The sequence below is a fragment of the Vigna unguiculata genome, chromosome 10, assembly GCF_037176805.1.
Source record: "Vigna unguiculata cultivar grain cowpea cultivar isolate G323 ecotype 2 chromosome 10, ASM3717680v1, whole genome shotgun sequence".
Lineage (NCBI taxonomy): Eukaryota > Viridiplantae > Streptophyta > Magnoliopsida > Fabales > Fabaceae > Vigna > Vigna unguiculata.
Window position 1 is genome coordinate 37,698,445 of NC_140801.1, and position 72,089 is coordinate 37,770,533.

At 36.4% G+C, this 72,089-nt stretch overlaps 3 protein-coding genes and 1 pseudogene across 4 annotated transcripts; all 4 read right to left on the reverse strand.

Moving 5' to 3' along the window:
• Positions 1–19,131: 19,131 nt before the first annotated feature.
• LOC146882516 (uncharacterized) lies at positions 19,132–19,533 on the reverse strand. The gene has a single exon (XM_085667437.1). It carries the CDS (start codon positions 19,531–19,533, stop codon positions 19,132–19,134), a length of 402 nt encoding a protein of 133 aa, XP_085523563.1.
• Positions 19,534–22,785: 3,252 nt separating this feature from the next.
• Positions 22,786–25,531, reverse strand: LOC146882517 (uncharacterized; annotated as a pseudogene).
• On the reverse strand, positions 25,532–26,302 carry LOC114165194 (uncharacterized). The gene has a single exon (XM_085667438.1). It carries the CDS (start codon positions 26,300–26,302, stop codon positions 25,532–25,534), a length of 771 nt encoding a protein of 256 aa, XP_085523564.1.
• An 18,892-nt stretch (positions 26,303–45,194) lies between these two features.
• On the reverse strand, positions 45,195–49,775 carry LOC146882518 (putative disease resistance RPP13-like protein 1). Of its 2 annotated transcripts, none has more exons than XM_085667791.1 (2): positions 45,722–49,775; positions 45,195–45,504 (listed from the first exon to the last, which is right to left on the reverse strand). In XM_085667791.1, exon 1 carries the CDS (start codon positions 49,474–49,476, stop codon positions 45,742–45,744), a length of 3,735 nt encoding a protein of 1,244 aa, XP_085523917.1. In that variant the 5' UTR covers positions 49,477–49,775; the 3' UTR covers positions 45,195–45,504; positions 45,722–45,741. The 2 variants fall into 2 exon arrangements, with proteins under 2 accessions (XP_085523917.1, XP_085523916.1); XM_085667790.1 differs by having other exon boundaries at positions 45,195–45,512; positions 45,722–49,774.
• Positions 49,776–72,089: the final 22,314 nt, after the last annotated feature.

The following is a 72,089-nucleotide window of genomic DNA, read 5'->3' on the forward strand; positions in this document are numbered from 1 at the left end:
TTTAAATTGAATTTTTTAAAACTTATGTCATTAAGGCCAACATGACTCAGTTCGTACAGGTCGTCAAGCATGACCCGTCTAAGTTGTTAGGCTGACCCATCCTAATCCATCTGAGCGTTCGGGCCAACCATTCCCGTTCGGGTCATCGGGCCCGTTCGGGTAATCTGGTCCGCCTGGCCCATTCGGGTCATCGGGAACGTTTGGCCAGTTCGGGTCTTTAGGCCTGCCTAACCCGTTCGGGTCTTTGGGCCCGTCTGATATGTTTTGGTCATCGGGTCTGCCTGGCCCGTTCGGGTCTTCGGATTCGCCTGACTCATTCAGGTCTTAGGGCCTGCCTTACCCGTTCGGGTCATCGGGCCCGTCTGACCCATTCAGGTCTTCAAACCCGCTTGGCCCATTCGGATCTTCGAACCTGTCTGGCCCGTTCGGGTTTTCGGGCCCGCTTGGCCCGTTCGGGCCCATCTGGCTCGTCAGGTCATCAGGCCCGCCTGGTCCGTTCGGGTCATCGGGCTCACCCGAATTTTCCGGATCATTGGGCCCGATCGACTCATTTGATTTGTCAGGCTCGCCTAGCCCGTACATATCTTTAGGCCTGCCCAACCTCTTATGGTCGTCGGGCCTAACCGATCCGTATAGGTCGTCGAGCAAGGCCTGTCCGAGTCTGAATTTAGCTTAGTCCATCTCAACCTTCAACCTAACCTAACTAAAAATTTAAATTAAAAATTTGGATTGAATTTTTTGGATTATTTGAAAATCTTGATTTATAAAATTGATATCCAATCCATAAAATATATAAAATGTAGATTAAATTAAAATCCAGATCCATTAAATGGATTTTAAATGGATTGGATTTTAAATGGATTAGATCATAGCAAAAGTGGATTGAATCAAAAAAATTAGATTTTTTACCCACCTCTATTACCTTTATACTATATTTTAGGGGAAAAATTGGTTTTGAATGAACTTAATGCAGTTAAAAAATACAGTTCATTATCTACCCACCCTCATCTTGTCTACCTACCAAAGCACCTCGTCTACTCCTAAGTCATCTACTCAAACTCTAGCCATTCCCAAGGGTCTTACAATCGACTTCTTACATAGGTTGTCTACAAAGTGACCCAGTCATAGAGCCATCACCATGTGGTGCTAAGCGACCAAGTTACAAATGTTAAGCGTTATCTTCCCAAAACACTCCATGAATACTCTTATAGATTCCCCTTCTCTTGTCATATATCAACAAAGCCTATAGAAATGAGGTGGTGTCGTCGACTTGTGACAAATCGTGTACCAAGGTGAGGATACCAATGTTTCGAAACAATCTATGGAAAATGGTCGGAGTCTTGTTAACCAACCCAAGGCTGCCCCATTGAGGGATGTTAGGAAGACTCAGTAGAGAACCACATCATCCATGGCATACAAGTTAACCTGAGTCACAAAAACATCTATATGCTTGTCAAGATCTGTGCAGTCATCGTTTATAGTCAGGGCCTTCCAATTTCTTGGCAATGAAGTTTTCATGATTCTATCCACAAGGGTGCCTCTTGTTTCCTAGCATTGTCAATTGAGTGCCCCCCTCCCCCTCCCCCCTCTTCGCATACACACAGACACAAACATCTTCTTGATCCACCTCCTCTAACCTCTTATTCATATTAGCATTCTCCTCCCGAAGAGCATTCATTTCATTTGTGCTATATATGCGTTTTCAAATCTAACAAATTTTTCTAGAGTTCTTTTTTTTAATAACAATGCCATTTCACTAGAGCTATTGGCCTACGCCTCAGTAGAGGTTGCTGGTCGTGGTTTTTTGTGTTCCTTGTGGAAACCATCTCTACACTTGGAATTTGATAACGCTGTCATGAAGCAATCAAATTAATACTAGTTATATGTAACAACTTCAGTATTGTTAAGAAAGTAGCCAAAAGATTAGTATGGGTAAAGTCAACCCTTAGTCGTCTCCCAACGACACGAAATTGATTTATTTCAAATTAGTTCATATAAAAAAACTATACAAAATAGTTAGTCAAACAAAATTGGGAAAAATAACAAAAGAAGATAAAGATAAAAAGATAAAAAAAAACAATGATAAAGAAAATAAATTGATTCCATTGATTTTTCAAAATAGATCCATCATCGGTTATCTAAAGACTATTGCTCAATTAATTATTGTTGTAGATTTGCAAATCAATCAATGTAAATTCTCAATTAATTTGTTGGCGTTCTCACTTTTAACCAAAGTACAATCTCAATTAAAAGTGAAAACGTTTAGATTATTCATAGTAAATTCAACCAAAGTACAGTCTCAATCAAATTTTACTATGCATAATCATGTCTATTCTTTTATCGACTCAACAAATAAAAAGCTTAATTAATCAAAGTTAAGTCTTGACTAATTTTAGTTAGAGTAAATACCTTTAACCAAAGTAAAGTCTCAATTATTGGTAAAAACTCATTTAATCACATGAAAGTTTCTAAATAAAATTAAAGTAAAATCTCAATTAAATTTAAAAACCCTTGAACTCATATGACCAACATACATATAAATTTAAAATCATTACTTTTTACGTCATTCAAAGATAAAAGACATAGATGAATGAAAAACCCAAAAATAATGAAAGAACAAAGAAATAATTTCATTCTAACCTCATAATTCATCATGAAATTAGAATGGAACCAACCAAGAAGCTTAAAACTCCATAAAATCAAAATAAAAGAAATATAGAAGAAGAATGGAGAGAGGAAGAAATTAGATCCCCTTAAGGGTTCCTAAACTCCGAAGTGTCGAGCTACCCTTTCTGCTTCCCCTATCTTAGTTGATATTATCTCATTAATTATCTAAAAGTATCTAAATAATTAGCAATAACTAAATCATGCCCAAAATTCCAATTCAGCCGTTATGCTCTTGTAGTCCAAATTTGTAGGAAAATCCCAATATATGAATAATTGCATCTTAACCCATTTTTATTTGACCAACATTGACTAGCTTTGACTAGACTTTGACCATCTTTGATTGTGCATTGAGAGGTTGACACATGGCAGCATATGGTTGGCCAAATTTGAAAGTGGTGGATTGATGACATGATATGATTTTGGCTTGATTTTGTAACTCTGAACAATTCAATTTCACACCTTTAATGAACTAAATTTAACTTCAGCTGCATCAACAAACGTTAGAACATTCAAAAATATTTTATGCAACTAAAATCACTTTTTAAGACATTTTTATCGCACAAGTTCGATAAACCCAGTTATGAGAATTGTCCATTAAGACATTCTTTTGGGAACAAAAATTAAATTAATACCCATAATTAAACATTGCAAGCAGGATTTTGTATTAGGATTTGATAGTAAAAAACCTTTCATACAAAAAAGTAATAAGACGATTTATAACTGATATTATTTTCAATCTAAGTGAAAATATTATTGTAATATCAGAAGAAATTTTAGACATATAGAGTCCTACATTCTTGGGTTGATTCCCACTCATTTGATCAACAAAGATCACTCTGATGCCAATTCATTGTACCGACAAGTTCTTTACACTACATGTGAACAAAGCTTTTCTACTAAGTTGATTAAATCATTCTATAGAATACAAATTTTATTAGCAAAGTGTTTGTATTAAAGAAATGTCAATAGAGCATTAAAATGCAACATCCTTTTGTCTCATTGCTAAGAGAAAAACAATAGTCAAAGGGTGGAGGAAATTAAAAGGTAAATAATTGAATCCTCTTCGCCAACCTATACAGAAATGACATTGCTACAATTAAGCTCTCACTTAATGAGTTGAAATGTCTACTCTAAGAGGAACATTACTTAGAGTTAATCATTTAAAAATATTCACCAAGATCATCCTGGGCGTCAAATAAATCACCTTTCAAAATTCTAGAGCAGATAACATAACCCCTAGCCATGGCCAAGCACACTCAAGAAGAGTTGGAGTCGTGCGGAAAGGTGGGCCCAAGATCTTAATCATCATGGGCCACTAGTGAGTTCTCAGTTGAGTAGGTTTTTCTTAGGCCTTGTATAATGGGTCAAGTACTTTAGGTTTTCTTTTGGGCCTTGTATTTGGACTCAGGTTTGTAGTGTAGGCTTTTGGGACTAGAGGAGATGAGTCCTAAGGAGACACTTGGATCTAAACTAAAAACCCTAGCTTAGAGCATAAAACTTCTACAACTTATTGGTCGTTAGCTAGGGTGGTCTACAAGTTGCTATCTTTTATGAGACATATGCTCTTGCCATGTCGCATGCTCCTAATGGACAAGATTTTCCTTGGTACAAAGTTTGTAGAATTAGGATTTTACTTCTTCATTTTGTGATACACCTTTAGGGTTACCTAAGCTTATAAATACAGGTGTCTCCACCATGTAAAATCTGTTAGAATTAATTGACGAATTAATTCTATTAGTGACTCATTTGAAATATTATGATGGGCCCAATTGTGATTTAATAAAATATAAATACTTATTGGTTATTATTATGGGAAGTGATAATAAAATAAAATAAAGATAAAGATAAAATAAAAACCAACTTGATTGACGTTGGTTTATAAAAGGAATTGGGGTTCTGTCTTTGGCCATAAGGTTCTTTTCACAGTAACCCATCAAGAACGTGTGAGAAGAGAAAGAAAGGCAAAGAGATAGATTGGGAAACGATGATTGAAGAGCACACAAGATTACAAATTTGAAGAATGCATATTCATAGGATCTCCCATGGATCAAGGTTAGTGCTCTATTATGTTTTATCGAGTGAGAATCGTAACTCTTAAAGATCCTTAATTAGTTTTACATGTGGTATCAGAGCAAAGTTGTAGGATTTATGATTCTTCTATTATGTGATGTTTCTTTTATGATGTTTTCCCCTTATGCTATAAACTCGAATTTTATTTTTATCCCCAATCTTCACGAACCCTAATTATTAATGAGGGTTTATAATTGCAATGCAAGGTTTAACAGAAAATAGAATTCAAAGCTTTTCCTTATGCCATGCCTTGAATTAAATTGGATTCTTGTTTTTCCGCAGTTACGTTGCATCATTTTGCATTAATAGTATGAAAGTTGAAAGTTGTTTATTTTAATTTTGAATAAAGTAACGTGTGAATGACTTAAAAACCTACCTGTGAACGTGAATGGCAAAGTGAATGGCAAAGTGAATGGTATTGAAAGTTTAAAAAAACCTACCTGTGGACGTGATTTTTGAAATGAGGTAGTGAATGGAATAAAACTACCCATGTTTGAACGTGCTTAGGGAAAATCGGTAATGTTTTGATTGGTTTACGTTACCAATAAATTAATAATAATTATTTTATTTATTTAAATAATTAATAATTTTATTTTAATTTACAATAATATTTATGTTTTTTATTGTTAAATTAAAATTAATGAGGATGCTATATAAAGTTTATAGTAATTAAATGTATGTGTATTTATTTATTTATTTGAAATTAAGTATGATAAATTTTGTTAGTCACCAAAGTGGCCAAAATTTTAAAGTTTATATGATTTCAAATTATTAATGTTTTTATTTTAATTACCCATAGTATGAATGCTAAATTATGAATAATTAAATTTATGGTTTAATTACAATTCATTAATTATAAGGCATTTAAGGATCGCCCAAAGGTTGATTAATTGTTCTCATAATTAATGAACATGATTGTAGATAATTTTGCATGCGTCATTAGTTTTATTTATATACCCAAAGGTAGTAGGTGATTCTAGTTGATGCATATTTTAATTATCAATAATGTTATAATGTGATTAGCATCATTATGTTTATGTTTGTGTATTAGTGGATCTCCCAAAGGAGAACATTAGTATGCATAGAATGATTGTTTATATCTGAATCTGTTTTTACGTTTAGTTTTATGACTCAAAGCATTAATGTTAGGCATGTGTTAATTGCAATCTCTATTCTAGTATCTTTACACTCGCATGCTTCGTCTGTTCTAGTCTTTAATGGGTTGAATTTCCCTGACTGGAATGAGCAATTCCAATTTCACTTAGGTGTGTTGGATCTTGATCTAGTTTTTCAAGTTGAAAAGCCGGCTGCTATCACGGATGCTAGTAGCAATGAAGAGAAAACCCATTACAAAGCTTGGGCAAGATAAAACAGACATAGCTTAATGTTTATGAGAATGAGCATATCAAGCAATATAAAGTCAGCTCTTCCCAAAACTGATGACGCAAAAGAATTTATGAAATTTGTGGAAGAGCGCTCCCAAACTGCTGATAAGTCTCTCGCTGGGACACTGATGAGTATGTTGACCACTATGAAGTTTGACGGTTCGCGTACTATGCATAAGCATGTGATCGAGATGACAAATATCGCAGCAAGACTTAAGTCTTTTGGAATGGCAATGGATGAAAGTTTTCTCGTGCAGTTCATTCTGAACTCATTACCGTCTGAGTATGGTCCGTTCCAGATGAACTACAACACCATGAAAGACAAGTGGAATGTGCATGAATTGCACAGTATGCTAGTTCAGGAGGAGACCCGACTAAAGAACTTAGGAAGCCACTCTATTCAATATGTGAAGAATTAAGGAGCTGTTGGAAAGAAAGTTGTTAAGAAACATGGAAAGGGTAAAGGACCATTGAAGATTGACGAGTCCTCAACCAAAATCCAGAAGAAAAATGACAAATGTCATTTCTGCGGGAAGTCTGGACATTTCCAGAAGGACTGCATAAAGCGTAGAGCTTGGTTCGAAAAGAAAGGTGAGCATAATGCTTACGTATGTTTTGAATCAAACTTAACTGAAGTTCCCCATAATACGTGGTGGATTGATTCTGGATGTACGACTAATGTTTCTAATGTGATGTAGGGATTTCTTACAACCCGAACCATAAACCCATATGAGAAGTTTGTCTTCATGGGCAATAAAGAGAAAGTTCCAGTGGAAGCGATCGGGACTTATCGTCTAATCCTCGACACTGGATATCACTTAGACCTTATGGGTACTTTTTATTTACCTAGTATCACTAGGAATTTAATTTCTTTGTCTAAGCTTGATGTTGCTGGATACTCTTTTAAGTTTGGGAATGGTTGTTTCAGTTTGTTTAAGCGTAGTTTTATGATTGGATCTGGTACACTTTATGATGGTTTATATAAATTGAATTTAGATAATTTATATGCTGAAACTCTTATGACTTTGCAGCACAATGTTGGCACTAAATGTAGTTTAGTGGATGAACGATCTACTTACTTGTGGCATAAACGTTTGGGACATATTTCCAAAGAAAGAATGCAAAGATTAGTAAAGAATGAAATCCTTCCAGATTTAGATTTTACTGATCTGAATGTGTGTGTGGATTGTATTAAAGGCAAACAAACTAAACACACAAAGAAATGAGCCACGAGAAGCACTCAGCTTCTTGAAATCATACACACCGATATATGTGGTCCGTTTGATGTAAATTCTTTCAATAAAGAGAAGTACTTCATCACCTTTATTGATGCTTTTTCGCGTTATGGACATGTCTATCTACTGCATGAGAAATCTCAGTCAGTAAATGCCTTGTAAGTTTATATAAATGAAGTGGAAAGGCAATTAGACAAAAAGGTGAAAATCGTAAGGTCTGATAGAGGTGGTGAGTATTATGGAAGATATGATGAAAGTGGACAACACCCTGGTCCGTTCACTAAGTTCCTTGAGAAACATGGTATTTGTGCTCAATACACAATGCCAGGCACACCACAACAAAATGGTGTATCAGAAAGGCGTAATCGAACCTTAATGGATATGGTTAGGAGTATGTTAAGTAATTCATGTTTACCTGTATCATTGTGGATGTATGCTTTAAAGACTGTCATGTATTTGTTGAACAGGGTTCCTAGTAAAGTTGTTCAAAAGACTCCTTTTGAGTTATGGACGAATAGGAAACCCAGTTTGAGACACTTGCATGTTTGGCGTTGTCAGGCAAAAGTAAGAATATACAATCCGCAAGAAAAGAAACTGGATGAAAGAACAATCAGTGAATTTTTCATTGGTTATCCAGAAAAATCAAAAGGGTATATGTTTTACTGTCCTACCCATAGTACAAGAATCGTTGAAACTGGAAATGCTCGGTTCATTGAAAATGGTGAAACCATTGGGAGTGAAGCTTCACGAAATGTGGAGATTAAGGAAGTTAGAGTACAAGTTCCTATAACTAGTACTTCTTTATCAAGAGTTGTTGTTCCACATGTTGTAGAAACTCACAACAATCAAGAAGAACAATAAATTAATGATCCCAAGGTTAATAATGAACCGATAATAGAACAACCACAAGAAATAGTATTAAGAAGATCTCACAGAGATAGAAAGTCTGCTATTTCGAATGACTATGTGGTTTATCTACAAGAGTCAGAAAATGGCTTAAGTATTGATAATGATCCAATTTCTTTTTCAGAAGCCATTAATGGTGATAATTCTGATAAATGGTTAGATGCCATGAAAGATGAGCTTAAATCAATGGCACATAATGACGTATGGGACCTTGTGGAATTGCCAGAAGGATGCAAGAGAGTTGGGTGTAAATGGGTCTTTAAGACTAAGCGTGACTCTCAAGGCAATATTGAACGTTACAAGGCCCTTCTTGTTGCCAAAGGTTTTACTCAGAAGGATGGCATTGACTATAAGGAAACATTTTCGCCTGTTTCTAAGAAAGATTCTTTTAGAATTATCATGGCATTAGTAGCTCATTATGATCTTGAGTTGCATCAAATGGATGTTAAAACTGCTTTTCTGAATGGGGATTTAGAAGAGGATGTCTATATAGACTAACCGGTGGGGTTCGCTGAAGAAGGAAAGGAGCACATGGTGTGTAAACTTAAGAGATCAATATATGGACTTAAACAAGCTTCTCGGCAATGGTATCTTAAGTTCAATGATACTATTGTGTCCTTTGGATTTAAGGAAAACACCGTTGATCGGTGTATATATCTGAAGGTCAGTGGGAGTAAGTTTATATTTCTGATTCTGTATGTTGATGATATCTTGCTTGCGACTAATGATCTTGGTCTATTAAGTGAGACTAAGAGGTTTTTCTCTAATAACTTTGAAATGAAAGATATGGGTGAGGCATACTATGTGATAGGAATAGAAATATTCCGTGATAGATCACAAGGATTGTTAGGTTTGTCTTAGAATGCATATATTAATAAAGTTTTACAGAGATTCAGAATGGATAAATGTTCAGCATCTCCTGTTCCAATGCAGAAAGGAGACAAGTTTAATCTCATGCAATGTCCAAAGAAAGTTTTAAGATACCTACAAGGAACAAAGAATCACATGTTTACTTATAGAAAATCTGACCACCTTAAGGTGATAGGTTATACAGACTTTGCCGGCTGTGTGGATACAAGAAAGTCTACATTTGGTTATGTGTATCTTTTAGCTGGAGGAGCGATTTCATGGAAAAGTGCGAAGCAGTCTGTCATTGCTGCATCCACCATGGAAGCTGAATTTGTGGCATGCTTTGAGGCCACAATTCAGGCTAATTGGTTGCGAAACTTTATTTCAGGACTTGGAGTAGTTGACAGTATTTCCAAGCCGCTAAAAATTTATTGTGATAATTCCGCAGTAGTCTTCTTTTCTAAAAACGACAAGTATTCTAAAGGTGCTAAACATATGGAGTTGAAATACTTTGTCGTTCAAGAAGAAGTTCAGAAACGTAAAGTGTCAATAGAACATATTAGCACAAATCTTATGATTGTTGACCCTTTAACAAAAGGGTTACTGCCCAAATTGTATGTTGGTCATGTAAAAAATATGGGCATTATGTCTACTAGTGAATGTTGAATGTTAATGTTTTGAATGTTTATGTGACATTCTGAGCTCCCTAATGTATAAATTTCTGAAATCTGTGTTTTCTTCATGTTTATGCATGCAAATTATGATGAAGAAAACAAATTATGTTATGTTATTGCTTTGTAAAATGACATTATGTTTGAACCCATTATGGACTTCTCATTTTTAAGGTCATATTAAGGAGAAAGGGATGATATAGTAGTACATGGAAGGGATCATGTCGAACAAATGATGTGTGACCGCCATGACTCTTATTATTTCTGTATCTTTAATTATGAATAATGATGAACCAATTTATGCAAGGTCTTTTATTGCGCATTATGTTTATGTATTAAATCACATAATGTTATGACATCATATGAGTCAAGTGGGAGAATGTTAGAATTAATTGACGAATTAATTCTATTAGTGACTCATTTGAAATATTATGATGGGCCCAATTGTGATTTAATAAAATATAAAGACTTACTGGTTATTATTATGGGAAGTGATAATAAAATAAAATAAAGATAAAGATAAAATAAAAACCAACTTGACGGATGTTGGTTTATAAAAGGAATTGGGGTTCTGTCTCTGGCCATAAGGTTCTTTTCACAGTAACCCATCAAGAACGTGTGAGAAGAGAAAGAAAGGCAAAGAGATAGATTGGGAAACGGTGATTGAAGAGCACACAAGATTACAAATTTGAAGAACGCATATTCATAGGATCTTCCATGGATCAAGGTTAGTGCTCTATTATGTTTTATCGAGTGAGAATCGTAACTCTTAAAGATCCTTAATTAGTTTTACAAAATCTACCTTTGAATTGAGTATTGTTATGCTGCTAAATTTGTGCCATACTACTCATCTTAGGTCACCAAGGCTAGAACAAAACACCCTTTCTAGGTTTTCTCTAGCCACCCTTCTTTAAGAGTTAGACCAACCTTTCTTGAGAGCACTCAAACACAACTATAGTCTCATCCCTTGCTTGAGTCATATAGCTTGGAGGAGGAGCCATCACCTCATCACATCAAAACCACCATATGCGCACCATATTTCCACCACCATCAAGCTTTTGTAAACCACCACCCATTTGAGAGTCTCCCTTTGGCTTGAGTCATATAGCTTGGAGGAACATATACAATCTTTAGGTAATCAAATCTTAGGTTTTTTTAATTTTTTTTTTGCCTTTGTGTTTTCTTAACCTTGTCTTATTATGTGCATCTTGGAATGGTCCCAATCAACCTTCTTTACACACAAAACAGTTCTAGCATTAAACATCTACGATTTGAAAAATTAAAATGCATCTAGCTTATTGTTTAATATTCAGTCATCATATGTTCATTGTCTTTTCAAATCAATCCATATTGTCTGGAATCATGTATAGTCCTTTTTATGTCATTTTCTTAATTTAGCTTTTGAAAAATTTAAAAAATATATGTCCATTTTCAAAACGTCACCATATATGTTCCTTTGAGTGCTTTCTCATTGTTAGATCATTATCAAGTTCATAGTGTAAGACCCACTAAATTTAAATAATTAAATAATAATAATTTAATAAATGCGGGTAGGGGAAATCTTTATGGCAATTAATGTTAACCTTTATGACATGGAGAAGTATAAGTTCAAATGGTTGAGAGTACTTGATTGTGTGAAAGGACTTGGGTTCAAGTCCTATGTATCCCATTTGTATGTTATTTAATTTTTATTCTTTTCTTATGATATGTTTAGGAGTGGTAAGAAAGTATAAAATTCTAGATTTATAAAGGTTATCACAAAACAGAAATTGGTTGAATTGGTTGTGCAATTGCTTTGTGATTGAATAGTCATGGGTTCAAACCTTGGTAGAGCCAAATTAAGTTCTTTTTGCTAATGTTACTTTTGGCATGAATGTGAAAGGGCATAGGAACCCTACCTGGCCAAAGGAGCAACCAAGGGAGGGGCTGGAAAATAGTCCATAATGTATCTTGAATAACCATTAACACAACCATAATGACATTTTTCGTTTTTGGTTCAATTATGGATAATTAAGGAAATTGAGAGTGAGTGAGAAAGGAGAAATAAGGTGAAAAATAAAGGGCATTATGAGGGAACAGTCTAAAGTGTTTTGGAGAGCATAAGTATCACAATTAGAGAGGTGGAGGGCTGTTGCGGAAGCAAGCCATTGTTGGTCAAAGGAAAGCTCTAGAATTATCAATCTTAAAGCGTGAAATCCAGGTTAGGGGAGTTCTTAATGTGCATTTTAACTCTGATGTTGTATGAATATGTATTCTGGATTGTGCTTGACGTGTATAACTTTTCCATTCCCAGAATTTCTCGGGTTTCTGGATTTTTCCAGAAACCGCCTGGTGGCACATGAACTGCCGCCAAGCGGTACATGTGTTTGCACCCAGTTTTTTGGGTTTTCAGATGATCCGCCTGGCGGCTAAAAGTTACCCGCCAGACGATGTATTCGCTGCTATCATTTTTCTTGGTTTGGTTGGTTTGTTAGTGGTGATATGGTGTTTAAATTGGGTTTCTGTTGGAAGTATACTATTGTCGTGATGAATCATTACTTACAATTACTATTCGGTGGAAATTGCATGAATTCTTGAATGAATTGGGGAATTAGGGTTCCTGTTGGGGTTGGTGATAAGTAAGCATGAGTTTTGTCAATGATTGATACGCTAGTTCTAGAGAAAATATGTTTATATGAACAAATCATGAACCTGTATAAGGTGTGCGTGTTAAAAATTATGCCACTGGTAAGTTGAATACTGTGTTTGGGGCGTCTAGGGGGTCACGAAGGGTGCAGAAGAAATCTGTCAAAGCCTAGATTGCTAAGCACTGCCTAGCGGAGCCTGGACTGCCGCTAGGCAACATCTCAGTGCAGTAGGATAATTGGAGTCTCATTGGTGATGTGTAATATTGGGTGTTTTTACCTGATAAATTAATGCGAATAAGATTTAAAAAAATTAAGCTGGTAGATGACTGTCGCATAATAGGGACTAAAAAAGATTAAAATAAGTGAAAGTTGTGAAGTGTGATATGGGGTAGTGGCTGCCTTTGAATATTTGGTTGCATGTGATAAACTATAATTCAGAATGTATGCTAATTTGGTAAGAGTGATTGATTTTGTGTGATATGGTATGGATGGTGCAATTTCCCCTGAGACATGGTCTTTGTGGTTGTGGTTTGTTATTAAAGTACATGTGTAACATTGACCAAATTGTGGTGGCATGAGTTTATATAAATATTAAACTGTATGATCATAAGAATGGAAGTATGTTGAGTGCATGTGGCATGTTTAAAGTGGTAAATGAAGGAGAGTATGTATGCATGATAATAATTGATTTGATGGCATGCCTAAATGGGTGCGTTGTAATCTAGTTATAGATTTATGATCGGAAAACCATAATGATGCTATAATTTTGTGTGTTGTATGATTGAGGCTCTTTGGGATCTATTTAAAGTGCCAAAAACTAGTAGGATTACGCTACTGGTATAGCGCCTGGTGGCACGAAGTGAGCCGCCAGGCGGTAGGGTCTCAAAACAGTGGCAGTGGCCAATTTCTACGTGTGGCGCTCGGCGGCAAGATTGGGCCCGCCAGGCGGTGACGAAGCGATAGGGCTTCTGTAAGGTGCTTGGCTCCTGGCGGCGTGAGATACAAGCCCGACGGTCTAGACCAGATTCTGCCTAGCGGCGTGAGAGGTGCGCTAGGCGGTTTTGGTGCAGAGTTGATGCACGAGGAAGGATTTCTACGCAGCTTTAGGTGATGTTCACGATGCAATGCTTTGGTTAGGGGCCCAGTTACGAGTGTATCTTGTATTGGGGTAACACGTGGCCATTATAGGTTGTAGCCTGGTGGCTTAGGAAGTTCAGTGGAGTGTGCGAGATCGTGGCTCGTACGACGAGGTTTCAGATGATTTCCCTCTTCAGTACATCTGATAGAGTTGTGGTAGTCTGGAAACAACTACGAGCTTATGTTCGTTTTGGGAAACTTCACTTGGTATCGCGATGAGAGGCCTTGGCAAAGTTATTTCCACATGTGGACTATCAGGTGGTGGCCTGTAGTCAGAGGGGCGAGTAGACACTCGTGCAGCAAAGGTCGATCATTGATCTCACACAAAAGGCATAGAAATAATAGACGTCTAAATTAAGGGTTGAAGGCTGAGGGACTGAGAAAAAGGGAAAATGATCACATGTGTTGGAGTTTTGATATTAAATTTTAATTTAGTTATGTTATGTTTATTTGTGTTATTTGGGCTCACCCTATTTGTGTGTTGTCGCAACCGGAATCGCGACGGGGAGGCGAACCGAAAAAAGAAAACGGGTTTTAAAAAGAGATTGGGAGTCGCCACCACAGTTATTTTTTGGAAACCTATGGAAAACCATAAAAATAAAGCAAGTTTGCGAAAAACCATATTTTGGATTCGGGAGTCGGTTACGCGTAGGGAAGGTGTTAGCACCCTACCGCGCCCGCCCAAGGGCGATATCTTTAGTTAAAAATGCAAAGTTGATGTGGTTTTCAAAATATTAATTTTCCTCGAAAATAATAAGACAAAAATATTAAAAAGAAACAAAAATCTATTTTTTTAATTTTTTGGGTCCGGCAAGGATTGACCTTGGTCCTACGTATTCTCATTAAAAATGAGAAATCAGGGTTACGTAGTTCTTTAAAAAGATATTTGAAAAAAAACAATTGAGAAAAAGATTTGACTTTTTTAGAGGTAAACCTGACAAGGACTGGCCTTGCTCCTACGTATCTCACGGTGGAGAATCAAGGATCACGTAGTTCTATAAAAGATATTTGTGGGAAAATGTTGATGTTTTTGTATTTTTGAAATTTTATATTTTTAGGTATTTTTGAATTAATTGAAAATATGTGTCACACGACGCGAGCGGTCGGACGGACACTAAAAGAAAGAGAAAACTATTTTTCGATATTTTCAAATTACTTAGAAGAAAGTGTCACACGACGCGAGCGGTCGGACAAACACAATAAAAATGAAAGAGAACCTTTTTTATTTTTCTATATTTTAATTTTTATGATTTTCAAATATGTTTGTTTTCCTTTTTAAAAAAAAAATAAATTTATAGAAGGATGAAATTATTTAAGAAGAATAAAAGTGGGAAACAAAAAAGTAAGGGTGCACGAGTAATGTGGGGTGCACAAAGCAAATACAACAAAAAGCCCAAAAACAATAGACAAAGGCATGGGGTGCAGGAGTATCACATGTGGGAGGTGCATGAAGTAACAGGTGGGGTGCGTGCAGTAAATAAAGGGGTGTGCTAAGGAAACAAAAAATGGAGGTGCATGAATTAAAAATGGGGGTGTACGAAAAGAAAGGAGGAGGGTGTGGTTGAGGTAAAAGAGGGGGTGCGCGTGGTAAAAGAGTCCAAGGCCTGCTGTCCCTTTTTATTTTCAGAAAAACCTTAACAGAAGCCAAAGTTTCTTCCCCTCACCATGGCATCTCTTCTTCTCGACACCACCAACACAGTCCCAGGCCTGGACGCGCGTCCGCCTTAGCCGCCACCAACGACCTCCGTCGGAGGCTTCACCAGCAACGCTGTCACCCTTCACTCCCCTCTCTCGCGAAATGCTCCTGCACCGACGTCTCCTCCACTTCCCGGGAAATATAAAACGAGACACGGCAGCCACATCGTCGCCGCCACTTGCCTTCACCGGCAACACCTGGAGCCGACGGCATTGCTCCTTTTCCTTCTCGCGCGAGCCACCGCTATTGGGTTCGCCACTGAGCGCGACCACACTCCTCTGCTCGAACTCCGACGACACAACGTCTATGGCTGCCACCGTGAACGCCGCTGCTACCGCGACGAGACGTGCCAGCGATGATGCCAAGCTTCCCGATGTTCGACTATACCCTTCCGCAACCATCACGCGGCCATACTCCTCCGTTCACGCGACCACAAGCGACCATACTCCCGTTCAGAGCTTCGAATCGCCGACGGCCACACTCCTCCGTTCACGCGACCACATTTCTCTTCTCTTAATCTTCTGCTTCTGATTTGTATTGGGTTGTTATGTTGTATTTGAGTGCGTGACAGTGATGATGATGAATGTGATTCTGGTTTGTTGCTTGTGTCGAAATGGTGATGTGATGTTGAGATGGTGGCTCTACAAAAGGGGTATGCTGTGGGAGTGGGAATGTTGCGATGGTGAAAGTGAAAGTGTGCGAAGGGTCTCAAGTGGTGCCAAACTAGGATGAAGACTTGTGGGATAAAACTTGATCTATGTGTGCGTGCGTGCTCAGTTTGGTATCTGTTTTTTTTTTATTTTGGTTTTTTATGTAGGTGAATGTGAAAATGACGATGGAAGAGTCTTGTGTTTGTAGTGCAGTATAAGAGTCCAAAATTGAATATGCTGTTTGGTGATGAAGGTTCATTAATGGCGGACGGGTTTATGATGAGGGTGATGATGGGAGAGTTTGTGTTGATGACTGTGCGAATACTGCTTTTGGGTCTATGTTTTATTTTCAGGTGTGACATGAAGATGATGGTGAAGTGTGTTTGGGTTCTGGTTTGACAATTTCTTGCAACTAGAAGGTGATGAGGGAAAGATGATGGTGGCGAGAGAGATTGAGGGTGAGGTTATTTTCCAGCACTCATTCGGGCAACAGTAACACCCAAACAAGAACATATCTTAACAATGGCAAAAAAAAAAATGTGCTCTGTTCTTTACTGTACCCAGGTGCGATGGGAATAAACAAAATGAATAACAGACATCAATATCAAATCACGTTAATATAAGCTCTAATTCATACACCCATGAACATCAACACCAACACCAAGTCACGGTAACATAAGCTAAGGAGGAGTTAAGAACACTTACGGTGAAAATAAAACTTAATGCGCTAACAGTTTGCTTCCGTTCAAATTTGACTCCTTCTCTCCCTCACTGATTTCTAGTGCCCAAACCCCTCTCTGTAGTAATCCCAAAAAAATACCCCTCCTCTCATGAATCTTCCCCTTTTTATTATGTAAGCCTTTGCACCTTCCAATTTCGAAATTTGGGACAAGGCTGAGAGCAGATGTTGCTTCCTGCTCCTTCAGCCATCATGACCATGCTACAGGCCCTTCCCAATTCAAAATCATGATAGCATAGCATGCATGGGTCTGACAGCAAGAGACCTTAAGTTACCTCTTTCTTTCCCCTTTTTCCTTTTCTTTTTTTATTACTCTTTTTTTTTTTGTTTTAGTTTTGTTGTTTTGTTGTTTTTTTTTATTAAACTAGAATGAGAGACGTAAAACAAAAATGGAGCTGTAATAATATAAAGGAAAATAATGTAATAATCAAAATAATAAGCCCAAATAAACAAATAAATAAATAAAACAAAACTAAAATAAAATAAAATAAATAGATAATTATTTTTCCTCAAACTAAAACATATTTTTTCTTTTCTTTCTTAATTATTTACTTATTTATTCTTCTCAATTGAACTTTAATTAATTAATTAATTTTTTTATTTTATCATTGTTACCCGGACGAAATTGGGTGCTGACAGCTGCCCCTCTTTACTTAGATTTTACTTGATAGTATGAAATTTTAACTTTCATAGGTTATCAAAGTAAAAGATGAGTAAAGATAAAAACACTAATTTCGTTTGGGCTTCAAAGGAAAAGAGGAAAAAACAAATCAAGCATATACAATGACCAATTCAAAGAAAAGGGTCGTGATCCAAAGAAGAAAACAAACTCGACTATTCTGAAGGAGAGGATCCTGTTGTGACAAAGAAATCAATGACCATTCCATCGGAGAGGGCCTTTATGTGAAGAAGGAAATAAATGACCATTCCATCGGAGAAGGCCTTGATGTAAACAAGAAAATCAATGACCATTCCATCGGAGAGGGCCTTGATGTAAACAAAGAAAATCAATGACCATTCCATCGGAGAAGGCCTTGATGTAAACAAAGCAAATCAATGACCATTCCATCGGAGAGGGCCTTGATGTAAACAAGAAAATCAATGACCATTCCATCGGAGAGGACCTTGATGTAAAGAAAGAAAATCAATGACCATTCCATCGGAGAGGGCCTTGATGTGACATAAGAAAATCAATGACCATTCCATCGGAGAGGGCCTTGATGTAAACATAGGGATGGCAAAATGGGCCCGGCCCGATGGGCCGGCCCGCCAGCCCGGCTGAAAAGGTATGGGCCAGGCCACGAATTTCAGCCCGCCAGCCCATGACAGCCCGGCCCGTCAAGCCCGCTGGCCCGTCGGGCCAGCCCGCGGGCCAAAACGGGCCAGCCCGGCCCGTAAGACAAAAACAGGTGGAGGACACTGCACACATTCATGGAAATTACGAACACACATACCCACAATTCGTTTTTCTTCTTTTCTTAATTTTTTCCTATTCCTTTGCCACCCTTTTTGTTATTCCCCGTGTAAACATCAAATCAAACCCATTTTTGTTATTCCTATTCCTTTGCCACCCATTCCTACTGCGCGCACCCCCCACCCCACCACCAAACCACAACGCGACTCTTCTTCTCACCTTTGCGCCACACACACGTCATTTACATTTTGTTTTAATCATTTCAATTTGTTTGGACTTTGTGATGATGGACTATTGTTGTATTAATGCATATGCAGTATGTTAATGTAAGCATATTTGCATGTAGTCAACTAAATTTGAAATGAAAGGATTTAAAATTTGATTTTGGGCCACAAAATGAACATATCAGGAAAAGGATGGCGGGCCGGCCCGCCGGCCCGCCACCCCACGGGCCGGACCCAAAAAAACAACCCATTTTGCCTTGTCGAGCCAGCCCGGCCCGGCCCATTTAAAACGGGCCAAAAACGGGCCGGGCCAAAACGGGCCGGGCTGGCCCGTTTTGACACCCCTATGTAAACATAAGAAAATCAATGACCATTCCATCGGAGAGGGCCTTGATGTAAACATAAGAAAACTAAGGGGAGAATGTCTATATATGAAAGGAGAACCCGAAGCTTGATTTTGATGTGTCAATAAACACTGCTTGAATGCTTAGCCGGCAAGATTCAATCTTTAGGCAAATGATGTAATGCAGTGAGGATGCATAAATGCATGGATGCATGGATAAAATTCACATGAAGCTTTATTTTTTTTTTGCTTTTTTATTTACTAATTTTTTTCCACGACACCCTCCAAAAAAGAGTCTGCTCTTAGTGAATGTACCCGTGATGCCTCGTTAGTATGCACATACTTTTATTCCCTTCTTTTTTGTTCATTATTCTCTTTACGAACTCAGCGTGACATTCATTGCTTTAAATTTATGGAGAGAACTAAATGGTGTTTATTGAATGAAAAACAAAGCAGAATACAACAAAATTTGGAGACAATGTCAATATCCCTTAGTAGCACTTCCTATCAAGGAATCATCATGTATAAAATTTTTTGACCGCATCAGAATTGATCGGTAACGCTAACTCCTCTCCATCCATTCTTGTGAGAATTAGTGCCCCACCAGAAAATGCTTTCTTCACCACATACGGGACTTCATAATTTGGAGTCCACTTGCCCCTATGATCCTTTTGTATAGGTAAGATCTTTTTCAAGACTAGCTCGCCTTCATGGAACTCTCTAGGGCGCACCCTCTTGTCGAACGCCTTTTTCATCCTTCTTTGGTATAACTGTCCATGACACACTGCTGCTAGCCTTTTTTCCTCAATGAGATTAAGCTGGTCAAATCGGGCCTGAACCCATTCTGCATCTTCTAACTGGGTCTCCATTAACACTCGTAGGGATGAGATTTCTACTTCGAAGGGTAATACTGCCTCCATTCCTTACACCAGAGAAAAAGGTGTTGCCCTAGTTGATGAACGTACCGAGGTGCGATACCCGTGCAAAGCAAAGGGAAGCATCTCATGCCAGTCTTTATATGTGACCACCATTTTCTGTACAATTTTCTTGATATTCTTATTAGCAGCCTCGACTGTCCCATTCATCTTTGAACGATAAGGAGAAGAATTATGATGTTGAATTTTAAATCCTTCACACAATTCGGCCATCATTTGATTGTTCAGATTGGTGGCATTATCAGTGATTATCTTGCTAGGCAAGCCGTACCTATAAATTAACTCTCTTTTTATGAATTTAGTCACACTAGCGTAGGAAGCAACTTCCACCCATTTAGTGAAATAATCAATTGCAACTGAATGAAGCAATGTCCGTTTGAGGCTTTTGGCTCTATAGCTCTGATGACATCTATCCCCCACATTGAAAATGGCCATGGGGCAGACATTAAGTATAAAGTAGTGGGTGCAGTATTGATATTATCTGCATACTTCTGACATTTCTCGCACTTTCTCACGTGCGTGCAACAATCATTCTCCATAGTCAACCAAAAGTAACCAGCCCTCAAGATCTTTCTAGCCATCGAGTGTCCATTCATGTGTGTGCCGAAAGTTCCTTCATGAACTTCCTCCAATATTGACTCAGCCTCTTTTGCATCCACGCATCGAAGGAGAACCATATCATGATTTCTCTTGTACAACACATCCCCACTAAGGATAAAATTTGCTGCCAACCTTCTTAGTGCTTTTATCATTCTCAGATGCTTCTTCAGGGTATTCTTTGGTTTTTATATAGCGTTTAATATCAAGATACCACGGCTTACCGTCTAACTCTTCTTCGATGAAATGGCAATATGCTGGCCCTTCATGGCTCTTCATTTGGATCATCGGCATTACCCCATCCTGATTAATCTTGAACATCGATGATAAAGTAGCTAAGGCATCTGTCAATTGGTTATCCTCTCGCGGAATATGATGGAATTCAATAAAATCAAAATACTCCACCAATTCCATGATATAAGTTTTGTAGGGAATCAACTTCTGATCCCTAGTTTCCCATTCTCCCCTTAGTTGATGGATAACCAACGCTGAATCTCCATATACATTCAAAAATTTCGCCTTTGACTCAATTGGGGCTTGGATGCCCATAGCACATGCTTCATATTCAGCGATATTGTTTGTGCAATTAAAACACAACCTTGCTGTCATTGGAATGTATTGGTTTTCTGGAGATATTAGTATTGCCCATATACCATGTCCCATGACGTTAGAAGCCCCGTCGAATAATAACGTCCATTTCTTTATGTTCTCATCTTCTTGGTCATCTTCAAACAAGGCCATGATGTCCTTATCAGGAAATTCGGGTTGCATCGACTGGTAATCGTTAACGGGTTGTTCGGCCAGATATTCAGCCAAAGCACTACCCTTGATGGACTTCTGAGTGACATACACAATGTCGTATTCTGACAATAGCATTTGCCACCGGGTTATCCTTCTAGTGAGAGCGGGCTTTTCAGAAATATACTTGATAGGGTCAGTCTTGGATATCAACCAGGTAGAATGACTCAACATGTATTGTCTTAGACGATGGGCAGCCCATGCCAATGCACAACAAGTTCGCTCTAAAAACAAGTATCGCTGTTCACATTCCGTGAACTTCTTGCTCAGGTAGTATATGGCATGCTCTCTTTTTCCAGTTGCGTCATGTTGACCCAACACACAACCCATTGACTCATCGAGTACCGTCAAATACATAATGAGTGGCTTCCCCGGTTCGGGTGGGCGTAACATAGGAGTATCTTGTAGATATTGTTTAATTTTGTCAAAAGCAGCCTGACAATCTTCATTCCACTTAACAACCTGATTTTTACGCAATAGCTTGAATATTCGTTCACAAGTGGCGGTCAATTGGGAGATGAACCTAGCAATGTAGTTCAGTCTGCCCAAGAAACCCTGCACTTCCTTTTCTGTACTAGGAGCAGACATTTCGATTATCGCACGCATCTTGTCGGAATCGACCTCTATCCCCTTTTGACTGACAATAAAACCCAAAAACTTTCCCGATTTCACACCGAATGTGCATTTAGTCGGGTTCAGTTTAACTTTAAATTTCCTCAATCTCTCAAACAATTTCCTTAGGTTGAGGATGTGTTCTTCTTCTGACTCAGACTTGGCGATCATGTCATCTACATAAACCTCGATTTCTTTGTGGATCATATCATGAAAAAGCGCCACCATGGCCTTTTGATAGGTTGCCCCAACATTCTTAAGCCCAAAAGACATCACCTTATAGCAAAATGTTCCCCACAATGTGATAAACGTAGTCTTTTCCATATCTTCCGGTGCCATCTTAATCTGATTATATCCTGAGAAGCCATCCATAAACGAAAATAGTGAGAACTTGGCCGTATTGTCCACTAATGTATCAATGTGCGGTAATGGGAAGTTGTCTTTTGGACTCACACGGTTCAAATCTCGATAGTCAACGCACATCCGAACCTTCCCATCTTTCTTGGGCACTGGTACAACATTTGCCACCCATTAAGGGTATTTTGCCACAGCTAAAAATCCAGCATCAAATTGCTTTTGCACTTCTTCTTTAATCTTTAATGACATTTATGGTTTCTTCCTTCTTAGCTTTTGTCTGACTGGAGGACATTCCGGTTTGAGTGGAAGCTTATGTTGTACTATATCAGTATCTAAACCAGGCATATCATTGTACGACCAAGCGAACACATCCCTAAACTCCTTTAGCAACGCACACAATTCTTCTTTCACTTCTTTCTTCATACTCCTGCCAATTTTCACTTCTTTCTTTTCATCCCCCTTGCTCAGGTCAAGCACTTTAACATCTTCCTGATGGGGTTTTATTTCCCTAGATTCTTGTTCCATTAATCTCATTAGTTCAGGGGAGGGTTCTGAATCACCTTCATAATCATCTTCCATATTATTGACAGGGTGCTCGAAATTAGGGGTATCGACATTGTTATTTTCAAAACATTCATTATCATATCTGCATTATTTGAGTTTATAAAAAAAAGATAAATAAACAAACAACAGTGAAAAATGCAAACAAAGATAATAAAGGTAGCAAACACAAATTGATTATCACGTTGAGCATAAAGGAAAAGGTGTCATCCCGTTAAGTCATGAATCCTAAAGCTCCGGGTAAAGCAATAGGATAAATTAAAAACATTACATTTTAACCAAATTAAACATCACGGGTAGATCCAAAGTCTCCTAATTGTTGAGTAGCGCATTTGGAGCACAAGGCTGCACAAAAATCGAGCTTTCAGGTTCATCTTCATCTCTAGCAGTTGCTATCTGAGTAGTGTTGATCCATCCCGCGCTGCGGAAGCTATCTTTGATGTCGCAGATGTGAATCTTTCCTAACCCTAGTTCTTTTCCTTGGATTCGAGACACACCGTGCTCTCTCCTTTCTTCCGCCAACCTCCTCTTATCCTCTCCAGTAGGCTTGTATCCAAGGCCGTATTTATTCTTTTTCTCGGTGACTTCTAAAGGATACATCAATCTGTGCTCATACTTGCCTAGCCCCTTTCCGTACTCATATCCCTCTTTCAACATGACCTTGGCTGACATAAGGGAAGTATGCGACAAGTGTGGGTTCATTGGAAAGGGCTCCACATAGGCATTACCCACAATTTCCAAAGATTGGAAGGCTGTCTTGAGGGCTTCCTCTGCTGCTTCAATATAGTGAGAAGATGAAGGCCTACTTACTAAAATATCTTCCTCCCCTGAAACAATCACTAATTTGTCACCCATGACATATTTTAACTTTTGGTGCAAGGTTGAAGGTACCAGGCCCGCTGAGTGAATCCAAGGACGACCCAACAAGCAGCTGTATGCTGGAAGGATGTCCATCACTTGGAAAGTTATTTGAAAGACACGTGGCCCTATTTGGATTGGCAATTCTACCTCTCCCATTACTTCTCTTTTACTTCCATCGAAAGCTCTCACTATCATTGCGCTTGGTTTCATGTGAATACCTTCACACGGTAGCTTTCCCAATGTTGTTTTCGGCATTACATTAAGGGAAGATCCGTTGTCGATCAATACACGTGCTATGACATGATCCAAGCATTTTACAGAGACATGGAGGGCCTTGTTGTGCCCCCTCCCTTCAGTAGGTATCTCCTCATCGGTAAACGTGAGGTAATTGTTGGCAGTGATATTGTTAACAATTCCCTCAAAACTATCCAGAGAAATATTTTGCTCCACATGCGCTCCATTGAGTATCTTCATTAACAACTTTCTATGAATGCATGAGTAGTTCTAAAAGTGAGATTCGAGCAGGCAAGCGATTCAATTGTTCGACCACTTTATACTCGCTTTGTTGTATGAACTTCAAAAACTCGCAAGCCTCCTCATCATATACTTCTTTCCTATCGTCTTTTCTTATATCCTCGTCGGTTTGGATGGTCTTCCCTTTCAAGAGTTCCTTAGCCTTTTTGGTATTCACTGATTCGCTATTGCCAACTCCATCTTTCACCAAGTTTGGAGGCGTAAAGATTCGACCACTCCTCGTAATTCCACCGATGCCTGATATATTTTTCACCACTGACTCACCACTACTAGGTTGACCACCTACCCGTTGTTCCTCACCCAACACGTATGCACGATATTTCCATGGGACAGCTTTCTCACTTTTGTAGGGAAATGGGGAGGGTGTTTGGATAATAATAGATTGCCTTTCTTGAATTGTCGGGGTAGAGGTGGATCTAGTGAAATGAATCACCATTGGCTCTGGCAAAGTCACACCGGATTCCGCACCATCGTGTGCAAATACTTCATCCTCCATGTGCCCGTGACATACTTGCACAAAGTTTCTGTCTATAAGATTTTGTAAAACATCCTCGAACTCGGTGCATTCATTGATAGAATGTTTAGCACTCGGATGGAATCCACACTTTTCACTCAAGTTATATTCCCCTTTTAACAAACCCAATTTCAATAGTGTCTCAAAAACAAACCGCTTGGAGCTTCGAATTTCACTCACATCCCTCACCAGGCGATGTTTCTTAACCTCAATGGCATTTGTCGAAGGGTTCCCAAGACCAGAAAGGGGATTAGCCTCAACACTGGGCTTGTCTTCGTGGAACTTTATCCATCCTGAGTTGATTAAAGCTTCCACCTTGTGTTTAAGGGACACACAATTCTCAGCAGAGTGACCAACTCCCCCTCCGTGATAATCACATTTGGCATTTGGATCATAATTCTTGGGGAACGGAGGTTGCACAGGCTTCATCGGACAAATGGCCACCAAACGCTTTTGGAGGAGATGAGGCAACAATTCCGTATATGACATAGGAATAGGAGTGAAACGAACGAAGTTCCTCTCTTGATTCCTCCTTAGATTAGCGTTTTGTCCCGCGTTTCTGTTGAAATTCGAGTTAGGTTCGGTTTTCCAAGCATTATTTGGAGCATGTTGTGGTTGATAAAGATTTGACGGTTGATAAAACCCTTGCTGCTGAGGTCGTGTTTGATGAACAGACACTGCATTGGCCACATAAGGAGGTTGGTTCAAGTGTGGTCGATAATTATGTGTAGGAGCCCGACTTTCCCACACAGGCATCACTGAGGCCGCTTGTACTTCCGCTTCTTTCTTCTTTCCGGGAATAAAATTGGGTTTCTTAGGAGTTGCAGCCGCGAATGGGCCATATGCAATCTTTCCACTTTTTAACCCGATTTCTATTCTTTCCCCTATGATAATGATATCAGCGAAATTGGAAGACACATTCCCCAACCCGTGCTCATAAAATGGTGATTGCAGCGTGTTTACAAACGTCGCCACCATCTCCTTATCAAGTAGAGGTGGCTCAACCTGAGCAGCCAACTCTCTCCACCGTTGTGCATATTCCTTGAAGGACTCAGTATCCTTCTTGGCCATGTTTTGCAATTGCAATCTATCTGGCGCACTATCCGTGTTGTATTTATATTGTTTCACAAAGGCGTCGGCCAAATCCATTCAGGAATGAATTCGAGATGGCTCCAAGTATGTATACCAATTCAATGCTACCCCAACCAGACTATCTTGGAAACAATGTATTAGCAATTTTTCATCATAGGCATAAGTAGCCATCTTTCTGCCGTACATTGTCAGATGGCTTTTAGGGCATGTGGTGCCGTGATACTTTTCAAATTCTGGGACCTTAAACTTATGTGGTATCATCACACCAGGAACCAGGCTTAATCTCGCCACATCACCGAACCCATAGCTTCCACCACCCTCAATGGCACGAATCCTTTCCTCGAGAATTTCAAGTTTACTTTTAGCCCCATCAACAACAGTGGACATTGCTTGGACTGTAGCGTGTGGTACAGCTTTAGTCGCAGCATCTACATCGATGAAGGTTTTCGGAGGCTGGGGCGCCACAGTCATCCTCGGTCCTGTGAATGTGACTGTCTCATTCATCTCCGCTCCTATCACGGGTGTCGAAGCTAACATCGGCCATTGAGTACCGTTCGATAGCGTGTTGTTAGCTGCAGGAAAAGAGAAAGAAGTTTGTTCTACATCTGAATATTCTCCAACTAGAGGAGTGTATCCCGGAGGTAGACCGTACATTGGGAACGCGCCTAGAGGCATACCATAAGAATGAGCATTCTCCTCGACCCAAGCGGATGAGGTCTCCCCTGAAGCCTTCAGTGACTTCAAAGCCTCTAGGATTTGGCCCACTTGATCCTTCAGCTCGTTAATGTCAGCCTTCACAGCTTCATGGGCTTCTTCCCAATCTTCCATGCTTCTGTGGTTAGCTCGTGTGCGATAAGGGTGTCGTGGAAATTTTGCCGTCGTATTTGATTTTGCTCTATTATTTCGTTAAATTTAATGAATTATGAAGAATGAAAAGAAAGAAAATGAATGTGCAACAGTTACTCTAGTTGGAAATTTTAAAGCTGTGAGAGCCTTAAGGTAAATATATCATAGAAATTAACACGAAACTGATACAACCCAACCATTAACAAGTCTTCTACATTCATTAAACGATAAAAGAAAGAAAACCTATTCCCTAACCCTGACTATCATGCTCTTTATCTCCCTCATCAACTTCTTGCAATGATTAAAGAAGGCTTCAATCTCCCTTGGCGGATTGAAGATCGATAGTGCAGCCTCTGCTTCAGCTAATAATCGTGGGATTTCTTCAATTGCTCCATTCGCCAAGGCAGCTAGCTGTGAGAAACATCTCTTCCAATGTTCTATAGTCATTTCCTGCTCGGCTGTGTACTCATTCATCCGACTGATCACCTCTCGATGTTCCTTTTCCAATTCAGCTCTATGCCAACGCTCCTCGTCCATCTTCACCTCATAGGTCGATACCACCTCCCTCATTTGTCGTTCAACCTCACTGATTCTCATTTGGGCATTGTGCAACCGTCTCAGCGCTTCAGTTTTGTCTCTCTTAAATTCCTCACACAACTGATCCCTTTGGCGCTTAGATACTGTTGCTGCATCTCTCTCTAGGTCCCTTGATTTTAATGCGGTGCTTGCTGCGGCCAAATCCCGTTTCACTCTGAAAGCATGATCTCGTTCTTCTCTTTGTTGCTTGAGAATCCCTTCATACGCCTTTGCCATTTCCTCATTATCACGCCTCAGATCCACAAACTCATGTCGGAGACTTTGAAGCTCGTTAATTAATTTGCCATTTTTTAGTTTCATCTTCTCGATCTCTTCTTTTAGCCCCTTCACCTCCTCAGACTCAACAGGTTCCAATCGCTCCGGAGTAGGAGAGTCTGACTTGAAGGGTAACTTAATCACATTAACCCTTTCCAGAATCCATCGTCGGTAAGATATTGTCCCGTCTATTACCCAGGCCTTGGGTCTTTTTCTGCGCGCAGAACCTCACCCCAGGCACTCCTAACTCGTCGAATTAGATCTTGGGAAATTCCTTCTTCATAATAAGTCCATATGGCAACCAGAGATTCTGGAGTCGGAGAGCTCTTAATTGGACATCCAAATTGTCGTTGAGCCAGAACAGGGTTATAATTCACACAACTTCTGGTGCCTATCAAAGGGACGTTAGGGAAGTCCCCACAAGAAATGACATGCGACTTGGGCAGCCCAGGGACACACCATCTAATTTTCCCCCCATTCAAACTTGCACAGAATTGGGCCCATTCCTTCGCCCCTCGAATTTCAACGCCACCATGTGGCAACTCCCCAATTTGACATTCAACATTTACTGTACCCAAGCGGACTCGGGATATAAACCATACATACAATACAGGTACACAGCATAACATCTTCTTCCTCTTGAGTGCGTAGCACAAATTCAAACCCCCGTACACATCAGCTAGAACCGCAGTGACTGGACTTTCTGAATGAATCTTGTAAGCGACAAACACATCGATGGCCGCTTGATCAACAAAATTCTCCATGTTAGGGAAGAGCACGACTCCATATAGCGTAAGAGCCAACACATCCATGAACGTCTCCCCTATCTACTTCTCAGCCAAACGATGCAAGTGCCCTCTAAATACCCTTGGGGAATCCCTTTCGAGTTGCCCTTGGAGGCCATTTTACTTTCTAGCTCAGCAGGGTGTACCTTCAAGATTCTTGCCAACGTAGAGATAGATGCTCGTTGCTCAAAATATCTGTAAGGGACTTTATCTTCCACCGACAAACCCAAAATCTGTTCGAACTCTTCTACTACTGGTGCCAACTGAAAATCCTGGGAGGTGAAACATCTGAGCGACGGATCATAATATTAGGCCAAAGCGGTGACTGCTGACGCTTGGACTTCCACATTCAACAACCTCAATAAGTTTCCATACCGCTTCTTGAAAGCATTCTTCTGTATAATCTTCATTTGTTGCACTATTTCCCTTAAACCATTCAGATTGCTATCTATAACCCTGATAGGTAACTTCTTCTTCAAGGCATCCGACCCTAAATTCCCTCCGACTTGAAATCCCATGTTAATTTCTTTTGTTTCTTTTTTTTCACAAACTCAATCACAGCCTTAAAATTTCTGACCTAGAATCACAAGAAATGTTATGGCATGGCATGACAAAATACATGTTATGCATGAAGAAATAATCAAAATGCATGTATGATGATGCCGCGAAAGAATGTACAGACACATGACTTCATTGCTAATTCAAATAAAGCGAGAAAAATAAGATGAGAATTAAGGTAATGCACATGTCTCCCCTTGTGCCTCATCAAAGATTCGATGCCTAATGGTCCTAAGGTAAAATATATGCGCTTGCCAGGATGGTTCCTTAATACTTAAGGATCAAGGTCACTAGAGCTATGGTCCACTTCTTGGCATTTTCCACAACAGTTGGTAGACAACAAGATGTGGGAGTACCAACGAAGTAAACAAACTCTAGCTGGGGTTCTCACAATGACCACTTGGGAAGTTCATCCACTGTGGCACTGCTACACAGACCCGGGTATAGGGCCCCGCTCATGATATGCACAAAGTGTGTGTGTGGAGGGAGAATGATGCATACCATAACCCCCCACCTGCAAAACAACCAGAAAACTTCCTAGGCAGATATATAGCAAAATATGCAAAACAATTTACACACAATCACTTCAAGAGACAAATATATACACATGCAAATAAAGACAATAATAAACAAAGAAAAAGAAAGAGGAAATAAAACATAAGGAAAAATCACATGAAGTTTGCATAGCTAATTAAATGGCTTGACTCTCCAGCTTCCCCAGTGGAGTCGCCAGCTGTCGCAACCGGAATCGCGACGAGGAGGCAAACCGAAAAAAGAAAACGGGTTTTAAAAAGAGATTGGGAGTCGCCACCACAGTTATTTTTTGGAAACCTATGGAAAATCATAAAAATAAAGTAAGTCTGCGAAAAACCATATTTTGGATTCGGGAGTCGGTTACGCGTAGGAGCACCCTACCGCGCCCGCCCAAGGGCGGTACCTTTAATTAAAAATGCAAAGTTGATGTGGTTTTCAAAATATTAATTTTCCCCAAAAATAATAAGACAAAAATATTAAAAAGAAACAAAAATATATTTTTTTTTATTTTTTGGGCCCGACAAGGATTGACATTGGTCCTACATATTCTCATTAAAAATGAGAAATCAAGGTTACGTAGTTCTTTAAAAAGATATTTGAAAAAATAAACAATTGAGAAAAAGATTTGATTTTTTTAGAGGTGAACCTGACAAGGACTGGCCTTGCTCCTACGTATCTCACGGTGGAGAATCAAGGATCACGTAGTTCTATAAAAGATATTTGTATTTGTATTTTTGAAATTTTATATTTTTTGCTATTTTTGAATTAATTGAAAATATGTGTCACACGACGCGAGCGGTCGGACGGACACTAAAAGAAAAAGAAAACTATTTTTCGATATTTTCAAATTATTTGGAAGAAAGTGTCACACGACGCGAGCGGCCAGATAGACACAGTAAAAATGAAAGAGAACCTTTTTTATTTTTCTATATTTTAATTTTTATGATTCTCAAATATGTTTGTTTTCCTTTTTAAAATAAATAAATAAATAAATAAATAAATTTATAAAAGGATGAAATTATTTAAAAAGAATAAAAGTGGGAAACAAAAAAGTAAGGGTGCACGAGTAATGTGGGGTGCACAAAGCAAATACAACAATAAGCCCAAAAACAATAGACAAAGGCATGGGGTGCAAGAGTATCACATGTGGGAGGTGCATGAAGTAACAGGTGGGGTGCGTGTAGTAAATAAAGGGGTGTGCTAAGGAAACACAAAATGGAGGTGCAGGAATTAAAAATGGGGGTGTACGAAAAGAAAGGAGGAGGGTGTGGTTGAGGTAAAAGAGGGGGTGCGCGTGGTAAAAGGGTTCAAAGCTTGCTGCCCCTTTTTATTTTCAGAAAAACCCTAACAGAAGCCACATCGTCGTCGCCACTTGCCCTCACCCGGCGACGCCTGGAGCCGACGGCGTTGCTCCTTTTCCTTCTTGCACTGAGCGCGACCACACTCCTCTGCTCGAACTCCGACGACACAACATTTGTGGCCGCCATTGTGAACGCCGCTGCTGCCGCGACGAGATGTGCCACCGGTGATGCCAAGCTTCCCGATGTTCGACTATCCCCTTCCGCAACCATCACGCGGCCACATTCCTCCGTTCACTCGACCACAAGCGACCATCACGCGACCACATGTTATGGTGTATTTGAGTGCGTGACAGTGATGATGATGAATGTGATTCTGGTTTGTTGCTTGTGTCGAAATGGTGATGTGATGTTGAGATGGTGGCTCTACAAAAGGGGTATGCTGTGGGAGTGGGAATGTTGCGATGGTGAAGGTGAAAGTGTGCGAAGGGTCTCAAGTGGTGCCAAACTAGGATGAAGACTTGTGGGATAAAACTTGATCTGTGTGTGCGTGCGTGCTCAGTTTGGTATCTGTTTTTTTTTTTATTTTGGTTTTTTATGCAGGTGAATGTGAAAATGACGATAGAGAAGTCTTGTGTTTGTAGTGCAGTATAAGAGTCCAAAATTGAATCTGTTGTTTGGTGATGAAGGTTCATTAATGGCGGACGGGTTTGTGATGAGGGTGATGATGGGAGAGTTTGTGTTGATGACCGTGTGAATACTGCTTTTGGGTCTATGTTTTATTTTCAGGTGTGACATGAAGATGATGGTGAAGTGTGTTTGGGTTCTGGTTTGACAATTTCTTGCAACTAGAAGGTGATGAGGGAAAGATTATGGTGGCGAGAGAGATTGAGGGTGAGGTTATTTTCCAGCACTCATTCGGGCAACAGTAACACCCAAACAAGAACATATCTTAACAATGGCAAAAAAAAATAAAAAAAATGTGCTCTAATTCATAAAAAAAATGAATAACAGACATCAATATTAAATCACGTTAACATAAGCTCTAATTCATACACCCATGAACATCAACAGCAACATCAAGTCACGGTAACATAAGCTAAGGAGGAGTTAAGAACACTTACGGTGAAAATAAAACTTAATGCGCTAACAGTTTGCTTCCGTTCAAATTTGACTCCTTCTCTCCCTCACTGATTTCTAGTGCCCAAACCCCTCTCTGTAGTAATCCCAAAAAGAGACCCCTCCTCTCATGAATCTTCCCCTTTTTATTATGTAAGCCTCTCATGAATCTTCCCCTTTTTATTATGTATGAGAGCAGATGTTGCTTCCTGCTCCTTCAGCCATCATGACCATGCTACAGGCCCTTCCCAATACAAAACCATGATAGCATAGCATGCATGGGTCTGACAGCAAGAGACCTTATGTTACCTCTTTCTTTCCCCTTTTTCCTTTTCTTTTTTTTTTACTCTTTTTTTGTTTTGGTTTTGTTGTTTTGTTGTTTTTTTTTTATTAAACTAGAATGAGAGACGTAAAAAAAAAATAGAGCTGTAATAATATAAAGGAAAATAATGTAATAATCAAAATAATAAGCCCAAATAAACAAATAAATAAATAAAACAAAACTAAAATAAAAAAATAAAATATATAGATAATTATTTTTCCTCAAACTAAAACATATTTTTTCTTTTCTTTTCTTAATTATTTACTTATTTATTCTTCTCAATTGAACTTTAATTAATTAATTAATTAATTTTTTTATTTTATCATTGTTACCCGGACGAAATTGGGTGTTGACATGTGTGTTTGGTGATGATCATGTAATTTGTTACATGGGAGCGGAGGTTGATGCAGGCGAGCGTGGGGATGCATAGAGATGGAGTGGGATCAACCATGGGACTATTTACTAGTTTTAATATGGATTTTCTTTTGTAATACTTTTATGGATGGTTTGATTTTGTAATAATTAAACTCTACAGTTTTATTTATTAATAACTTTATTTATTAATATTTTGTAATATTTATTTATGGATGGGAAAGGCGTTGAGAATAAATGAGGTTATTTTTATTATCTTTAATTTATTTTATTTTAAATAAGTAATTTTCGGCTAGGACGTTACACATAAAGTTAGGTTTCCATTATGTTTTATTGAGTTTCATATCTATCTTTTGATTCTTGTAGGTTTCTTTCCATTTTGAATTGCTACTTGTTCAAGTGGAATATATATGTGGGAAATATGTTGTAGTGGTTCTATTTTGGTGATGAAAATTTATTAAGAAAAATAAAAAAGAAGTTAATAAAAAAAGGAAAAGAGAAATCAAGAAAATAGTGATCAAAACAGGTGAACTAAAATCACTATTACTACCTTCATTTGGGTGTTTATATGCTTGCATTTGAATATGTTTTGGGGTTGTAAACTGGTCTTTCCAGCAACTTATTGTCTCGGTTTGAGCTAAAAGAGTGGCTTTATGCACCATTAGCATTCAACCAAAGAGAAAAAGAAGCATGCCATTTGTAACATCAAGACTGGATATTACTAATTTAATTAAACTTAAATAAGATATCATTAAATAGTCGTATTTATTTATTCATCTTACTCTAAAACACGGGAAAAATTTTCATCCTTATTAATCGCGCCAAATGAAAACAAATTCCAAAACCAATATTCAATTAAAAGAGTACAACTCCAAGTTCATATTCCATTGAAAACGAATGAGATAAATACAAGTCTTTAAAAAAATATCCCCATACAAGCCCTCTCTCCGACTTTATTCTTCAACAACTCCACTTGCAACATCCTTTACTCCTGTGTAACAAGTTACATGATCATCACCAAACACAAACAGATAGGGTGAGCTCAAAATAAAAGAAATAACGACAGTATAAAAGAAAACAACCCCATTTACTAACTTAATTTGACGACCCTCTCGAAAAGTACCATCTTTGGTCACTAGCCACCCTCCCACGGTCGTCACCATGAGCATCTAGATTCTACACCATCTGATGATTCCTTTAGTTGATACTTGCTGCCACGAGTGTCTACTCTCTCCTCTCACTACAGGCCACCACCCGAAATCCACACGTGGGAATGATCTTTTTACAGACTACAATCTGCAACACTAAGTGGAGTTCCCCAATACGAACTGCACTTTGTATTTTTCCCAAGACTACCAAACTCGCTGGCTAACACCAAAGAGGGCAACCTTTCGGGACCCACCCGTACGAGCCACGATCTCGCACACTCACACTAGACTTCTACAACCACTAGGCTACAACCTCGAGTGGTCACGTGTTACCACAATACAAGCTACACTCATAACTGGAAGAAGAAGAAGAAGCTCCTTATCGACAGATTTTACTAACGGATTTTAAGTTATATATGTGGTGACGAATTATACTGACGAAGGGCTGGAAATTTTCTACTTCTTTTATCGACGGATTGATCCGTAGATAAATTCATCGATAAAAAAAATAAATTACCGACAAATTTTCTGTCAAAAAATGAAATCTATATTACTAACAAATTTTTTCATCTGTAATTAAAATATGAAAATTAGTCTGTAAAATCAGTTGGTAATTCAATTATTTTTTGTAGTGAATTCATTCGCATCTCCAATATATTTTTAAGACTCAATTTAAATGTTTAATAGCATAAATCTTTCATTTACTAGGTAATATAAAAAAATTATCTTCTTTACTCTATTATTATTAATTTTTATTTGATTTGAAGAACTCATTTGTTTTGCTAAAATAATTTTTGTTATTTTTTAGTCATTGACTATGTTGATATTTGAAAAGTTTTTGTAGATCTCTAAGGTATTTTTATCTTATAATACCCTTAAGTATACATTTGTTTTGTTTTGTGCACTTTGTACAAATTTGATAATTTTTGAATACAATACTATTTTGATATATTTTATATAAATATTTTTTATTTTTTAACCCATTATAATCATGCTGTAATTTTGTCACTATAATTGTATAAATACATTTTATTTATTATAATATAAAATCTTAATGTATTCGCCATGAATTTTTTTATCACCATCCAACATATATTGAATTTCAAAAGATATAATATCTATGTTAAAATTTTATTATTATTAGTTTAATACTTGTTCTTTGTGTGATTTTGATAAAGTCTAAATTACATTAAATTCAAACAAATTAACCAAAACAAGACAAAAGTATAAATTACATTAAATTCAAACAAATTAACCAAAACAAGACAAAAGTATAAATTACATTGATGAGGGAATGAACTTAATTGGTCAACCAAGAATTGCACCTAAGTATTGATAATTGCAAAATAGATTGTTGCCTTTTCAAAAATTATAGAGCGATGAGATCTTGAGATGAAGACACACTTGAAGATGGTGTAAGACCCGAGAAATTTAAATAAATAATTATTTTATAAATATGGGTAGTGGGAGCCTTTATGGCATTTAATGTGGATTGTTATGATGTGGAAAAGTATTAGCTCAAATGGTTGAGAGTACTTGATTGTGTGAGAGGACTTGGATTTGAGTCCTATGTATGCTAATTGTATGATTATTTTAATAAGTGCATTATTTTAATGTTATGTTTGAACGTGAGTAGTGATAATGTAATTCTAAAATTATAAGAATTATCACGAAATATGAATTGGTGGTGCACTAGCTTTAGGATTGAATGGTTGTGTGTTCAAACCTTGCTAAGAACGAATTAAACTTTTTTTTTGCCAAAATTTCTTTTGGCATGAAGGTGAAAAGGCAGAGGAATCCTAGCTGACAAGAGAGGCATCCTAGTGGGCTGGGAGATAACCAATAATGTTTCTTGAATAGCCATTAACATGAAACTCAATGGCATTTTCGATTTTGGGTTAATTACACTTAACTAAGGTAGTTTTTGGAGAGGACAGAAGGAAAACATGAGAGAGGAAGAGAGGAACTGAATTGGGCGTGTGGAAAGGGGATTCTGAAGGTAAAATTGTGAGAGTGATCATCGTGTTTTTGGAAGAAGGAGAGCTAAGTTTTTCGAGGAGCAAAGGAAGGTTCTTGGGCATCATAAAGCAAATTAGAAGACCATTTGGAGCAAGGATTTTCAAGTAAGGGGAGTTATTCTTATCTGTTTTGATTCGTGAATAATGTGTTTAACATTGTCATGACCTATTGCATGAAATTCCATCTCTGTTACGCTGTTTTTCATAGTTTCTGGGTTTCTGCCCAGAAATTGCTTGGCGATCATGAGTGTGCCACCAAACGACGCATCTTCTTTGACCCAATTTTCTAGGTTCTGTCATGAACTTCCTGGCGGCAAGATGGAACCGCCAGGTGATGCACGTTGTCTGTCACCATTTTGTTGTGTTTTGTGGACTTCATGATATGCTGAACTTCTAGTTAGGGTTCTATGTCTGTGTGATTGCGTAATGCTATGATATTCCTATTATTGAGGGTGCTCGTGATTATAATTAGGGATGTAAACATGAAGAGTTCATATTAGAATTAAGGGATTAATCTGAATTATGGATTCAGGGGTGATTAGGATTCAGGGGTGATTAAGATGTGATTGAAAGTTGTATGATGCGTAAAGGATAATATTGGGGGTTGGTTTGATAAAACATGTGTGAATTGTTGTGTTCTGTGCAATTGGAACCTGGATTAAATTCTAGGAATTTCAAGTTCTTCGCAGGTACAAAAACCTGGGGTTTTTATCAGGTGTTGATGTACCGCCTGGTGGCACCCTGTTTGCTGCCAGGCGATGACTGGTACAAAGGCAAATTTTGTATCTTGAATTGGCTAGTCGTGAAAGAGATTTATATGAATGGATTGGAATAGAAATTAGGTCAATAAAACTGGAAGGGAATAGCACTTGAATTCCTTGTGATTGAGGTAATGGGAGAAGTAGGATGTTGTGTTTTATTAGAAGTAACCTGGTAAGGGTATTGGTTCTGTATTGGTGGTCTAACTTGCTGGAGTTAAGATGTGAAAGATGTAGAGTATCAATTAGAAAGTGTTGAGAATTTAGATGCCTTAAGGTGGGAATTTGTGAATAGAGGAGATACATATGTGTGGCTTAAAATGCATTGAATTGTTAGTAGGAATGGTGATCAGAATTGGTGTTGTTGGGTTTGGTACTTGGTGATGACTTGGTGATGTTACTTTGTCAGTTTGGGAGTACTTTGATAAACATGTGTTGTAGGTATATAAGATTCAAAGATATAAGATGTGTTCATGTGTTTGGAGTTAGCACTAGTGCAGGGAAGGCAAACGACAGCGGTTATTTTGCACTTTTGGCTTCGGGTTTGCACCCGAGGCATATACTGCCGAGGTAAAAAGACTCTCGTTTATGTCTCGGTTATTAACCCGAGGCAGAAAAAGTAGTTACTGCCTCGGTTTTCTCCAACCGAGACCTAATTGTGTATCAGAAATAAAAAAAATTTCGACGGAGCAGCAGCGGTGCAGGCGGAATAAAGGGTTGCTGCTCCAAGTCCTTCAACTTCACACCCATCACCTCTTCCTCACTCCCACCCCTTTTCACAAATTCCCCAATCTCCCTCTCCAAACAAACCACCCTCAACCCTTTTGAACCATCTCCACAAAACCTCTCGGAGCACTCTTTGCATAAACACCCATCACAGTTTCGAAACCCTGCTTCCGCAAAAACCCGACTCACGATTGGATCGTCGAGGATTGACAAAACGAAGTGCTTCAGAAACGATGTCGTGCCCCCATGCTGGCTCTGCTGGTACGCATGGAAGCTCTCCGGCTGCCACCGCTGGTTCGCCTGCGACCGCTTGATGGCCGCCATGAGCGAGTTCGACACCGGAGCGAGTTCCTCCTCGCCGCCGCCACCCCCCTTGGACGACGGAAGCCGGTCCAGCGATACCCCCACAGAGCGGTGGTGAAGCCGGAACAAAGGCTGGGGTGTAGTCGAAGAAGAAGAAAAGATTTGGATGTTGTGTGGGGATGCTCGGAGAAGAAGAAAATCGTGATGGTTTGCGCGGCTGCAAAAGGATTTAGGGTTTTTTAAACCCTACGAAGCCATACTGCCTCGGTTAATTCGAAACCGAGGCATATTGTCTTACTATATGCCTCGGCTGGCAATAGACCCGAAGCAAAAAGGTCCATACTGCCTCGGTTATAAAAGAACCGAGGCATATTCTATCAGTGAATTAAAACAAAAAAAAAGTACAGCCAAGTAACTGCATCGGGTAAAAAAAACCTGAAGCAAAAAAGCTATTAGGCCTCGGTTCTATGGTAACCGAGGCATAAAAGCAGTTAAAAAATTTCAAATTTTGTGAATAGCGCGAATTCGAAAATTTTTTTAAGCTATATGCCTCGGTTAGTATAACAACCGAGGCATAAAAGGTGCATTTAATTACAAAAATGCCACCGCATGTTTATATGCAGCGGGTATGCAGGAACCGAGACATATACTGCGATGTAAAAACTCTAAAATGCACTAGTGTAGGCAATAATTTGAGGATATGTGATAAGGTATTGGGACGAATTGGACTAAATTATAATCTATTTTGGGTGCTAAAACAGTAGCTGGTACGCTACTGGTATAGCGCCTGACAACACGGGTGTGGTTGCCAGGCGATAGGACCAGCAGGGATGTCCCTGCAACGCATGGCACTTGGCAATAAGGTGTGATCCGCCAAGCGATAAACCTTGAAACAATGGGTCTAGGAGAGGCATGGTGTAAGACCCGCGGAAATTTAATTAATTAAATAAATAATTAATTAATAAATGCGGGTAGTAGAAGCCTTTATGGCATTAAATTTTGATTGGTATGACGTGGAAAAGTGCTACCTCATGTGGTTGAGAGTACTTTGATTATGTGAAAGGACTTGGGTTTGAGTCCTATGTATGCCAATTTTGTGTTATTATTTGTTATTATTTTTAAATATATGTTAGTCATGCTGAGGAATAATATGATATTTGAATTATATTAGTTAGCATGAAATAGGAATTCGGCATGATAGTTTGGCATTGCATGGTTATAGGTTCAAGTCTTAGAAAACCCAAATTAAGCTTTATTTTTGCCATTTTGAATTTTGGTGTGAATGTGAAGAGTTGAAAGAACCCTAGATGAATGGGCAGCCTAGGAGTGGCTGAAAAATAGTCCATAATGCACTCATGAATGACAATAAACACTAGTTTAAATCATTTTCGTTTTATTCCATTAAACCAAAGTTAAGACTCAATTTAAAAGGCCAATTAGTGGTAGAAGAAAGGGTTTTGGTAGTCTGTCATTGTGCTAGCAAAGGAGAGAACGAAATTTGAGAGTTGTAAGGTGAGGTGGATCATTGGACTGCATAGAGGAGAGTCAAGGAAGGTCATTGGAATCAAGAGAGAATTTTCAAGTTCCAAAGCTAAGCTAAGGAATCTAGGTTATAGGAGCTGTAATCATTATTTTATTTTGTGTATCGGTTATATACAATGAAATGTATGAAACTGGATGCATCCCCTGTGAATTTTGTCATTTTCGTGTTTTCTGGAAATTTTCCAGAAATCGCCTGGCGGACATTCAAAGCCGCTAGGCGACTTATGCTATTTTGTGGTGTTTGTGAGTTCTAGAGATGGAACCGCCTGGCGACACTACTCTACCCACCAGGCGACGCTTGGAGACTTACCCAGTTTTATGGGTTTTTGATTGAACTGCCTGGCGGTAACGATCAACCATCAGGCGACGTGAACTTTTCCCTCGTTTTTGGTATTTTAGGGGGCCTAAGCTGATTCTGTTCAGGAGGAAAGCTAACCAAATCCTTAAAGAATGGCTGAGATATCATAATGTTGGACTGTCCCGCCGGGTGGTGGTTGCAGACTTTGTGGTTTTTTAGGCACTTGACACCTGGCGGTACGCGTCCCCCGCTAGGCGGCCTGGGAGCTGATAGAGCCTAGCGGTACGTGTCCCCCGCTAGGTGATTTGGTTGTTGTAAGTCATAGTTGTTGGACTTTTTAGGCGTTATCTACAAGGCTTTTGGTGATGCTTCAAAGGTAAGATTGTTGGGTTCCTTGATTTGAGCTCGGAACGTATCCCATGAGTTGAGTCCGGGATAGGGGTTAAACACGTAGCATTCCTCGAGTTGTGCTCGGAATGGCATCTCTCAAGTTGAGCTCGAGATGGCGAATGAACACGAGGAACCCTTGAGTTGAGCTCGGGTTGGCGAGTGTTGCCGGTGTGAGTGTGCTTGTTGTGGCCAGTATGGATGGGTCCAGATGGATTACCCTCCTCAGCAGATAGTTAACGAGTTTGGTAGTCTTGGGACGATGGGAACTATGTTCGTATTTGGGAACTCCACCTAGTGTTACGGTGTATGATTCGTAGCAATGGTTTACCGCACGTGCTCTGTCGGTTGTGGTCGATAGGTTTGGCAGCAAATTACCTTGGGGTAATCACTAAAAGAGGTATAACACGAATGATCTGGTGGTGGTCAGGTGTTGAGAATTAAAAGAAGCGAAACCCTCTGGGATGATTGAGTTGTTTATGTATATTAGTTGTATATGTGTATACGAATTTTATATGTTTTAATTGTTAAGCTCACCCTATCTGCTTGTGTTTGGCGATGATCGTGTACGCGGTACACGTGAGCGGATGTTGTTGATGCAGGTGGTGCTGGTGAGGCTTAGCCGCGGAGCGGGGATATCATGGGATTCTTATGTTTATGTTTACTATCTTTGATTTGAAATAAGTTGTAAAGGCTCATGGCCTATTTTGACTAGACTTTCAGTTTTGTAATTATGGATTATGGACTCTTTAGTAAAATAATAAAGTTTTAAATTTCCCGTGTTTTGGGCAATGAGGATTTATTCATAAATGTGATATATTTACCATTTTATATTTCTTTATTTTATTAAAATCCTTAATATCCTGACGGGATGTTACACCTGGAGCCTGACAACGATGGTGTCTCACCAGCCAGTCTGCACAGGTCTTTCGCCTTGCGGCGCTTAGGCAACATCAGGCGATAGTGCTGCAAGTAGTGGCTTGCATGTGTTGCTTGTACGCAGTAATGTGAGACTTGGATCAGGATATGTTGTGTCATGAGTGAGTAGGTTCATGGATGGGTGTGAACACTTGATGATATGAGCGAGGAGGTTCGTATATTCCGTGCTCACACTTGAGAGATGCTGCGAGCGGGAAGGTTCGTAGCTGGTGGATCATATGTGTTGAACTACGGGCGGGGAGGTCCGTAGAGTAGGACTACGAGTGGGGAGGTTCGTAGAGGTAGGACCACGAGTGGAAAGGTTCGTGTGAGCATCATATATCTTGAATCCTTGGTCAACTATTTGTATGAATTGAAGGTTGAAAAGCCTTGGGGTATTATTGTCTTGGACAAGAACTAACTAGAATAAAATAGTTGGTGTATTTTTGATTTTATTAACTTATGTGTTAATTATTTATGAGCTCACCCTTTCTGTTTGTGATTGGCAATGATCGTGTGACTTGTCACATGAGAGCAGATGATATTCCAGGTGATGCTATTGATGCATAGAGACGGAGAGAGGGCTAGCTTGGGGACTTTGAACTAGGAATTTTATTACTCTATGAATCTTGGCGTTTGATTTTCAATGATTATTTATTTATTTTAATTAAGTAATTTCCAGTAGGGACGTTACAGATAGCACAATGAAGATTGAGATATGTCGAAAGGAATGCTCCTGATAACAAGAATGGTGTTGATAACGAGATGCATAGAAGGTGATGTTGAGATGATGTTTGATAACAATATAGGTTAGACCGTGGGGATAGGGAATAAAATTAAATTCTAGGAGGACAAATGGGTGCAATATTTACCTTTGCGCAATAAGTTTCCCAGATTGTACAATATCTCAAATTGGAAGGACAAAAAAAATGGATCTCGGAAGATGGAATGAATTTAATTGGGAATGGCACCTACTATGGATGAGAGAAAGATTTTTATGGGAAACAACTCAAGACCAAGAATTTATGCAAATCATAACAAGAAAACATTTTAAGAAAGAGTCAGAGGACACAGGGGTTGGAAAACAATGAAGGAGGGTGTGTTTTCAATAAGGTATGCTTATACCATACTGCAAAACAGTCTAAGTGTGGAGAACACTGGTATGTTTAACTCTTTTTGGAGTGTAATGGTTCTCCCAAACGCACAACACTTTGGATGGAGAGTGATTCTGGATAAGATCCCAACAAAAGTTAACTTAGTACGAAGGGGTGTATCACTAGGTGCTTCTTTATGTGAGCTACGCAATGAATCTGAAAAGAATGTCATACCTTTATTTTTCTATTGTAAAATAGCTAAGAGAGTTGGGGAAATGTGTGATAGGTGGGTCAGAGTAACATCAGTAAACTATAACCAAGCTAAAGTTGATTTCCAACACTTCCATTTAATTCCATTAAATGGAAAACAAAATAGAATCTGGAAGGAAATGTGAATTTTAATTTTTTGGCCTATTTGGATTCATATAAATAGATTAATTTTTAGGAATGGAAAGGTAGATGCAGAAGAAGTATTTTGTACGACTTAGTTGAATGCATGATTATGGCTAAAATATAAAATACCTAATGTAACTTTGTCATACTCTGATTGGTATCTAAACCCGATGTAAAGCTTAAAATTAATGCAAAAATGTTCTTAAAGTTAAAGGTTGTAAAAAAAAAGGTAAGTTAGAGAATCATACACATCCTTTAAAAACAGTGGAGGGTTGTTAGGTTGTGGGTTGAACTGAAAATGCACTTTACTTTGGAAAGCATGTATAACTTTTCTAAAAATTCTACAGGCTATAAAGTGGATAAATGCAAGCACTTCAATAATCAAGAGACGTAAAAGAAAGTGGTTTGATACAAAGGAACTCTAAGCACAATAAAGAGCCATGAGCAAGATAACAACAGTAACTACCTCCATCTAGACTACAATCCCTTTGAACAACAACCTTCTGGACAACGTATACATAGTGTTATGAGTGATGACTACTACAATGAATAAAGTAATTGTTTTTAAGAATGCCTTGTTGTGGTAGGGTTTATTGATATTTGGTTTTTGAATTTGTTGAGTTAAGACCAATTTGGATAACCCAATAGTAGGGTTTTCTATATCATTTGTACAGGTCTTACCACGACATAGATGGACCTTTTTAATAGAAAATATGTGCAACTTTTTTTTTTCTTTTTTGTGTATATGGTTTGAAATGCGCAAGGTATTGTTCCAAAAGAACATTGATTTTCTTATTCAAAAGTTTAGTTTATATAACTTATAGATTTTTTTTAGTTTATACACTAGTAAAAAAAATGTCCAATGTCTTTAATTAATTATATAATTAATTATAATGATTAATTATTTTTAATCTCTAATTTAGTCGTTATTAATATTTTTTTTAGTGATTTTATATTATATTATATATGCATATTATAATTTATAATAAAAATTAATGATTAATTTAGTAGTATATTTTTGGCTTAAATACCTTTTTCGTCCTCATTTTCGTAGTGTTTGTTACAGATGGTCCTCATTTTGACATAATGTTTAAAATGGTCCTCATTTTTACATTTCGTGTTTTATTTAGTCATTTTTTGTGATGACATTTAAATCAGTAACGAAGCACTGTACAGGTTGCACTGTTTGTATTATGTTGCATTGGGTGTGTTACGTGTACTGTACAGATGGGTAATTAACGTTAACTTTTCAATTTGGGGGAAATTTCTTCATCTTCGTCTTTCTTGAGCTTGGATTTGCAGAGTAAGCAACTAATACTTGTCATTCTTAGATCAATTTAATTTTTCTCAAGCTTAAATCAATATCACTTACTTCAATGCTCAGATTAAGATGTCATTTTGAACAGGTTGGGACTAATATCAATATAATCAAACTAATTCATTTCTTCATTTAACAATAGTACAAAATAGATTGAACTTTAAAAGATTACACACAATAACAGTACGAATAATACAATAACAACACAAGTGAACCCTATTACTAATTGCAGCCTCTTCTCAGCAACCTTCAATGACTTCTCCAAATCATTAATCTGCCTCCTCTGTGTCATGATGATGACATCCTTTTCATCAACATCTTCTTCACACCACCATTTGAAAAAGTTGCAGCCCACATTATTGGAACCACCACTTTGTAAATCAATAAACTAAAAAATAAAACCAATTTATTATTAACACAAATAAAAACAGATTGTACCCAAAATTTTCTACCAATATTCTTTGGAGTTCTTGCCATCCTCAAAGCTGCACCAACGGTTACAACCAGAGGTAAAGGAAGAAGATTGGGACCGTGACATACCTATATAATGGGATTGCAAGAAGAAGAAGATTGCAGCAACACCAATTGGGAATGGAGGAACAAGATTGCCAAAACTCACCAACTGCCCAAATATTCCTTACCAAAACCCCAGCTCACTTATTTATCCCCAATATCTAATTACCGCACCTGTACAGTACACATAACACACCCTAATACAAATAGTGTCACCTGTACAGTGTTCCGTTACTGATTTAAACGACGTCACAAAAAAGGACCAAATAAAATATGAATTGCGAAAATGAGGACCATTTTAAACATTCTATTAAAATGATGACCATTTTAAACATTCTGTCAATATGAGGACCATCCGCAATAAACACTATAAAAATGAGGACGAAAAATGTATTTAAAGCTCTATTTTTTGATTGAATTGAAGACCAATTCAGTGATTGAAATTAATTACCACTTTAATAACTGATATTAATGACTAAACTAGTGACCAATTTGAATAACTAAATTTTTTGTCACCAAATCAATCACTAAAGAGAAAAAAAATTGTTACTGATTCAATCATCAATAATTACTATATTTTTTAGTCACTAAATTCAAGACACCATTTATTTATTTTTAATAGTGATTGATTTAGTTACTTATTTTTTTTTATCGAAAATCAAGTTACCAAATTAGTTACTTATTTAAAAGTATTTGGTCACTAATCTAGTTAATGATAATAATTAATATTTTTTTGTCATTAAAATTAGTCATCTTTTATCATTTTTCTGGTGTTTTCATTTATACTGCTCTAGATGAAATATCTTGATGTAAATTTGTGTTGAGAAATTAAATTCATCAAATAACTTAATATGTACGTAAGTTTTCGTGGGGTGGACAATATGCCAAGATGATTTGATATATAATGTTTTACTGGACGATTAGCTAGACGAGTAGTTTCAGGAATGTAGCATTATTCTATGGGTGTTACATTTTGTGTCACTATAAATTTTTTTTAAAATATTAATTATGTCTCCTAAAAATTATCATATTTTTTAGGATTGTTATAACATTCTCTCTGTATAAATTTCTCTATTTTATTTATAAAGTATAAAACTACGAGTTGTTAAACATTCTCTCTTATCAATTCATGGCAACGTAGTGATTCTTTGTTAAGAAACCAGGTCGTGCATCCTTCCCTTTTAATATTTTATATCCACCATTCTATACAGGCACATGCATCTTTCACTAATGTTTTGTTTACTGTAATATTCATTTCTTAATTCAGTATAATCATCGAATAAAACTAAACATTAAACTCAGAATCGGAAATTATAATTCATAGAAGTAGTATTACCAATGATATAGTTATCCATGAATACAATTCAAGTACAGGAATAAGATTAATGTATTCAGTATTTCATTATTATACATTGTAATACTGCTAATCACATATTCTCTATTGTTAAATTGAATTAAATTAAAAAAAAAATTATGACGGTTGCATGTAATTCGCCTCTCAAATTTTAAAGAATTTCGACAAAAAAACAGTGTAAACGATTTCTTCCGCGCTTTTAGATGGGATGGCAAATTGCACAGAATGATAAAGATATCATACTCCGGACTAAGGTAAGGAAAATAGAAAAAAAAAATGGGCAAAAAAACTATGTGTCTTGAAGTACAACAACAAATTAAAACATGAAAATTTCATCTCCTCCACCGACAATATTCATAAAAATAAAACTTCAAATAATAATGATTGTAATAGTAATTAATAGGAGCGGCAACATTGGGATAATTAATTCCTGTCAAATTCATAACTATAATCTATCCCAACCATCATTGGCTTACTGTCTCATGCTCATAAAACTAGCATGGATCAGTCTTATATTCTCTTCGATTTTTCATTACTCCATCTCCTCTTATCTCAGCTCTTCTCCCGTCTTCATCTACAATTCTTGAGAAAAACAAAACTTTAGATATGTCTAGCAGAGAATTTGAAATAGCTAATTGTTAAAGAATATTCAGCATTTTCAGTGTTTTACAAAATATATACAAAATGTTAGGTTTTTATGCACCTGCAATTCCAGTCAAGTATCAAATGGAACAAATAAGTAATTTAAGACTCGTTAAATGTGAAAGGGTGAGACATGAAATGAAAGATACCTGCTCATCATCCTTCCTCACTAAATCCATCTACCGTCAATCTTTATCCCACGGACATGAGAGATTTTAGGCCAAATTTGACGGTCCTTTTTGTGGCACAGTTTTTGCAACAAGGGACATCCCTCTATGCTTAATTTAAGTAGAGAGACAGGCAAACTTTCTCCAGCAATATTCTCAAGCTTTTTACAATTTTGAATTTGCAATTGTTGTAGTGATGAGAGATGGAGAAGGCCTTTGCACTCCAACGTCTTCAGACTTGACAAATCAAATAGAGACAGAGATGTAAGGGAGGGAGGCAACAATCCCTCCTTTGGGAAGGAATTAATGGCATCACATGGACCATGGACATTGAGAGAGGTAACCATGTCCATCCATTCTAGGCCGCTCAGTAGTTTTTCACAATTCCTGAGAGCAAGTGTTCTCAAGTTAGGTGGCATACCTCCTCCAGGAAACCACTCAATTTGTTGGCAGTTGGATATGTTAAGATATTCCAGCTTTGGGAGAAGAGTTCTCATCTGATAGGGCAATGACTTCAACTTCTCACAATCATAAACACTGAACCCAGTCAAATTGGGCGCACACAATCCTTCTCCCGGGAATGATACAAAGTTGGGGCAACCGCCTATATCGAAAGAACTCAAACTCTTGAACGACTCTGACGCTAATACAGAAAGTGATTCCATATATTCACAGTTTATGATTTGCAGACGTATGAGATTTGGAAAGGTGGCCAATTGGAGAGACGTTAGTGAATCGCAACTATTATTTATTTCTAGTGATTCTAGTAATTCATGTTTTTGTTGCATTGGGAATTTCAGTTTCTTTAAATCACTGATTTGCAGGGTTTTCAGCGATGCAGGAAGACGATCACCTGGAAATGATATGGCTGAGGAACAATCATTTAGTGCCAAATAACGGAGGCAAGTAGGTTGAATGTTAGTGATGGTCTCCATCACAGACTCCACCATTGGCCTTCCTTTTATCTCTATACATTCTACCATAAGAGGAAACACATCAAATGCTAATTTGTTGCTTTCAAGTATCTCTAATATTTTAAGGGTAGGAGCCCATGGAACAGAAGAGACAAGAAGCTCGCAATTTGTAATCCTGAGTTTTTCCAAAGCGGGAAGGTGATTTGGTAAATCTCTCTTTAGTTTGGGACAACGAAATATATAAAGATCCTTAAGCACGGGAAAAGCTTTTGAATCAAACCCACTCCATTCCTCCCAACAAGGCATATCATGAATGTATAGAAATTCAAGGGAGGGAAAGGGAATCACAGACGAACAATCTTCCTTCTTATAAAATCCTTCATCAATAGTCTTCACTGAGTTCATGCCTGAAATTTCGAGCTTCTTCAGAGACGGCAGTTGCCCAAGTGAAGGCAGCTTGCAACAGTTTTTACAATTTCTTAAAGACAGATTTGTCATATTTTGGTAGGAAAAGTTTCCTATCCATTCTGGAAATCTTGTTCCTTTATAACCGATTATTGAAAGCCATTCAAGGTCTTGGTGAGGTTGTAAGTTGCTGAGTACATCTAACTCAACTTGGAAGTCGGTGTTATTGTTGTCATTAATAGACCATTCAAAGGATAAAACGTGAATGTGCTTCTTTTCCATTGTCCTTGCCTCTAGTGCTTCATCACCTTTAGTAACATTCTCCAACTTCTTAATACATAACCAACCATGGAGATTTGGAAGTCCTCCCAGTTCTTTGATGTTATTCTCTACATGCTTGCCCACAATGTAGATATCCAAGTTCTGTAATTGATTTAGTTTCCCCATTTTTTTAGGCATCTCTTTTATAGAAGTACCAATGATTTCAAGATGACGCAAGTTGACAAGATTTTGCATGGCACTAGGCAACTTAGTCAGATGTAAGCAAGAACACAACATTAAAGTCTGCAGATTGTTCAGATTACACAATGACTCCGGCAACATTGCTATACTTGTAAAAGAGAGATTTAAATAACGCAAATGGATCAATTCACCTATTGAATCAGGCAAAGCAAGCTGACTTTGGAAGTTAGAAAATGATAAGACTCTCAAGTACTTGAGCGACACTATAATACGTGTTGCCTTTTCATTGTTGAAAGGAGAATCTTTAAAATTGATAGGCAAGAAAGTTCTCGAAAATTTTACCTGTTCAAGAACTTCAGTATCTGAGACCGAATCAGCGAATCTTGTAAAAGACAAATGGCGAGTCTTTCTATCAATTTTGGTTTCTTTTCCAATTTCATCTGCTCTTAAATAGAATTCCCCGCCGAGGAATGTTGCTAGATCATGCATGAGATCGTGCATTACAAAATAACAACCCCAAATTCGAAGACTAGAACGTTGAAAAAAGGATCTGGAAACCAAATCGTCAAAATACTCCTGTCCAACTTCTTCCAAAGTCTTTCCTTTTTTTGTGGCTTTTATAAGATCTTCAGCCATCCACAGAAGGATCAGTTTATCTTTATCAAATTGGTAATCCTTGGGGTACAGTGAGCAATAAACAAAGCACCGTTTTAAATGTGAAGGAAGATAATTATAACTAATTCTGAGTGCTGGAATGATTTTACACCGACTCTCAGAAAGTTCCCAAATGTCACTCTCAAGTACATTATTCCAATCCCTAATATCGTGCTTTCTTCTCAACATTCCTCCAAGAGACTGTGCAGCTAATGGCAGCCCATTACACTTCTTAACAATCTCCTTTCCGATCTTTTCTAGAGCTCCCCTATTCTCACTGCCTTCTGAAAGAGGAAATGCATGGCTTGCAAACACTGACCAACAATCTTCATTTGACAGTTTGCTTAGATGATATACTTTGACAGTATGAAAAGGGACTACAGCGGCTACACTTTCATTGCGGGTTGTCATGAGAACTTTGCTTCCCTTAATCCCTCTTATAAATGGTTTTGTAAGACTACTCCAGCTTTCACAATCCTCGATCCAAACATCATCCAAGACAATCAAGAATTTCTTACCTTTCAGTTTGTCCAACAAGTCAAGTTGAATTGAGTTTAGATCACTTAATTTACAAGGCTTTTGAGTAATTTCCTCTATCATAGTTTTTGTCACCTTCACAATATCAAATATATCAGAAACACAAACCCATGCCTTCAATTCAAATATCTGATTCAAGTTGCCATCGTTGTACACAGATCGGGCCAAGGTCGTTTTTCCAACCCCACCTATGCCAACTATAGGTATCACAGACACTTCTTCACCATCACTGCTATCCTCTAACACTAACTTCATAATAGTCTCTCTGTCTTCATCCCTACCGTATATCTCATACCGATCTTCCAAAGAGGTTGTCTGAGCCTTCCATGACTGGTTGTTCTCTACTGGAATCTCTCTCAAATCAAGACTCTCCTTTTGTTTTAAAATTTCATCTAATCTTCCCACTATGTCTTCCAACTTACTGATACTAACAACTTTGTTCCGTTTGAAAAGGTGAGAAAAGGGATTGCTTACCTCCTTTTTAGTAGCAACTTTAGTAGAAACTTCATCAAGCAAGTCGTCAACCTCGTAGACAAGATCATTGAGAAGATCGAGCCACTCTTTGACATTGGAGTCGGTGATTTGTCTCTTCTCAGCATCAGCAAGCACAACTTTAACCACAAGCAGCTGGCTCTTCATCTTTTGAAGCAATTTGTCAGGCTTCTTTCCACGGATGAAGTTGACGAACTCAGGGGAAGCTAGTCTGTCAAAAAGAACATCAATGAAAGCAGAAAGGAGTGCACCACCTACCACAGCTAACGCCATGATTTCAACAGCAAACAAGTGATTATTTCTCTGAAAGGAAAGGAATTGGTTGCAGTAAACTGGGTTGGTTCTTGACCGATGAGATCAGAAAGGTGAGGAATTTAAGTCAACTCTCTTCACTTTAAGTTGCGTAGCTCTGCGATATATGATATATTAGTTAAAAATTCGACGGTAGAGATTGAAAATGCCTACCTGAAAAGTTTAGTTGTGGTGGGTGTCGTTTTTTAAAAGAGAATGTTCCTGTTTAGATGCTTTTTGAACATGGAATCTCTCAGAGAATGAACCTACCATCTGAGTTCAGCATGGATATATTAATGAAAAATTCAGTAGTTGAGATTGAGGACCGTAAAATGAAATACCTGTTTTTCTTTCTTTTAGTGTTGATCTCATCTAAATATTTCAGAGACTGTTTATTTTGGTTAATTAAAGACATTCAATATGTTTACTTTTTCAGTTTTGCAGTGTCTATGAAATTAATTATGAAACAGAGTGAAATTATTTGTAGTTGAGCTTACCCAACTGGTGTTAATGACACAATATGTAGCCGTGATTGACAAGAGATGTTATATAACAAATTAAATAGGATATGGGAAAAAAGACAGAAGTCTTGCATAGGTTTGCAACAGTTATATGCATCGTGCTCTTTCTACATAATATTGGGTGCACGGCTCTTTGTAGACTTAATAAATCAGAATTTAAATTCGATTCGAATACAGAGAAATTTATTTTACTACATTATGACTTGTACTGGTTTTATATTCTTAGGGACCGTTTTTCAGTTTGGACAAATCCAGTATTTGATTTTTGGTTCATTAATTATAGCACTTAATATCAAGAACTGAATTTAGCTGTAAGAAGACGAAATTTCCTGTAAATTGGAATAAAGAGGCTATATTTCCTTTTTATGAAGCAATTTGAAAACTAAAATTTGACATTGAAATTAAACTATTGAATCAAATATATATTTAAATAACCATAGCATAACAATAAATTTCTCAAAAGCATTCATGTATCATTCATTCATGAAGTTTTCTGCTAAATACGACACCTCTGATTCCAAACTAAATACTCTTATTTATATTTGAAATCATATTCGAATGTATTTATATATATATATATATATATATATATATATACAGATTTTTTTTTCCTAAATGATAAACTTTGTTTTTATTCTATAATGTCATTTGTTCTTTCAACCTAATTTATTTGCAGAATAATTTCAATCATAATAATCGCCGCTTTAATTTAGAGTAAATTTAAATCTAAAAGCAAACACAATAAAATTAAATATATTTAAACTATGCTTGCATATCAATCTATGCTTGCAACTGCGTTTTCATTTGCTCTTGCAAATTAGATATTTGTGTAGTTAATGTAGTGATTTCCTTAGTTGTTGGATTCAGATTTTGGGAAAAGGGTCCTTCTACTATTGAGGATGAAACATGTGGACCAATGCCAAGATCCAAATTGTGACCAATGTCATAGATTCTACATTTCTTATTTTCACCATTTGTTTTTATCCAAACATCAAAGTCAACTATAAGATGCTTTGATGTGTCTTCCCCATACTTTTTCGGTCATATATAGCTTTTTCATATAATTCCTACATAAAATCAATATGTTAGTAATATAATAAATAATTAGTTTAATATTTATAAAATAAACACATACTTACAATAAATTTTTTTGCTTTGCTAGACAAATATTGACCATCTTTTCTTTTATGAACTTTATTGTATAATTCACCATAAGAAATAGGGTGTTTATGTTCTTCTTCCTGTAAAAAAAATATATGCAATTCCTGATAGTGGCCAACTAAAACAGTATAATTCATTTTGTGGAAATGCATTTCTAACTAACCATGGTTTTATTACAACAGCATGTACAATAATACCAATTTGAGTATTTTGAACAAAAATCATGTCATTAGTGAGTCTCTCTATAACTAATACCAATTTATAAGTTAGAGAATGCAGGATGTGAGTTTTCAATATTATCAAGTGTTGTCCAAAGTATAAATTCTCTAACTATTATCAAATGTCAAAAGTATAAATATCATTTTTTTCAATTGTTGTCCAAAGCTTCTTGATCCTCCTTTGTGAATCATGACATCAGGCTTGACAACCCTATTGCTCTTACCTGCAGTAGACTTTTTTTTTTTCATTCTTCTGTTGTCCATATACATTCCACATCTCAATCCTAATGCCTCTTGGTCCAAGACCCTTTAAGTGATATATCCCAATAACGATTCATACATTTCCCACATGGACAAGGAATGTGTCATGTTACATTAGCAAATTTTGGATTTCTTTTAATGAAGCCATCAACGTCATTTCTAAATTCCTTAGTTATACTACCAAATTGATCTTTTCTTTGTAACATCCATCCTTTATCAAGTCTCATTGTCCTTGTAGATAGTTTAAACATTGGTCAACATTATGCTTTTAAGAAATTTGTACATAAAAAGAATGGATTGACACTAATTTAAGACATAATTAAAATTAAGAACAAAAATTAGTTAAAATAAAGTAAATATAACTAAACACTAATTGAAGCAAGATATTATATCTTCCATATTTATTTTTGCATAATAAGAGCAACCAAAATTTTAGCAATATTATAGTATTGGTACTCAGAAGATGTGCAATCCTAGTATAGTGGAACCTTTTTATCCTTACTAGCCAAAGTTCATTCAATAGACTGTAATTTCAATTAGTAGATTCATAAATAAATGAGATTTAACGATAACTTATATTGTTTAAATGTCTTGATGATAACTTTAAATCGATTAAAAATATATATCTATCATTTTGTTTAATTCTTATAATTACTTATTGAGTGAAAATTGAGTTGTAAGTGTGTATTGAACACTCAAACCATTAATAATAAGAGATCTTAAAGTTTTATTAATTTTCAAGTCACTTAGATCAGAACTTTGGTTATGAAAAGTTGATCAATATTTTTAAGTGGACAAGTGCATGCAAAGATATATGCTTAAATACTATGAATCTTAGAATAAGTAGGCTTGAATCTTAAGTTAAGTTTTATTTATTTTTTTATATGTGCTTAATATAATTGTGTGTGCATGATAAAATTAGATCTCAGTGGAGACAATAAAATTCAATATGAAGAACAATGAGATGTTAATAAATATGTTACAAAATCTACTTTTGTTTAAACAATAACTAGTAAATGTTATAATACATTCTGTATTATTTTTTTATTTTAAACTTATTATATTTGTCATTGTTAAAAGAAAGTTTTATAATAATTAAAAGCAATGGCAGATAGTAATATAGAAGCTCTCATCTCTTAAACTCGTGGGGTTACCTTTTGAAAGTAAAAGCATAAGATCTACATGAGGGAACATAATAATGCAAGAACATCATTAGAGTTCTCCATTTTATTTGATCCTAAGACTCAACACTGACATTGCAGACAACAAACAAACCATCACATCTTCTTGATTCTGATCACCCAAATGACCCGTTTCTAAGCATGTAGTGTTCTCTATTTTCATATAACACGTGAACAAACAAAAACTTGTGTTAAAGAAAGCAAAAGGTCAACATAATCCCATGATAAAAAAAGATAAGAAAAGGTTTAGTAAGAATCCACATCCAATTCAAAACAATAAATTTATTAGTTTTTTTTCTTATAATGTCTAATTTTCTTATCTTTCCCATAAGAACATGTCATTTAACTTATTAAGGTTAAACTTATTAAGAATTATAGTGTCAACAGAAAACACATCACCAGATTAGTACATTTTTAATATATGAAGCAACTTACATAAGTTATTTCTATCATAGATGTTCTAATTGCTCAAAATACATGCTGATTTTAATTCACAATTTTCAATTAACCAAACAACAGTTATAGTGTTTGTGATATGGAGTTGCATCTTCAATTATAGTCATAGTGTTCATAATATGGACTGACATTTTCATTTATAATATGGTAGTTAGTGACAACAAACACTGCATTAAATTTGCAACCACAGACACTTGCAACCACAGACACTGAATTGCTTAAAGTCCCACGTTCATACCTAATATCAAACAGGAAAAAAAAGTTTGATCTGACTATACAACCATTGAATTGAAAAATACATACATTTTTAATTGCAATATTTTCCTCTAAAAACTGACAAGAAAGCAAATATTATATATTCATGAAATGGAGTTAGAACTTGAAAGCTGGGTTTGGGAACCAACAACTTTGAGACCAAATGTCCATAAATGAGGATGACTCAAATGGAACCAAATTATTGGGAAACATCATACGTAATTGAACTTACACATGTAAAACTACAACTCAACTTGATTAGAAGATACTTACTTGAAGAAAATAGTCATAAAAGGTAGCTACCAACTTATATTCACAAAGAGGTATTATGGGAGAACAACAAATCATAAAGTCCCAACAGAATTTCAGATTTAGAGTGGAAGATTATTCCAACGAAATTTCAAACCCTAAAAATCTAACAAAATACCTGTTTTGATTAATCGAATCAAAGGCCCAAACGAATTTCAGATTTGGAGTGGAAGACTGAAACCTTGGACATCAACCGACACCATGAATAGATTGAACGACGCCATGAGCTCTTAAACAGAAAAGTATTGTCATGAGTGAGTGGAATATTGAAGATGGAATAACAAAGAGAAGAGTAAGTTACCGATTAGGAGCAAGCGAACCCACAATGAGAGGTAAAACCCACAGTGAACAATAGTGATAAGGTAATGCGATGAGAGGGAGATGAACAAAAACACATTCTACATTTTCTTCGACATCGAGTCACTATACAACTTTGAGAATGTGGTGCGAAAAGGAGATGAACAGAATTCGATAAGCGAGGGAAAACCTATCAAATGTTTTTCCACAACTTTAAGCATCTATTATCATGTGCATTTCAATTGTGAGAATACAAAAGGCAAACTAAAAGTCTTACGGAAAATTTCTTCATAAATATTATTACTGTTTATCTATAAACTTAATAATTAATAGAGTAAGTTTTTATTTGATGATTTCAATATCAAATACTAATATTTTTTTTATCGCATTCTTTTCTTTTAGTTAATATTTCATATAAATATTAAATAATAAATAACAATCTATTTAAATTATTAATATTTTTAAACTTATTTTATTTATATAAAAATTAGTTTTATTTATTTATTTATTTTTAATTAAAAATAATTAGTGACTGATTTATGTTCTAGCAAATAATTGTTTTACTACAAATTAGCTATCATCTTCTTCACAATTTTCTTGCAAATTAGAGAGAAATTAATAACAAGAAAAATTGTAACTAATTTCTCTAACAAAATAGAGAATTTAACATTCAACTTGGTTTGATTTGTAGTATCAACCAACTCCAGTCGACCAAGACAAATCTGAATGCAAATCTTTACTAATTATTAGATTAGATAGAAAGAGAATCTAGCATTGTAAACGTAATTCACTTATATTACAAATATTTAGAAAAATAATTAATATTTACAATTTACACGTAATTGTTTGAACAAAATATCATACATAAAGTTAATTGTTTCAAGAATACAAATTTATAAAAGAGTAACGATACAATGACACCCAATTTTTACCACTTTCTTGACCACCTGACGTGGCAGCAGCATTTGGATTTAATTTTTTTATTTTTGAACAGAAAAATGAAATTGGCATTCAGAGACAACATTTCCCTGCCAAGCGCGTGTTGTCACAGCCTTTTCCCACTCCTCACACACCACCGCTCCACCGCTTCTCCACTCTCCCCAAATCTGGCCATTGACATTGAACACTGAAAGGAGAGGCCAATCCCCTTCCCCGCACCACACACACAGTTCTGCTCCACACTCCCAAATCCCTTACCGCTCCACAAATCCCCTCCCGCACCCTATCCCCTTCCGGCGTCATTGTTCTCACCCCAAAACCCCTGTGCGCGCGAAACCCTAACCCAAGAAACCGTAGCTTTCTTCTTCGTTTGTGAATCCCCGAATCCCTCTCCACACTCCCAAATCCCCAATTTCATAACCTAACCTAAATTTTGCCCCACTTTCAACAATCACCATCGGTGAGGCTCACTTGCACACTCCATTGACGTTCACTATTCACGACCACCTGCCCCCACTAGTTATCCTCACCTGCCATTTTCTTATTCACGCACTCGTGTTCATCAACATTAGCGGACCTTTTTGTAATTTAGCATGCGACCCAGTGAAATATAAGCTGTAACCCAGGATAGACTTTTTGGACAAATAACTTGCAGGATTTTTTTAATAAAATAATAATCTCAGGCCATTGGTGGACCCCAGTTTGTGTCCCCCTTTGATGGCAAACAATATTTAATTTCTTTTACTCAGTGCATATTTTTTAAGTGGGTGAAAACATTGGTGGACCGTTTTGGAATTTATCATGCAACCCAGTGAAATATAAGCTGTAACCCAGGATAGACTTTTTGTACAAATTACTTGTAGGATTTTTCTAATAAAATAGTAATGCCAGGGCATTGGTGGACCCCAGTTTGTTTCCCCCTTTGGTGGCAGACAATATTTAATTTCTTTTACTCAGTGCATATGTCATAAGTGAGTGACAACATTGGTGGACCTTTTTGTAATTTATCATGCGACCCAGTGAAATCTAAGTTGTAACCCAGGATAGACTTTTTGGACAAATAACTTGTAGGATTTTTTCAATAAAATAATAATCCCAGCCATTGGTGGACCCCAGTTTGTCTCCCCCTTTGATGGCAGACAATATTTAATTTCTTTTACTCAGTGCATATGTCATAAGTGAGTGACAACATTGGTGGACCTTTTTGTAATTTATCATGCGACCCAGTGAAATATAAGCTGTAACCCAGGATAGACTTTTTGGACAAATAACTTGCAGGATTTTTTTAATAAAATAATAATCCCAGGCCATTGGTGGACCCCAGTTTGTGTCCCCCTTTGATGGCAAACAATATTTAATTTCTTTTACTCAGTGCATATTTTTTAAGTGGGTGAAAACATTGGTGGACCGTTTTGGAATTTATCATGCAACCCAGTGAAATATAAGCTGTAACCCAGGATAGACTTTTTGTACAAATTACTTGTAGGATTTTTCTAATAAAATAGTAATGCCAGGGCATTGGTGGACCCCAATGTTGTCACTCACTTAAAAATAGAAAAATCCTACAAGTAATTTGTACAAAAAGTCTATCCTGGGTTACAGCTTATATTTCACTGGACTGCATGATAAATTCCAAAACGGTCCACCAATGTTTTCACCCACTTAAAAAATATGCACTGAGTAAAAGAAATTAAATATTGTTTGCCATCAAAGGGGGACACAAACTGGGGTCCACCAATGGCCTGGGATTATTATTTTATTAAAAAAATCCTGCAAGTTATTTGTCCAAAAAGTCTATCCTGGGTTACAGCTTATATTTCACTGGGTCGCATGCTAAATTACAAAAAGGTCCGCCAATGTTGATGAACACGAGTGCGTGAATAAGAAAATGGCAGGTGAGGATAACCAGTGGGGGCAGGTGGTCGTGAATAGTGAACGTCGATGGAGTATGCAAGTGAGCCTCACCGATGGTGATTGTTGAAATTGGGGCAAAATTTAGGTTAGGTTATGAAATTGGGGATTTGGGAGTGTGGAGAGGGATTCGGGGATTCACAAATGAAGAAGAAAGCTGCGGTTTCTTGGGTTAGGGTTTCGCGCGCACAGGGGTTTTAGGGTGAGAACAATGACGCCGGAAGGGGATAGGGTGCGGGAGGGGATTTGTGGAGCGGTAAGGGATTTGGGAGTGTGGAGCAGAACTGTGTGTGTGGTGCGGGGAAGGGGACTGGCCTCTCCTTTCAGTGTTCAGTGTCAATGGCCAGATTTGGGGAGAGTGGAGAAGCGGTGGAGCGGTGGTGTGTGAGGAGTGGGAAAAGGCTGTGACAACACGCGCTTGGCAGGGAAATGTTGTCTCTGAATGCCAATTTCATTTTTCTGTTCAAAAATAAAAAAATTAAATCCAAATGTTGCTACCACGTCAGGTGGTCAAGAAAGTGGTAAAAATTGGGTGTCATTGTATCATTACTCTTTATAAAAGAAGGAATTACTTTAAAATGAGTTAACATTTAAAATAATTTAATTTAATTGGGTTGGACGTTGTAGTTCTTTATAACACCGTTGTTGCCAAAGTTTATCTAAGAGACTGTTCATGGCTGTCGCAGTTCATAGATAAATCCAACTTTGGCACGTTGAAGATTCCGCATAGTATGCAATGCATTAGTTATTTAATAGTATAACCCCCGCATAGTATCACATGGATAAAATAAATCGCTTCTTAGTTCCATTTAACTCATGTAGTTGCAGTAAACTATTTCTTTTAACATGTATAGCAATAGATAACATGGTTCCCAAGCACGCTAAGGATCGAAAGAATATTAACCGCAGTTAGTAATCAATAATTACTTACAGTAATATCCATCTATCATTCATTTTAAAGAGCCCATCTGAAGTAGCAAAAATCTTAGAAATTTAAGGTGAGTTCTCTTAAGAACCTCTATATAGCGGCAAATAATTAAAACTTCGATGCTCCTTGTTATCATCACGTACAAAACTACTAAATCACTAGGAAACCAAGAAGAGAGGGTGATTTAAAGATCAAGAGCAAAAGGAAAAGACAGGAATGAAACCAAACAATTATTCAAGAGACCGCTATATTTAGCAGAGAAAAGAGAACACAAATATGAAAAACAGAAAAACAGGAAAAAAAAAAAACTGAAAAACACGCTCGTGTGTTTGTGGCGCTTAGATGTAGAGAAGTGTTTTCTTAATGATTTTGACAAATTTGAAGTTTCACATGGAATAAAAATGTGTAACATAAATGATACATGATTAAAAACCTAATATTATATTTAAGTTTTTGGGTTGTGATATTCTTTTATGTGGATTAACTCATAATTTTAATGGTTTCCAATCTTTCAAGTATGTAGCCCTTAGAAAAACTTAACTACAATATTCTATTAGGTTTGTCTTGGTGACATGTCCAAAGAGGGTAGTGAAGGTGTCTTCCATTATATAAGAAAAGGAGACCACCAAGCTAACTTTTTATTAGAGGAAGGAGGTAAGAAGCATAAGAGGGAACTCAAATTTCACGGATTAAAAATGCCTAATATAACGAGGTTTTATAGGTATTTTATGGAGAGATATATACTCTCTTCTAGGACCTTATTTAATAAAAAAAAATATATTTTGAATCTTAGTTTTAACTCACTTTTGACACTTCTTACTAGTCAGTAGTTATAATTTTTAGTTTTCATTTTTCTTTCCAACTCGCACATATGCGTTTGGAAATATATTTCGTAGAGAAAAGAAAAAATATTTCATCTGATGGGGTGAAAACATTTCCAATCAACCACATTCACAATCCACCCAATGTCATGGAGAACACCAACGAGACGTCATGCTTTTCACTCCCGTCAAAGACAAAATGTTTTCGATTTTCTCTACGAAACATGAAATTGTTTTTCCTTCAAATGCACACATGCGAGCATTAGAAAGAGAAATGAAAAAATGGAACTGAAAATTATAACTGTTGTGACACGTAAGGAGTGTCAAAAATAAGAATCAAAATATCATTTTCGTTTGTACACCCTTCTTAATTATAAACTTATTAGTTTTTCAAAACTTTACTTAGGGAAACACCAAAGCCATTCTAGATATTTCTACATTTCAAATTATAATTCTCTCTCTTAATTTAATTTTTTTTTTACACCAATTTTCGCTTTTAGCCTTTGAAACTCTTCAAATTTTAATGATTTCATGAAGATATTTCAATTAACTTGATCTTGAGTCTTGACATACTTGAGCTCCACTTCCTTTCTAGGAATGGCTTTTGTTATCAAATAATATCTCGTGTATATGCTTCCTTTGATCATGAAATATCATATTCTTTATTAGTGCTTATGCAGACTTGTAACCTTTTATAATGAGTTTTGCCTTGTATACCCATTTTACTCTAATTGCTTCATGACTTTTGGAAATAGTTGTTAATTTCCAAGTATCATTCTTCTTGATTGAATTGATCTCATCTTCCATGGCAAGTCTCAACCTTTAATTTTTTAAAGTTTCCTCAAATTCAATGGCTCACAATCCATTTGAAGGAAATATCATTCTTCAAGATTACAAGTGATTTCATCTTGTCTTTCAAATAAATAATTATTGCAAATATGACACTTAGATAAATTTCTCATACCCATATTTTAAAAGTTTTCAATGTCCATCGCAATCTTTATTATTCCTATTACACATTCCCTTGATGACATGTAATCCCGAAGTTTCTTCATGCAGTTTGTACATTGTGATTTCCTTTAGTCTTTAGTTTCTTGATAAATTAAATTTAAAGGCTTGTATGACTCTTGAATTTTAAGTATTACTTTTGAAGTTTGTGTGGGTAAAAAATATTGTGAAATAAATTGTTAAAAAATGGAAATATTATTACCTTAAAATGTTAATTTATTATATTTTACATTAAATGTTATTTAGATTAAAAGTTATTATATAGTTAAATTAAGTGAATCTTTTTTTTTTCTGAAAGTGTTTGATGAATGTGAAACCCCCTCTCTTTTTCCCTTTCTAAAAACACTAACAACCAGTCTGCCTCCACACCACTCCTTCTGCAATCCTTCTCTCTGCTTCCTTATTTTTCCTCAGATAAAGTTTGAGCTCGTGTCCTCCCTCTGAAGTCTTTCTCTTTTCTTGTTGCAGCAGGCAAGCTTGGAGCTAGTGCAGAACCCTCCCTTTCGGCTGAGCATTCCTCTACTTCTTGTAAGTTAAACTTCAGTTCTCAATTTCTGGAATTTCACCCTTGTCTGAGTTCAAATTCGAGTCAAATTTACTCTGTGGATCTGCATTCCAGTTCCTTAGGTTCTGTACGTTTGTGGTGTCCTCTTGTTAGGAGCTTTCTTCTCTACTAGCCAGTGGTTGTCTAAAGGTAAGGGAAGCTAATTTTTTACTTGAATTTCGTAAAGAAACCATTTCTAATGATTTTGATTGCATGATTGGGTGTTAAATTGGTGCTTGGACTATGTAATTGGGTGTGTGCTTGAACTATGCACAATTTTTCTGGGCTTTTACATGTGAGAGTAGATTGAGAATTTGGTGTATTCGCCAAAGCGAACAGCTCTCGCATGAGCGAAAACACCAGAAACTCATCTATGCCCCTACACGAATTGTCGCCTAGACGAGTGATTCTTGTCTGATCGAGAGAAAGCCTCGCCTAAGCAAGAAAGCTTAGCCTGAGCGAGAATTTACTCCATTTTTTAGTTGCTCTTTGTTTTGAGTCTCGCTCAGGCGAGAATGACCCGTTTAGGCGAGAGAACCCTTTCGCCTGGACGAGACCTTCTAGCTTGAGCGAGAACTACTGCAGGTGAGTGTTTGTTTCTCTGCTTGTGATGGGTGAAATTATACCTGAAATGTTAAAAGGTGAAATTAGATAATGACATGCTTGAGTTGGTGTTGTTGACAACATGTGTGGTATAAATGCATGAATTTGATTATGAGAAGATGCGGTTGAACTAGAATTTCAAGGAAAATTCTAAGGGGTATGTTTTTAGTGTATGTAAGGACATAAGGACTCACTATTGGAGGTATCCTGAAACTCCAATAATCATTCACGTTCAAATATAGCAGAATGGATTATATCGTGAGGAGTAGCAAGAGATCCTAGTATTTGGACTTGATCAAGTCTTAGACGAGAAGGGGACTTACCTTGTGAGTGGTTGGGTGATAACCCCTTGAGGCCAAACTCTGCAGAGTTTGCGAACCATCACAGGTGCATGCCACGAAGAGGTCTAATGTCGCTTACATAATTCGAATAATCGAGTCTAGTGTCATCTACCTTCCTATGTTCGGATGATTTAAGTGATTTTGTTGGAAATGTGAAAATTAATATTGTGTTTAGAATTGGATTGCATGTTTCTTTTAATCATATTAGCTTACCCTTCTTGCTTATGTCTGTTTCTTTTTATGTGGTTTTTCCTTTGCAATGATCATCTATTAATTGGTGTGAGCATAGAAAGAGACAGGTAAAGATACCCCCCTCTTGGATAGGAGTTGAGTCAGTAGCATGGGATATCCGATAACAGTCTTTGTTTCTTGTTTTTTTGTTAAAGAGTTGGAACTTTCTGTTAGGCTTAATTACTCGGAACATACCAAGTTTGTTTCCAAAATTTCAAAATGGTACCCACTTTTAAGTTTGTCTCAATTTAGTACCCAAATTCGTAATTGTGCATCAATGTGGTACACTCCGTTAAGTTTTCGCAAAACGCCGTTAACGACGTGCCACGTGTCAGCCTTTGGTTTTTTTAATTTTTTTTAATTTTTTAATTTTTTAATTTTTTTTTTTGAAGTTTTTTTTAAATTACCACGTGTCAAATTCTTGATGTGACATGTAGCATTGTTAGTGACACGTGGCAAGGTACCGCCACGTTGCAAGGTACCTGCCAAGTGTCATTGTCTTGATTTCAATTTAGTCCCCACACTTGGCATGTACCTTGCCACATGGTGGTACCTTGCCACTTGTTATTGACAATGTCACGTGTCACATCAAGGATTTGACAAGTAGCAATTTTTAAAAAAAAACTTTCAAAAAAAAATTAAAAAATTAAAAAAAAAATAGAGGCTGACACGTGGCACGTCGTTAACTGCATTTGCGAAAACTTAACGGAGTGTACTACATTGATGCACAATTACAAATTTGGGTACTAGATTGAGACAAACTTAAAAGTGGTACCATTTTGAAATTTTGGAACCAAACTAGTTATGTTCCGAGTAATTAAACCCTTTCTTTTAACTCTTTTCTAGTAGAGGCTATACATATAGTTGGTGTTTGTATAGTTATTTGGATGACTATATTAATACTCTATATCGACTTATTTCTACTATCTGTTCTATTTTATCATGATATGATGTTTTATTTAGTAGCGTAAAAACTATTAAAGGAGATGTTAATACTTTATTACTTGAAAATAGTTATATTTGAATATAAGACGTTGAAAATAGATTGTCTAGTTTATTTTTTTATGCATGTTGTACATGTAATTAGTAATATTGATAATACTTACTCTACACTTGTTTTTTTCCGGAAAAAAACAATTCCATTAAAAAAAAGGGAATCTAATTAAGGTTCAATGCAACAAGGACGTAAATTATATGTTTTGGAAATTACAATATATTTATTTTTTTTAATAACATTTTTGCACTTGGTGTAAATGTAACCTTTTCTATTATATCAATATATACTTATAGCTAGAGATGTTAAAATGAGTTTCAATTCGTGAGCCAATTCGGCTCACCACATATTCCAGTCGGATATTCCATTTTTTTAAAAGTGGATTGAATTGGACCCTGCTCATTTAACCTACAAGTTAAATGGATTCGAGCCAGATTAACCGACTTAATCAACCAACATATTTTTACAGTTTATTTAAAATTTGTTTGTTATAATTATTTAGTACTTCTAATTATATAGGTTCACAATTTCATATTTTTAAATGTTACAATTAGTGGCGGATCTTCAACCAATATTTTGGAGTGCTAAAATTTTGCTTGAATTACTCTTTTGGTTCATTTTTTTCGTCCAAAAATGTCAGGTTGGTCCTGTAGTTTTTTTTTTTAATCTCAATTTGGTCCTGATTTTTAAAGATTGATGCAATTTGGTCATCATTTTCGTTAAATATTTTGAAATGTAGCAAAGATTTTTCATCAAAATTGACACTAGGATTATGTCAATTACACTAACAAAGCAAACCATCTTTATTCACAACTTCAATTGTGATGAAAAAATCATGATCTAATTCAAGAAATTTGATGAAAAATGACCAAATTGCATCATGTTTTTCAAAAATCGAGACTAAATTGAGACAAAAAAAAAATAGAAGACCAACTAGATATTTTTGAACGAAAATAGAAACTGAAAAAGTAATTCTAATTTTTTTATATAAACTAATAAAAACGTTGTATTTACCTTTTATGATAATAAAAAAATAAAAAATAAAATTATTGTTATTATTATAATTATAAAATTAAATATAAGTACTTTTTACAATTTTATTGTAATTAATTTTCATTTATAATGATTAAGTTTAAACAATCAAATAAAAAAATATTAAATTAAACAAATGATCATTTAAAGATAATATTAATAAAATAATTATTTTTATTTAAAAAATATTTAAAAGATAAAAGTGAAAAATAAATATGCAGAACAAAAAAAAATCTTTATATATAGATACGGATGTATACAAAAATTTTAGAATATCAAATATATAAAAATATTAAAAATATTAAATTTTTAAAAAATATATTTAAATTATATAATTATAAAATAATTTGGGGGGTCATGGCACGCCTTTGTTGTTATTATAATCCGTCATTGTCTACAATGTTGTTCAATAATATTTGAATAAATTGAATGTTTAATTAATTTATTCATCATGTTATATACGTTGATATCTTGATCTTTAACTATTATCTTTATAATAATATTTCAAGGATTAGGTGAATATTTTGATTCACTATTAAAAAAATAAATTAAATCATTTCACTATCATTATAATACAATAAATATATAAAATAAATTGCAACAAAAAAATATTTGTGTGTAAGGCTGAATTGCAAAATTTCTAGTTAAAAAAAAATGTGAATTAGTTGAAGTGACCCTTTTTAATTCAAGTGATAGTGAGTGTGTGAATCGGATCGCCTCACTTTTACACACATTACTTTTAGCCTGCATAACAAGCTGAAATCGATAATGTTTTTTCTTGCTATATCTACCGGGGGACGGAGCAAGTGTAGAGGATATTTACATTGTGTCATGTACGTAGGAGAGCTTGACAACGTAGATTTTACATTCTTAAAATACAAATTAATTTAAATAAGAGAATCATCAATTATCTGAAATCAGATTATTATGAATCAAGCTTTTTAAGTTAATTATAAATATGGAAAATAATCATATCGGCACATTTTACCATAAATTAACATTGAATAATAAAACTGGATTTTTTTAATGTTTATTAGCGTAAACACACCTGTTGCGTAGTTGTACCTGTATGTTTTTGTACCGTACCTAGCCAAACTCAATCAAGTAAACAGTATACACGTCAAAACCACCTACCATCTAGTACCCGGACACCACCAGCACAAGCCATCTAGGCAGGTAGCCGGCCGAAACCGACTACTTGTCTAGAAAGTTAACCAACATCAATACCCTATCTTCAATAGACCTCTAAGACCTGTTTTAGGACCAGGCCCACTCATGGCCCAAGCTGGGGCCCAAGCTGGGGCCCAAGACAAAACCCAGCCCATACAATAGTCAAACATCATTAATATTCTATAAATACACGTGGACCCCATCATTTAAAGGTACGCATTCATTAATTGCTGATTTGACTCCCTGAGAGCTTTGACTGACTTGAGCTTCGGAGATTCTTCTGCAGGTAACCCCTCCTGGGTTCAAGCCGACATGTATCGAATGGGAAGAGGCCAACTGAGGAGATAGCGGACTACATGGTAAAGGTGACTCTTGTGCCTGACTTCTTATTTGTTCTCTGCAGGAACAATTGGCGCCCACCGTGGGGCACGAGACGAACACCCTTAGTACCCGCTTTTCTCTGAAGATGGTTTCTACCCGCAGCAAAGCTGGAGCTAGCAAGCAAGTGGACGTTGGTCCCTCTGGACCTCCCGGCATCACCCCTGACTTGGCCGCTATCTTAGACGGCCAGGTGAAGATGCAACAGGAACTCGCAGACCTGAAGAAGCGCAACGCTGAAGAGATGGAAGCGCTCAAGCAAGAGAATTCCCGCCTCAGGAGGAGGATCGAGGCAGATGCCAAACTGAAGGGAAAAGCCAAAGAGACCTCTGAAGCTGTGAAGTCTCTGGCTTTCCAACCTACAGAGGAAGAAAGTGAATACAACCCCACCCCCCACACCTTCACCTCCACCCAACAAACCCCCCTCACCACCACACACCCCCAACACTTCCCACCCGGTCACCCAGGACTTACAGCACCCTCAACCACCCACGTTCCCCACAACATACCCAATACTCTCCACACTGCATACATCCCACCCTACAACCCCCCGTATCTTCCCACAACCCACATCCCTCCTCACAACATCACCTCCACCTTCCCTACCATGATCAACCACCCACCTCCACCCCACATTCTCCCCCCTCACCAGCCCAGACGCCGCCACCCGTTCACAGATTTTATCGCTAACACCCCTCTCCCAGCCCAATGGGAACCATTCAACCTCGATCGCTACACTGGCGAAACCGACCCCGATGAACACCTGAAAGTTTACATCACACATGTTGCTTTATATACATCCCAAGACGCAGTCTTCTGCAAAGCCTTCCCCACAACACTAAAAGGCCCTGCCCTAGAATGGTTCACCACCCTCCCACCCTACTCCATTGACAACTTTGACACCCTTTCCCACATGTTCTCTACACATTTCGCCGGCAGCCGCCCACACCAAACCACCACCATGTCCTTACTGGGCATCAGACAGGAGCCCAATGAACCACTCAGAACATTCATCGACCGCTTTAGTAAAGCAGCCCTTCGTACACCACACCTTAACCAGGAAATGATACTTCAGTGTATGACCCTCACCCTACAACCCGGACCCTTCGCTAACAATGTCTACCTCCACCCACCCACCTCCATGCACGAACTCAAGCTGCGCGCAGCTGACTATGTTCGCATGGAAGAAATGCAAACTCTTCACACCAAATTTTGTAACGACTATGCCGCCAACACCTCCACTCCCAATCTCAACCCCAATCCCAATCCCACCCCACAGCCTCACCCGCGCCCTGATACCCGTCCACGTGATGTTTCATTTGGTTCTTGATTCAGTCATATTTAATTTGAATATAAATACAAAATTTTTAGAGCTTTACACAAGCTGGTGTTTTATTTCTAAAATCCCAAAATCGTTTGTATAATATTGTTGTTAAGTTGGGTTGGTATGTTAAAGCATGAGATGAGTGAATATGCATGAGTAAAATGGCTTATGGGTTGTGAATGATGAGTTTGGCATGTGATGAGTATGGGATGGTTGGTTATAAATGTGACATGGAATTAGTATGAGCAATAATGTGATATTGATTGATGGAACATGATATTGGTATGGTTAGGACGTAATTCCATGATAGTTTCATGGTGGTGCCTCATTTGTTCAGGGCGTAATTCCATGAATCTCTAGGTGAGATCTCATGGTGGTGCCTCATTTGGTCATGACGTAATTCCATGACCCCTGTTAGTGGGAGTTCATGGTGGTGCCTCATTTATATAATTTAGTAAGGATTCAAGGTAAGGATTGCATCCTGACACTCTAAAGAGTTAGTTAGTCTCAATTAAAGCGTATTGACTCAAGTGGTGAGAGTAGTAGGAGGCCTGAAACACTTTAAGGCTAACCTTGTGCGTGAGGGATGAAACATGGTAACAATTAGCTCGATAGAGAAGCTCGGTAGAGTAGTAAAAGCCACCACAAGTGTAAGCATCCGCTAAATCCGACTAATTATATGTATCCGGAGGCGTCGTGTCTCGAGTCTTAGTATATTGTGTGATTGTCATAACATGATTGGTTGACATATGCATTTTGGATTATGAAAGTGTATGTAACTGTATGATAAACTATTTTCTACTCTAACTTATCCTTTGCTTGTTTGATTGTTATGTGTGTGGTTTTCTCTTTTTGCGATGATCATCAATTTATTAATGTGAGCAAATGCGAGAAATCCTCATGGTCAACAGGGAAATGGTGATTCCGCTGCAAAACTCTGAGTTGGATTTTGCTTTTGTGTCCTCCTTTAAGGTTGTGACCCATGTACCGCTTTATCTTGACCCTATATTTTGAATACTTTAGACCCTTTACCCTGTTTTGTATCGACATCGTGGTGTACCCTTGATTGCTTTCCTTTAAAGTACCTTGGATACTTGTAGGAGCGACGTTCTACTCCTTGACTCAGCTTCTTATATTATCTGGGTAATGTTTTCATTTAAATATTTTATTACTTAAACGAGACATTACAAATATACTTTTTTTTTTCTTTTTTTAATTTTTTTATCTATTTTGTTAAAAAATTAATAATTTTAAATTTAATTTATTTGAAAGTATTATGATTTAATATATTATATGAAAAATAAATTAAACATATATATATATATATATAATATTTTATTTCTAAAATATATATTGAACAAAATAAAAAATATAACTATAAATAAGTTCTAAAAAAGTTAAGAATAAAAGTATAAAAAGAAAATATAGAAAAGAAATTAAAATATAAAATGACAAAATAATATATATATATATATATATTTTTTTTTTCTTTTATTTTTTTAATTTATTAATTATGTTTAATTTCTTTTTACTATTAGCTTTTTAATTTTATTTGTATTTTAATATTTTAGTTTTTTACTACATATTTTAAAAATAAAATAAAATATTAATATACATTTATATATGTATCTATTTCTTTTTGGTTCTTTTGTTAAATTTTTTTTTTTCAATTTAATTTATCTGAAAATATAATGTTTTAATATTTTAATTAAAAATTAAATGATATATATATATATATATATATATATATAATATAATATAATTATATGTATATATTTTATTTTTATTCTATTTTATCTTTTCTTAATTTAATTTATTTTTTTAATTATTTTTCTTTAATTTATTATTATTTTTATTTATTATTTATTTTTTAATATATATTTAAAAAATAAAATTAAACATTAATATATATGTATATATATTTAATTTTTTTTATATCATATATTACAAAATAAATTAAATTAAAAAAATAAACTTAAAAACATTTATATTTTTAAATTAAAAATATAAATAAAAAAATCATATATATACGAAATCGACTTTCGAAATATATATATATATATACATATTCATATACATATATATATATATATATATGTATATACATACATATATATATATATATATATATATATATATATATATATATATATATATATACATGTATGTATATATATATATATATATATTATATATATATATATATTATATATATATATATATAAAAGATAAATTTTGGTTAATAAACCATGGCTTTATCCAACCTTCCCACATGACAAGGTCAATTCACCTATGAAACGCCATAAAGGTTTTGTTTCACATTAATTTCCATCTCACTACCTAAATATATTCCTCTATGCGAGTTAGAATATCTAGTAGAGTCTGGATAATGTCCTTCTAAGTCCTTACTCAATACACTTAACAATAGTAGAGTAGATTCTTTCACCATTGAAAGTCTTTCCACATTTGTCATATCACAACTATATCATCACATATTCGCATCTCATGCAACATGAACATCACAAGTACACTGATACATAAAAAAAATCATACTTTATAAAATATTTATCATCATTAACACCTTTTCTCATTGGGTGACATTCTAGCTCGCTAAATTAGTGAATACTAGAAAAAAATATTGCAATATTCACCTAGAGAGGGCTTAGCTCACTCAATGCATATGACCATTGGGATTAATTCACATAAATTCGCCCAGTAAGCTTGATTTTTGTCCAGCGAGTAAGATGCCCCTGCCTCACTAACTTTGCAAAAATACATTCTCCCTTAGTGAGAATGTTACTTGCCCAACGATTACACCTTCCTCTACCTCTCTAGCTTTACGAATTATGCTTCTTGTTCAATGAGTGAAACTCTCGCCTAAAGAGTCTGCATAATTCAAAATTTAAGAAAGATTGTTGAATTTGCTTCCTTGGCCTCAGAGGATGTTTTCTTTCACTCTCATAGATCAAAACCAATGTCACCAAGTCAAAATGGATCTTTGATTCCAGTTGAACCAGACTTACAATTTTTTGAAACAAGTATAATATCTAACCTCAATCACACATATCAAAAACTACCAACATTTATCAATTCAACATAGACACTAATTCATAGTACTTATCAAGATGAATGAACCTAAATCAACATTCAAACACAGTTCCATACCCTGGCATATAATAAATGTGAGGACTGGAATCCCTAAGTTAATTAATATGGAGAGAGAAGACAAGGAATAGTACTAGCTTAAGTGGTTGAGAGTACTTGACTATCATGAAAGGACTTAGGTTTGAGTCATGTGTATGCCATTAGCGTGTTAATTTAATTTTTTTATTATTTTGATAATATGATTGACCATGGTGCATGATAATATAATCCTAGATGTGTAGGAATTATCACAAAACATAAATTGGTTGAATGGATGTGCAATTGTTTGGTAATTGAGTTGTGGTGGGAGCTGCACTTATGTGTATTTCATAAAGTATATGTTTTCGTGGTGCTTTGCATGTATGATAATTTTTTTCGACTCTCGTGTGCACTAAAAATCGAGTTTCTAGGTTTTTGCCCAGAAATCGCTTGGCGGTTTTCTTGAGCCGCCAGGCGACACAAGCTACTTTGAACTAGTTTCTGAGTTTTTCTAGAAACTGCCTGGTGGCATTGAAGGACCGCCAAGCGGCGCAAGCAACATTGGCAGTTCTGGAATTGTGGTTGATTTCTGTGATATGTTTTGGTGTTTTGAGGAGTTATATAATCTCTTTGTGCATGTGCTTTATAAATTGCATAGTAGATGTTAACTCATTTTTTATAGTCATTTTTAAGAGTTAAACAAAACTCAAATAATTCTCCCAAACGAAATATAGGGAAATTAACTTGGGATTGAATCCAAGGAAATGATGTGTGTTAAGTCTAGCTTGCGTAATTTAATCTTGCTAAAAAGAAAATAAAAATAAAATGAAGGAAAAAAAAAGAAATGTAGAAAAGAAACTAAAAGAAAGTTCTGAATTTTTTATTCAATTAAAACTAAACTAAATAAATGCATGATTGACTCTAAACTATGGTCTACATGATATGCAAGAGTTATGGTTCTAATGGAAAGATGAAATGCATTTGAATTGGAATGCAGGTGAACCTAAATTAAATGTATGCAGATGTGGTATGCAGAACAAACTTGTTGTTGTATTAGACCATGAAAATGATCACAAACTGAAATGAAGCCAAGTGCAGTTGGACATGATTTTATATATCAAATTTGTGGTAGCAGCACACTTGATTCCATTCACTTTCAAATGCAATGCATGGGGAGAATCTAATGGAATGTGTGATGGTGAATTTAATTTAATATGGAATGAATTTGAAAGATGCACTGCCAAACTCATGTGAACATGTGTGAAAATGCTATGGTAGCAACAAGGCAGAATCTATAACCACTGAATCAATAAAACATAAATGCATTCTGCCCACCAATTTGATTGAAACTTTCATCAAAACTAGTTTGTGACAGTAGCAACAACAAAATGCAATGCATATTCAAGATGAAATGAAATATGAGTGCATGGGCAGATTTTAGACACAATTTAGAGGCTATTAGAGACCATGAACCATGCTAAAATTGAATGCAAAATGAGTGTGCATGAATCATGTAAACCTGTAGTGTTGGAAGTGAATTAGTGCAGCAAAACATGAAATGAAATGTCTACACTATGTAGAACCTGTTTCAGCAGAAATGATGCAGAACTTTAGACATAAAATATTCTGATATGCAGTAGTTTTCCGATTTCTGTCAGTAAGGAATGAAAATGGGACTAGATGAGAATGTGTATCAAACCATATGGTAGTAGAAAGATTAATCAACAAAACCGAAGTCCACTAAGCTCATGTTCCAAATGTAATGCTAGTGGGGACGATGTAATAGGAAACATGCAGCATTATCTAATCTAATTCAATCTAGATGCATGATATGCTAGGGAAAAGAAAATATGAATGATGCAGTATAATAAACCTGTAAATTAGAAAATGTAGATGCAAATGTGTGTGACATCACTACACTATTATGAAACTAGAAAATTCAGCAGCAGAAAAAAATTTAAAAGACAACTAAAACAAAAGAAACACTAAAGACAACTAGATTTAGGCATGTGAAATCAAAACCAATGAACTGAAAACACCTAAACAAATTTAAAGAAATGAAAATAATAATTCAATGGAAGGTAAGCTGAGAAGCAAGCTCCAAATCAATATTCACTTCCCTTCGGTGAATTGAATGATATTATGCTCAAGAAGACCTCTTGATAAATAAATCCCACTTTGGGGTCCTCAGATTCTTACAAAGAATCACTAATGTGCATAATTTTCTCACTCAATTCATCCATTCAGTACTAACACTAATTTGGAGACTGCTAAAGATCAGACAATAGGACAAAACTAAAGCAAGGAACCATAAAATGCATAAATGTAAACAAAGTGAAAGCTTTGACAAAATTTAATCAATAGAATATGAAACCTAAAACTGATTTAATGATTTAGCAAGGATTCTTTTGCACTCAAGAAGACATCTCGGGAATTTATGCCCACTTTGGGGTCACGTGGTTCCATCAAAGGACCATTGATGTGTGCAAATTCCACCCACTCAAACCACTAACTCAGAAATATGAAACAACACTAGGAAAGCAATAACAAAATTAATATGATTATGAAATAGGAAAGCTAAAAAGAAAA

Excerpts from the sequence above, each read along its gene's own strand:
- LOC146882516 (XM_085667437.1), bottom strand. The coding sequence starts at position 19,533 with ATGGAGGCAGTATTACCCTTCGAAGTAGAAATCTCATCCCTACGAGTG.
- LOC114165194 (XM_085667438.1), bottom strand. The coding sequence starts at position 26,302 with ATGGAAGATTGGGAAGAAGCCCATGAAGCTGTGAAGGCTGACATTAAC.
- LOC146882518 (XM_085667791.1), bottom strand. The coding sequence starts at position 49,476 with ATGGCGTTAGCTGTGGTAGGTGGTGCACTCCTTTCTGCTTTCATTGAT.